Source organism: Bos mutus, chromosome 8 (assembly GCF_027580195.1).
Source record: "Bos mutus isolate GX-2022 chromosome 8, NWIPB_WYAK_1.1, whole genome shotgun sequence".
NCBI classification, from domain to species: Eukaryota; Metazoa; Chordata; class Mammalia; order Artiodactyla; family Bovidae; genus Bos; species Bos mutus.
In genome coordinates, this window is record NC_091624.1 from 37,925,327 (window position 1) to 37,976,933 (window position 51,607).

The 51,607-nt window shown below is 40.0% G+C and overlaps 2 protein-coding genes and 1 pseudogene across 3 annotated transcripts; 1 reads left to right on the forward strand and 2 right to left on the reverse strand.

Moving 5' to 3' along the window:
- Positions 1-955: 955 nt before the first annotated feature.
- LOC138988967 (histone H3.3A-like) lies at positions 956-2,525 on the reverse strand (annotated as a pseudogene).
- Positions 2,526-2,905: 380 nt separating this feature from the next.
- On the forward strand, positions 2,906-35,018 carry SMU1 (SMU1 DNA replication regulator and spliceosomal factor). Its single transcript, XM_005903015.3, has 12 exons — positions 2,906-3,058; positions 5,972-6,182; positions 7,694-7,846; positions 8,926-9,036; positions 19,309-19,437; positions 20,923-21,042; positions 22,344-22,460; positions 23,084-23,211; positions 23,806-23,932; positions 25,868-26,035; positions 29,656-29,808; positions 31,035-35,018. The coding sequence occupies exons 1-12, from the start codon at positions 3,033-3,035 to the stop codon at positions 31,131-31,133; spliced, it is 1,542 nt and encodes a 513-aa protein (XP_005903077.1). The 5' UTR covers positions 2,906-3,032; the 3' UTR covers positions 31,134-35,018.
- Positions 35,019-36,413: 1,395 nt separating this feature from the next.
- DNAJA1 (DnaJ heat shock protein family (Hsp40) member A1) lies at positions 36,414-46,913 on the reverse strand. 2 transcript variants are annotated; one of them, XM_070375474.1, is made up of 9 exons: positions 46,757-46,913; positions 45,534-45,675; positions 45,224-45,401; positions 43,046-43,150; positions 42,124-42,351; positions 39,768-39,882; positions 38,629-38,744; positions 38,228-38,328; positions 36,414-36,788 (listed from the first exon to the last, which is right to left on the reverse strand). In XM_070375474.1, exons 2-9 carry the CDS (start codon positions 45,663-45,665, stop codon positions 36,570-36,572), a joined length of 1,194 nt encoding a protein of 397 aa, XP_070231575.1. In that variant the 5' UTR covers positions 45,666-45,675; positions 46,757-46,913; the 3' UTR covers positions 36,414-36,569. The 2 variants fall into 2 exon arrangements, with proteins under 2 accessions (XP_070231575.1, XP_070231576.1); XM_070375475.1 differs by lacking the exon at positions 36,414-36,788 and adding an exon at positions 36,796-38,149.
- Between the last annotated feature and the right edge of the window lie 4,694 nt (positions 46,914-51,607).

Consider the following 51,607-nt stretch of genomic DNA (forward strand, 5'->3'; position numbering starts at 1 on the left):
AGTTGATGCTGTGAAAGTGTTGCACTCAATATGCCAGCAAATTTGGAAAACTCAGCAGTGGCTATAGGACAGGAAAAGGTCAGTTTTCATTCCAACCCCAAAGAAGGGCAATGCTAAAGAATGTTCAAACTACTGCACAATAGCACTCATCTCACACACTAGCAAAGTAATGCTCAAAATCCTCCAAGCTAGGCTTCAGCAGTACATGAATCTAGAACTTCCAGATGTTCAAGCTGGATTTAGAAAAGGCAGAGGAACCAGAGATCAAATTGCCAACATCTGTTGGATCATCGAAAAGCAAGAGAGTTCCAGAAAAACATCTACTTCTGCTTTATTGACTATGCCAAAGCCTTTGACTATGTGGATCACAATAAACTGTGGAAAATTCTTAAACAGATGGGAATACCAGACCACCTGACCTGCCTCTTGAGAAATCTGTATGCAGGTCAGGAAGCAACAGTTAGAACTGGACATGGAACAACAGACTGGTTCCAAATAGGAAAAGGAGTATGTCAAGGCTGTATATTGTCACCCTGCTTATTTTAACTTCTACGCAGAGTACATCATGAGAAACGCTGGGCTGAATGAAGCACAAGCTGGAATCAAGATTGCCGGGAGAAATATCTATAACCTCAGATATGTAGATGACACCACCCTTATGGCAGAAAGTGCAGAAGAACTAAAGAGCCTCTTGATGAAAGTGAAAGAGGAGAGTGAAAAAGCTGGCTTAAAACTCAACATTCAGAAAACTAAGATCATGGCATCCGTCCCATCACTTCAAGGCAAATATATGGGGAAACAATAGAAACAGTGACAGACTTTATTTTTCTGGGCTCCAAAATCACTGCAGATGTTGACTGCAGCCATGAAATTAAAAGACACTTGCTCCTTGGAAGAAAAGCTATCACAAATCTAGGCAGCATATTAAAAAGCAGAGGCATTACTTTGCTGACAAAGGTCTGTCTAGTCAAGGCTATGGCTTTTCCAGTAGTCATGTACAGATGTGACAGTTGTACCATAAAGGAAGCTGAGTGCTGAAGAATTGATGCTTTTTTTTATAGTTTAATGTATTTTAATAGCAAAGTTATAGGAACAGCACAGAAGACAGACAACATAAAAAACATGTACTTGCATGTAGGACAACTCAGTTAGAGAAGTATAGTGAATGGATGGAATCTACTGTATGATAAAAATGCTACAAACACCATATAGTTGCAGCAATAAGACATTTACTTGTTTTAAAAAAATCCAAATGCTGGCATTGTCCAGAAAAATTTAACAGGTTTATTTATAATTGTTATAAAGTTGAACTGCTGAAACTTGTTCACTGAAACATTTTGACTTTCATTAATGCTTTATATCCCCGCATTTATGTTAAAAATTCACACACAAATGAAAATGGAAAAACTGCCAATACCTGATTTCTGTCCCTTATTTTCCACTTGCAATCATGTACTTAGGTACCTTTTGACCCCATGGGAAAAAATATCTAACGTTCAGAACCACCAATAACAGGAAGAAGAGAATTTTTTTTTTTTTAAAGAATGAAATGTTTCCCATCATAGTGGATTCTTAAGCACATTCTTCACGTATGCGGCGTGCTAGCTGGATGTCTTTTGGCATAATTGTTACACGTTTGGCATGGATAGCCCACAGGTTGGTGTCTTCAAAAAGGCCAACCAGATAGGCCTCACTTGCCTCCTGCAAAGCACCAATAGCTGCACTCTGGTAGCGCAGATGTTTTGAGGTCCTGAGCAATGTCCCGCACCAGACGCTGGAAGGGAAGTTTGCGAATCAGAAGTTAAGTGGACTTCTGATAACTTCTAATTTCACGGAGTGTCACAGTACCAGGCCTGTAACGATGTGGTTTCTTCATCCCTCCAGTAGAGGGCGCACTCCTGCGAGCGGCTTTTGTAGCGAGCGAGTTGCTTCCTCGGTGTTTTACCACCGGTCATTTGTGGGCAGTCTGCTTTGTACAAGCCATGGTATAGACACGTCCTTACTTACCCACCTTCTCCTTCGGCTGGAGCTCGGCGAGCTAGAGGCGGCGCTGGCGTTGGAGAGCCACGGCGGCGCGGTGGCGGCTGCGAACACAATTCAGAATTGATGCTTTTGAACTGTGGTGTTGGAGAAGACTCTTGAGAGAGTGAGTCCCTTGGACTGCAAGGAGATCAAACCAGTCAATCCTAGAGGAAATCAGTCCTTAATATTCATTGGAAGGACTGAGGCTGAAGCTCCAATACTTTGGCCACCTGTTGTGAAGAACTGACTCACTGGAGAAGACCTTGAGGCTGGTCTTGAGATTGAAGGCAGAGAAGGGGATGACAGAGGATGAGATGGTTGGATGGCATCACCGACTCGATGGACATGAGTTTGAGCAAGCTCTGGGACTTGGTGATGGACAAGGAAGCCTGGCGTGCAGCAGTCCATGGGGTTGCAAAGAGATACGACTGAGCAACTGAACTGAACTGATACATTCGTCCCCTCCCTCTTGAATCTCCCTCCGACTTCCCACCCCATCCCACCCATCTAGGTTGTTACAGAGCACTAGGTTGAGCTCCCTGAAGCATACAGCAAATTCCCACTAGCTATCTATTTTGTTTATGGTAATATATATGATGCTCCTGAACTCTCAATTCATCCCACCCTCTCCTTCCCCCACTCTGTCCACAAGTCTGTTCTCTATGTCTGCCAGCCCTATCTTTAAATCTAAACTAACTAAAAATTTAAAAGGCAGTCCTTTAAGAACAACCCTTTCTTTAGGGAGAATGGAGAATTCTCTGGACCAGGCGCTTAGATTCAGACTTCTGAAAGGCCCTCGAAGCTCCGCCCCGCACAGCCCTGCGTGCAAGCCCCGCCCCGCACTGCCCCGCCCCACACGTAGTCCTCACTCCTCTTCCGTACACACCGCCTCCAGAGCGGGCGTCGTTGTCGAGCGGAAGTGACGTACGTGAGTCGCCGGAAGTGGCGTTGGTGCGTTGCGCGACTGGGCCTGAGAGTGGAGTGGGGCCTGCGCCCGGAAAGACAACGCTATGTCGATCGAAATCGAGTCCTCCGAGTGAGTCTCATGGTGTCGGATGTTCGCGAAGTGGCCGGGCCGGGAGTCGATGAGTTGAGGGGTGGAAGCTGCTCGAGGGAGGCGTCCGAGAGGTTGGGGAGTGGAGGGGTATTTACTTCCCCACAAAGAAGCTTCTGGGATCTGACTGCTTCAGGGGCGGGCCCACAAGAAAGTAGCGAACGGAAAGCCCAAAGCCCGGTGGAAGGCGGCACGGGGCTAGGGGTAGGACGTGCCTGCAAAATCTGAGTTCTAGCCCTCGCCGACTCCTGATGCGCCCTGAGACTGAGCAGATTAGCCATCCAGTTAGGACTCCGGTCTCATCTGCACAAGGGGGCTGCACGCTTAGCCTTCCCTCTCTTCCTGCCCCCATTGAGCACGGTGGTTTGTTTCCTCCCCTGTGCTTACACGGCCCTCTGGTTTCTTCTGCCTAGCTCTTAATCTGGTATTGTCACCGTTTGCCCACCCTTCTAGCGTATGTCGGCGCCTAGGGGGCTGCTTTTCATCACAGTCTCAGTTCCTAGTACATCGTAGATGCTCAATAATTGTCTTTGAAATGAAAGAACTACTTGTTTTATCAGGTTCCGTGTGGCGCTGAATTTTGGTTGGCCCGTGAGCTTTGTGTAGCCACAAGGGAGGGACAATGTGAAATTGGGCCAGGAGAATGATAGGTTTGCGGGAGAGGGGTACTAATGAGTGACTGAAGAAAGTCTCCAGTGAACTTCTCCAGGACTCCACCCTCTACTTGCTCTTGCCAACGCTTAATAATTAAATCGGCAGATTTAACATTTGCGTCATGAGTGTAAGGGAGAGGACTTGTCCTCAAGATCTGCCATAGGAGGAAGGGAGGTTTATTCATTCAGGAAATACTGAAGTCTGCTGTGTACCTGCTCTAGACCCTGGAAATATGGTAGTGAATGAAGCAGACCAAAGTCCTTGCCCTTATAGAAAGAGGAAGGAAAACAGCAGACAAAAGCAGTAAGTAAAATAGGCTTACAGATGGTGGTAAGTGTTGTGGAGAAAAGTAAAACAAACAAGGGTGATGGAGAGTGCTGGCGATGAAGACAGCTAGGAGTTGGAAAGGATTCCATACTTCAGACCCTGAATCAAAAGTGAGAACAGGTCATTATCTCCCAGCCCTGAGCTGCTGCATGTTTTTTATTATCAATATCAATTCAAATCCCAATCTATCTCCAAAACTTTTAACTCTTATGTATTACACAAAGAAGAAAGTGAATTTGATTTTGGCTCTAGCAAATACGAGTTCTTTGCAAGCATCGTGTCTCATTTGGGGAGTGTAAATGGAAGTGTGCTGTGGGGAACAGTGTGGTGCTGGAACAGCAGGGATCCAAGGTGGGGTCTCTTAAAGGCCCATGAAAGAAAAGACTACTGTGAGTAGCAGTATTTAGTTCCCTTATGCAAGAACTATTTTTAAGAAGAGGGGGTTTGCTCTCCTATCCGGGCTATTGGAAGGACTGATGCTGCAGCTCCAATACTTTGGCCACCTGTTGCGAAGAGCCGACTCATTAGAAAAGACTGTGGTGCTGAGAAGGATTGAAGGCAGGAGGTGAAAGGGATGAGAGAGGGCAAGGTGGTTGGATGGCATCACTGACTCAATGAATGGGCATGAGTTTGAGCAAGCTCCAGGAGAAGGTGAAAGACAGGGAAGCCTGGCGTGCTGTGGTCCACGGGTTCGCAAAGAGTCAGACACGACCGAGTGACTGAACAATAACAAGATATGCTCACTTCCCACACTGCCACTTTGAATCTTCCTTTTTCCATTTAGCTCTGTTTCCTGGCCAAATCCTTATCTGTAAAATGGACATAAGAGTAAATGCCATCCTCATGGGGTTGTTTTGAGGAGTAACTGAATCCAAAATGCTTAGAATAGTACCTGATATATTGTGAACACTGGTCAAGTAAACATTGGTCATTGTTTTTTGATTATTTCTCTCCCAGGCAAGAGAATAGACTAAATTCCAATTTGAAATCTCTTCCAATCTGGACAGTGTGACCCCTGATACTCGTGCTGTCCAGTAGAAATTTGCATGAGCCATATGTGTACTTCTAAGGCAAGAGAAGAACAGTGTAGTACAGCAATGTACATGAACTTTTACTGTCTGTATGGAAAATTATTCACCAGACTCCTTAATACTAAGCCAAAGATTAAGAAGTTTTAATTGTATATATATTTAACTTGTAAGTTTTCTGTCACATGCTGAAAATGTTGCTTGTTCTCTCAATATTTGGAGATTGTCTGGATTCTCTTTCCCGTGGGAAAGTGTATTCACATGTTTTTATTTCACTTGTCCTGAAATTTTGGTAATAATGGCAGTGGGTAGGTGTTATTTTTGTGAGGACACATAACTTTGTTTTGAATTTACATCTAATATAGCTCTACTTATTTGTGTTCAACAAATCCCTGTTAAAAAGGTCTCAATTCATATTTTTTTGCTGTCATTTAAAAATGGACCAAACCATCCAGTCATTTAGAGTATTCTGTGTCAGTGACTAGACTAGGTTTAAAATATTTTCCTAAAGTGTGCAACAGTGGACTCATATGAATTAACAAGAAACTTGGCATAGTAAAAAGATCTCTGACCTTGCAAGTATGAGAGTCTTCTTGGTACTATCTTGTTTTCTAACTGACTTTGAGACACGGGACAAGTTATTTCCCCTCACTGAACCCCAGTTCTACTTACGAGTTCGAAGTAGGAACTGGATGATCCCCAGGGTCTTCTGTAACTCAGATTCTATGGTGTGGGGGGTGAGGGAGGGAAGGTTTTACTCATGTGATAAATGGAAAGCAGGTAATGAAGGGAGGATGGCTGCAGAGAAAAATAAACTGGGCCTAGTTTTGTGGCACCTTTGGTGAGTGAGGATCCGGGAGCTGAATGACATGCTTGCTTCTTTCAGTGTGATCCGGCTCATAATGCAGTACCTCAAGGAGAACAGTCTACATCGGGCACTAGCCACCTTGCAGGAAGAGACGACTGTGTCTCTGAATACAGTGGACAGCATTGAGAGTTTTGTGGCTGACATTAATAGTGGCCATTGGGATACTGTTTTACAGGCTATACAGTCTCTGAAATTGCCAGACAAAACCCTCATTGACCTCTATGAACAGGTAAGAGTGGGGATGATGCTGATTCCTGGACCTGGGTTTATTGTGGGCCTCCCTGACCAGAGAGCATCCATAAGCATTTCTGCAAGTCTTTTGGGCTGTCACAGCCCTTAAAATTTACTTTCAAAGCTTGAGTGTTACTCTCTATTTTTTTTTAATGTTTATTTTATTTATTATTTATTTATTTGGCTGCACTGAGTCTTAGTTGTGGCATGCGGGATCTAGTTCATTGATCAGGGATTGAACCGGGGCCCCCTGCATTGGGAGCGTGGAATCTCAGCCACTGGGCCAACAGGGAAGTCCCAATATTCCGTATTTTTATCTCTCTTCTTGGAAAAGCCAAGATTTCCCCCAAATTGATATTATTTCTCAAGTAACCATTAAATGATCTATTCTAACATCAACCATTCATACACCAAATAGTGTACTAAAGTTTAGTTCTGACACTAACCTCCACTAACCAACCACTAACTTGTTGGTGTAGACCCCACAAGTTAAGGGCTCAGTCCTCTATAGGACTGTCTTTATTTCACACACCAGGAGTACGTTGATGTCTTGGGCCACCCACGCTTCTGACCAACTGGCCACAAATTTAAGGGTCCTCATGACCCACTCAGAATTGATATTTCAGTAGAATGACGCAGAACTCAGAAAATGATACAGTGATGATGGCAGTTTTATTATCAAGGCAAGAGATCAGTACCAGCCAAATAGACATATAGGGTAAGGTTTGGGAGGGTACTGAACCAGAGTTTCCAGTGCCTTCTCCCCATGGAGTTAGAGTTAGTCTGTCGCCTGGCATTGAAGTATTCATCAACCAGGAAGCTCCAGAGTTTTTCATTCAACCCCCAGTTCTTTGACTTTCTTTGGGGTTGGGCTGGTTCAAAGCATCAACAACCCTCAAATCATGTCGTTGGTCCTAGTGGTAACCAGCTCCTATTCTGAGCCATCTTCGTAGTGCTTAACTAGGTGTGATGCAGAGGGCTCATGAATAGCAAGGGTATTCATCAGTGCGGAGATTCCAAGGTTTTTAGAAGCTCTATGCCAGGAAACCAGCACATAGATCATAAAATTGCTTATCTGTACAACAGAACCAAGTAGACTTTCTGGAAATAAGAATGTTGTGTGATTTGAAGTAAAAATAGGGAAATGGGTTTGTTTCTTTAAAATCCATGTGGGTTTAGTAATTCTAAAGAAAGTTTTGGTAACAGAAGGACAGTTTCTCTGGAGCCCATGGATATAGTTCCATCTTTAGTTTTCTTTAGCATCTTACATTTGGAATAAGAGACCTGAGAGGAGGGGAGATTGGTAGATAAAAGGGAAGGATGGAAGTTATTATTGTATAACTACTTTAGTTGTCTGTGTGAAATTGCCTATAGAAAGGGAAAGGGGCATTTCCTGGTTTGTGATTTGGAAATCACTTTGGCAGACCATTTCTGTGTCAGAAATTGTACTGAAAAAGAAAACAAGCTAAGAGAATGCATTGAAACTGCCACTTTCTTTCAATTTTACAGGTTGTTTTGGAATTGATAGAGCTCCGAGAATTGGGTGCTGCCAGATCTCTTCTGAGACAGACTGACCCCATGATCATGTTAAAACAAACACAGCCAGAGCGGTATATTCACCTGGAAAACCTCTTGGCCAGGTCTTATTTCGATCCTCGAGAGGTAAGACTGATAATGAAAAGAAACTGCTGTTAACTTTGAAAATGTGCAATACTGTGATCTTTTTTTAAACTATGTTATTGGATACTTTTTGTAATTTTGATATAATTTTTACAATGATACTTTTTTGTTTATTTACATTGGTTGAAATTTGCATATGTTAAAGAGGGTAGTCTTGTTCAATTTTCTGAGTATTTGAGGGCCTTCTCTACTGCACACACCCTATCATATAGGATTATGTGTTCAGCAGAAAGTTTATTCTGGTGTTGTTTCCATTATTGGCCTAAGTACCTGCCCAGAAGCCCTGCTCTGCTGTTGGTGTGTTCACTGTGCATTTGTGTCCTTAGCTCTTAACCACTGCAGTTTCCTTGCAGTTCTTTTATTTCTTAAAAGCTTATGTTTCTGCTTCTCAGCTGCTTATGCTCCTGGTAGAGCATTATGATTGATACTCTTTTATTCTTCAAAACCCTTAGATATAGTTTCATCCTTTCTCAGCCAGCCTTTTAGCAGAAGCTTGTCTAACTAGGAGGAAGAAGAATTTAATAGGCCCTGAGTAACAGGAAGTTAGAGTAAACTCAAGAAAACCATGAGGATAAAGGAAGGAGTTTATATTGCCAGGATAGAATTTAAGTTAGAGTTGTTAAAGAACTTCTCGGCTGGGAGTCATTTGATTGAAAGAAATTACTAAAGAATGTGAAAGAATCCTTGGCTTTGCAGATTTTTAAAAAACTGAAAAAACAACTCTGGCTTTTACATAGTTTATTATTATTGACATATATTTATTATTATGAGACTCTGACATATATTTATTATTTATTATTATGAGACTCTTCAGAAATAACAGTGTGGATTGGCTGACCTCAGTTCTGTCTCAGCTCATACTTTCGAAATGCAAGTGGGTAGAATTGAGATGTCATTTTAAAAAACTAATTGATTAATCCCCTGTTTAACTGGGTAGTTTCTTTTTATCTTTTGCTTTTTGAATGTTTCTGCTTCATTACTGTTGTTATTTTTAAAAAATAAGCACATTTATATCTTTTTCCATTTCTTGGAAATGATGCTATGCCCCTTTCCTTTTTCAGGCATACCCCGATGGCAGTAGCAAAGAGAAGAGAAGAGCAGCCATCGCCCAGGCCTTAGCTGGGGAAGTCAGCGTGGTGCCTCCATCTCGTCTCATGGCATTGCTGGGTCAGGTAATTAAAGTCTTTGGAACTGAAATTCCTGTGAACTCCTGGTAATGTTTCGTGTGTATAAACTCTATGTATGAGCTAAAGAAATTAACCTAAGAACTGGGAACTATCTATAGAACTGCTTGTACAGATAGCTGTGCCATGCCACATTCATCTTTCCTGGGAGTGGTAGTGCAGATTAGTGGTTAAGGGCATACACTCTGGAGACAGATTTAGAGTAACAATAAAATTTATTGTCCTGTCTTGACATTGTTGATCATCGTGTCAGAACACTGGAACAAATATTTGCCATGGTTAGAATCTGAGCTCTCTCACTTACCAGCTATGCAGTATTGGACACATTACCTAACTTTTTTGATCCCATTTACTCATCATGGTGTTGTACTAAGGATTAAATGAGATAAAATGTACTTAAAGCAATTGTATATTGACTGGCACCTTGTTAAATACGCAGTAAATGGTAGCTGCCAGTGGTGTTTCTTTTTTATTTTTTTAAGCAGTAGTAGTAGTAGTAGCATTGTCATTATTATTTCTAAAGCTATCTAGAGTGATGGATGTTACATAAATAGCAGAGTTACAAGTCATTAATAGAGATGTAAATATCCTGTTTACACTCAATTTGCATTTTGAAAGCGGCCAAAAAGCTACTGTTAGAGGCTTACAGTGTGTCTGAAATTCAAAAATAAGCTGCTTTACTTCTTAATTTACTTTTTATCGAAGTGATAGATGGGTATAATTGAAGTAGTACCTCAGGGTTTTTAGAGCTTCCTTGGTGGCTCAAATGGTAAAGAATATGGCAGGCCACAGTTCATGGGGCCGCAGAGTCAGATACGACTGAGTGACTAACACTTTGACTTCTCGGGGCTTTTAGTGAGAAAATAGTTCCATCTGCCGTTTTCCACCTTCTTACTTCCCACAACCATTTTTAACTCTGGCATTTACCTTTGTAGCTGAATGTCATAGTTTGATTTTTTTTTTAGAAAAAGTTTTAAACATTAACTGTTGACTTTAGTGGAAGATGATTTCTCTCTTACCTGTTCCCCACAACATGCACACATTCTTCTTTCTCTGGGTTTTCAGTACAGTTATATGACAACTTTTGGTTAAATCATTTCAATGTTTACATTATCTTTACATCAATATTGCTCATAGACAAAAAATAACTATTTAATTTCTTACGTAATTTTGATGATTCTTTGCAGCAATTGCTTAATTTCTTTCTTTTGCCTAGTTTTCTGTGTAACTTTTGCTTCTTCATCCTGTATCGTTCCAATAAGTGTAAGAATTCTCTCTTTCCCCCTGCTTGCTGATATTTTCCCTGAGGCCCTTCTCTATCTTGTTCTCATGGTTTTCTGCATAGTGATTGTACTGGGAGTTCTTTCATCTTCATATTGAGAGTTTTGGGTCATACTTTTCAGAAATATGTTTTCCTTCTCATAGTTTAGAACCTTGTTTTAATGGAGTACTTCTGGTAACTTCCTAAGAAAGGGTACACAGGGGTAAATTTTTGAGAGTTTGCTTGTGTAAGCAATGTCTCTTACCTTTTTTTTTTTTTGAAGGTTTTAATTGTTTATTCTGAAATACAAGAAAAGTCATAAGAATCCTACCACCCAGAGTTTACATATGCATGTTAACAAATTGTTTTGTTTCATAGAATTTGTGCATCTTTTTTAATGTATATATGAAATATTTTTAATGTTAAGGTCTAATAAAAAAAACTTTTTTTTTACTATAGTTAAGAGGTAGTCACATTCAGAATTTCTACAGAAGATAATATCAGGAGAGGCCATGTGTACATTCATTCTACAAGTATTAAGCACCCGATATGTGCCAGGCATTGTTTAGATACTTGTGATATATCCATGAAATAAAGATGTTTTTCTTGGAGGAGTTTATATTCTTGTAGCAAAGACGGACACTAAATAGTAAACAGCATTTAGTAAATTATGGTATGATAGAAAGTAATGACTGTTGTGCTTAGTCGCTCAGTTGTGTCCAACTCTCTGTGGCCCCATGGACTAGCCCGCCAGGCTCCTCTGTCCATGAGATTATCCAGGCAAGAACACTGGAGTGGCTTTCCATGCTGTCCTCCAAGGTATCTTCCCAACCCAGGGATCGAACCCAGGTCTCCTGCATTACAGCCAGATTCTTCACTGTCTGAGTCACCAGGGAAGCCCAACAATTATTAGGATAAATTAAGAAACTTAGAGGAGATTAAGAGAAGTGAGGCATGGTAAGTACATAGGCAGGTTGCAGATGTTTGCCAGGGGAGAGTGTTCAGTTCAGTTCAGTCGCTCAGTCGTGTCCAACTCTTTGCAACCCGATGGTCTGCAGCACGCCAGGCCTTCCTGTCCATCACCGACTCCTGGAGTTTACTCAAACTCATATCTGTTGAGTCGGTGATGTCATCCAACCATCTCGTCCTCTGTCATCCCCTTCTCCTCCCGCCCTCAATCTTTCTCAGCATCAGGGTCTTTTCAAATGTCAGTTCTTCGCATCAGGTGGCCAAAGTACTGGAGTTTCAGCTTCAGCATCAGTCCTTCAATGAATATTCAGGACTGATTTCCTTTAGGATGGACTGATTGGATCTCCTTGCAGTCCAAGGGACTCGCAAGTGTCTTCTCCAGCACCATAGTTCAAAAGTATCAATTTTTCGGCATTCAGTTTCTTTATAGTCCAACCCTCACATCCATACATGACTACTAGAAAAACCATATCTTTGACTAGACGTACCTTTGTTGGCAGAGTAATGACTCTGCTTGTTAATATGCTGTCTAGGTTGGTCATAACTTTTTTCCCAAGACGCAAGTGTCTTTTAATTTCATGGCTGCAGTCAACATCTGCAGTGATTTTGGAGCCCCCCAAAATAAAATCTGTCGCTGTTTCCATTGTTTCCTTATATATTTGCCATGAAGTAATGGGACCAGATGCCATGATCTTAGTTTCTGAATGTTGAATTTTAAGCCAACTTTTTCACGCTTCTCTTTCACTTTTCATCAAGAGGCTCTTTAGTTCTTCCTCATTTTCTGCCATAAGGGTGGTGTCATCTACATATCTGAGGTTATCGATATTTCTCCTGGCAATTTTGATTCCAGCTTGTGCTTCATCCAGCCCAGCGTTTCTCATGATGTACTCTGCATAGAAGTTAAAATAAGCAGGGTGACAATATACAGCCTTGATATACTCCTTTTCCTGTTTGGAACCAGTCTGTTGTTCCACGTCCAGTTCTAACTGTTGCTTCCTGACCTGCATACAGATTTCTCAAGAGGCAGGTCAGATGGTCTGGTATTCCCATCTCTTTCAGAATTTTCCACAGTTTATTGTGATTCACACAGTCAAAGGCTTTGGCATAGTCAATAAAGCAGAAGTAGATGTTTTTCTGACATCTCTTGCTTTTCGATGACCCAACGGATGTTGGCAATTTGATCTCTGGTTCCTCTGCCTTCTCTAAAACCAGCCTGAACATCTGGAAGTTCATGGTTCACGTATTGCTGAAGCCTGGCTTGGTGAATTTTGATGATTGCTTTACTAGTGTGTGAGACGAGTGCAATTATGCAGTAGTTTGATCATTCTTTGGCATTGCCTTTCTTAGGGATTGGAATGAAAACTGACCTTTTCCAGTCCTGTGGCCACTGCTGAGTTTTCCAAATTTGCTGGCATATTGAGTGTAGCACTTTCACAGCATCATCTTTTAGGATTTGAAATAGCTCCACTGGAATTCCATCACCTCCACTAGCTTTGTTCGTAGTGATGCTTTCTAAGGCCCACTTGACTTGACATTCCAGGATGTCTGGCTCTAGGTCAGTAATCACACCATCGTGATTATCTGGGTCGTGAAGATCTTTTTTGTACAGTTCTTCTGTGTATTCTTGCCACCTCTTCTTAATATCTTCTGCTTCTGTTAAGTGCATACTATTTCTGTCCTTAGTTGTGCCCATCTTTGCATGAAGTTTTCCCTTGGTATCTCTAATTTTCTTGAAGAGATCTCTAGTCTTTCCCATTCTGTTGTTTTCCTCTATTTCTTTGCACTGATCACTGAAGAAGGATTTCTTATCTCTCCTTGCTATTCTTTGGAACTCTGCATTCAAATGGGTGTATTTTTCCTTTTCTCCTTTGCCTTTCATTTCTCTTCTTTTCACAGGTATTTGTAAGGCCTCCTCAGACAACCATTTTGCCTTTTTGCATTTCTTTTTCTTGGGGGTGGTCTTGATCCCTGCATCCTGTATAATGTCATGAAGCTCTGTCCATAGTTCTTCAGGCACTCTGTCTATCAGATCTAATCCCTTGAATCTATTTGTCACTTCCAGTGTATAATCCTAAGGGATTTGATTTAGGTCATACCTGAATGGTCTGGTGGTTTTCCTTATTTTCTTCAATTTAACTCTGAATTTGGCAATAAGGAGTTCATGAACTGAGCCACAGTCAGCTCCCAGTCTTGTTTTTGCTGACTGTATAGAGCTTCTCTATCTTTGGCTGCAAAGGATATACTCAGTCTGATTTTGGTATTGACCAGCTGGTGATGTCTGTATGTAGAATCTTCTTTTGTGTTGTTGGAAGAGGGTGTTTGCTATGACTAGTGCCTTCTCTTGGCAAAACTGTATCAGCCTTTGCCCTGCTTCATTCTGTACTCCAAGGCCAAAGTTGCCTGTTACTCCAGATATTTCTTAACTTCCTACTTTTGCATTCCAGCCCCCTGTAATGAAAAGGACATGTTTTTTGGGTGTTAGTTCTACAAAGTCTTAATAGGTCTTCATAGAACCATTCAACTTCAGCTTCTTCAGCGTTACTGGTTGGAGCATAGACTTGGATTACTGTAATATTGAATGGTTTGCGTTGGAAATGAACAGAGATCGTTCTGTCATTTTTGAGATTGCATCCAGGTGCTGCATTTCGGACTCTCTTGTTGACTATGATGGCTGCTCCATTTCTTCTAAAGGAGTCTTGCCCACAGTAGTAGATACAAAAGTCATCTGAGTTAAATTCACCCATTGCAGTCCATTTTAGTTCACTGATTCCTAAAATGTCGATGTTTACTCTTCCCGTCTCCTGTTTGACCACTTCCAATTTGCCTTGATTCATGGACCTAACATTCCAGGTTCCTATGCAATATTGCTCTTTACAGCATCGAACTTTACTTCCATTATCAGTTACATCCACAATTGGGTGTTGTTTTTGCTTTAGTTCCATCTCTTCATTCTTTCTGGAGTTATTTCTCCACTGATCTCCAGTAGCACATTGGGCACCTGCCAACCTGGAGAGTTCATCTTTCAGTGTCCTATCTTTTGCCTTTTCATACTGTTCATGGGTTCTCAAGACGAGAATTCTGAAGTGGTTTGCCATTCATTCCCTTCTCAGTTCTTGTTAGAACTCTACACCATACCTGTCCATCTTGGGTGGCCCTACACGGCATGGCTCATAGTTTAATTGAGTTAGACAAGCCTGTGGTCCATGTGATCAGATTGGTTAGTTTTCTGTGATTGTGGTTTTCAGTCTGTCTGCCCTCTGATGGAGAAGGATAAGAGGTTTATGGAAGCTTCCTGATGGGAGAGACTGACTGAGGGGGAAACTGGGTCTTGTTCTGATGGGCAGGGCCATGCTCAGTAAATCTTTAATCCAATTTTCTGTTGATGGGTGGGGATGTGTTAAGAACACAACAGGAACAGAGCCTTGCTGCTATGTCGCTTCAGTCTCTGTGTGACCCCATAGATGGCAGCCCACCAGGCTCCCCTGTCCCTGGGATTCTCCAGGCAAGAACACTGGAGTGGGTTGCCATTTCCTTCTCCAATGCATGAAAATGAAAAGTGAAAGTGAAGTTGCTCAGTCGTGTCCAGCCCTCAGCGACCCCATGGACTGCAGCCTTCCAGGCTCCTCCGTCCGTGGGATTTTCCAGGCGAGAGTACTGGAGCGGGGTGCCATTGCCTTCTCCGAACAGAGGCTTAGGGTGATGTTTTAAAGAAAGTTATCACTGGTGGGAATGGCATAATTTGATCTGGTGCCCCATACTCTTCCACCATTAATATGGCTAAATTTCATGCCTAGCTCCCAAACTGTGTAGGCAGCAAGAGCGTGCTCCATTTGTTGAGAAATTATGCAGAAACTAAAGGAGGGGGTGGGGATGGGATAATGGGTAAGGTAGTTGGTTCATTATTCAGTCAGTCTGTAGTTCTTACACATAGAAATTGAGTCCCCCAAAATAGGAAAACTAGGATGATAGTGCAAGTTACTTTTTTCCTGAATTGTTTTTATTGTTGTTGGTGTGTTAAATCGAAGCATAGTTGATTTTACATTGATGTGTTATTTTCAGGTTGTGGCAAAGTGATGCTGTTTTCTTTTTCTTTCCTTCCCTCCCGCCCTCCCTGTTTCCCCCTCTCTCTCGTTCTCTCTCTATATATTTATATATATGTGTATATACATATATAACTGAATATGTATAATTTTTAGATTTTTTTTCTATTATAGGTCATTATAAGATGAAGATATTAAATACAGTTCTCTGTGCTATACAGTGGGTCTCTATTCAAGTTTTAAAACTGTTTTCCTCCCTATTGTGTCCCTACTTTCTTTGAGTTCCTTTTTTTCTACCTGTTTGTTTTAGTGCCAGTGTTAAAAAAAAAAAACTTTCCTCAGATTTCAGAGTGAAGCACCGAAAAGCTGGGAACTGTGTGGGAAGGGATGGAAGGTGGAGTTTGAGAATTGATAAGATTGAGTGAAGCTTCTCTTGGACTGATCAACTTTTCCAGAGTATTCCTCTAGTTTCCTGCCTGGGGGTGGAGGTTAAGAGAAATCTCCCTGTTTAGCATACAAGCCTGCACTTAATCCCCCTGTTTTCGTGTAACTTTTTACTTACACTCTGCCCCTCAGCTCTGCCTTTTTCCGTAGCCCAGGATCTCAGCTTTTCCAGAAAATCGACCATGCAGCTTCTCTTGAGGCTTGGGCAAGGCAGTCGCCTGTTGCATAGGGTTGAGATCGGTTCTGGATGCTAACTGCTCTTCATTCAGATTTTATCATTGCCATATGCCCTGCCTTGTCCTTGAGGGGGTGTGTGGTGCCTTCAATTCCTAAGCTTTTTTGGAATTTGCAGGGTAGTTTGGCTTACTGCTTATGGCTTCTTCATTCCCACCTTGCGTAATTAGGTTTCATTTTTATCTGTTCTTCTTGGTTTCCAAGCTGGTCCATTCTCTTTGCGGCTTCTTAAATTTAACGTTTTTCTTCTGCTGTTACTTTTTTCATTCTCTGTGTCTTTTGGGGTTATGTACCTTTTTTATTCCTTTATTATTGTCACTTCAAGTGGGGTTTCTAGAAAGAGTGGAAATAAACTCATGTTGTCCTCCACATTTAATTGGTTAGATACGAGGAGTGAGTGAGGCTTTCTTTCTGGGTGCTCTTTTAGGATTCTGGCTTCACTGACTTGGTAGAGAATATAAAAAGAAGGGCAAATTTGTTAGGATGGAATAAGAGACTGGATGAAGCAGACCATCAGTTTGGGATGTACTAATTTTGAAGTTCCTATCAGACATACAAGTGGAGATGTCCAGTGTATGTGCTGGGATTTGTGACTCTGAACTTCAACTTTGAGGTTTTGGCTATGGCTATAGATTTGGAGATTGCAGTGGTAATTGAAGCCATATATGAAAATATGACTACCTAGGAAAAGCAGGTAGACTAAGAAGAGTAAAAATTTGAGAAGAAAGCCATAGAGAACACTTAAAGTCCATAGGATAAACAGACGGGAACAACCAGAGAGATGAAAAGGGAAACCAAGAAGAATAGGGTTAGAAAAAGCAATAGGAGTTTCAAGCAGATGAGAGGTTATTGTAGTTGAGAGCAGCCAAGAGCATGGAGAAGATTAGGGTCACAAAGGGAGTCTGGTTTTGGTCACAGGGATATCTGAGGTGCGCTTCCAGTGGAAAGATGGGGACAGAAGCTATGTTATAGCAAGTTAGAAGCAAATTAACCGAGGTGTGAAGACAACAAGTATAGGTGACTTATGAAGGTTGGTAGTTAAAAGAAGGAGATGAGGGTAATGTAGAAGGAAGAGGGCCATAGTAGCTGAAAAGCAGAGGGTAAGAGAGGGGTTTTTGTTTTTTCCTTTAAAAGATGGGAGTGATTTGAAACTGCTGTAGACTAAAGGTAAAGAGTGCAGAGAGTACCCATTGATTGGAGATAAGTCAAGTCTTCTGGTCATTACAGTAAAATATGAAAAATAAGCAAAATATGGACTTTGAAAAGAAAAAACTGTAGAAACATTAAATATTTCAACTATAGTGGTTAAAGAATTAAATTGAAAATTTAGTAAATTTGTGAGATATAAAATATTCAGAAGTTGATTGCATTTCTGTATATCAGCACTAGCCAGTTCAAATATTCAGTGAAAACAGAGTTCTTGTTTATACAATATAAAAATTCTAGCCCTAACTTTGTGGGAAAAAAATGATTTCCTTTTTTTAAAAAAGGAGAATCCTTTCAAAGCTTCCAGGAGAAATAAATTTGAGAAGATGATAAAACATTGATTTTCTTGGATAGGACTGACGGTTGATACCAGTTCACAATAGGTTTAGAAATGTATCACAAAGATTCTAGTATTCATCTGGAAATATAAACTTAGAGAAGTATATTCATCGAAGAAATTTTGGGAAGAAGAATGTTGAACATATTAGCCCTAGAAATAGTGAAGCGTTTAACAGAGGTTCGTAGTTTAAATCATTTTGATAGTTAGCATCCAGTGCAACAGCACAAGAAATTGACCCTATTATTTATCAGAATTCAGTAGATGGTAATGAGACTGTCACAGAATCTACGGACAGGAAGAATTATTTAGCGTATGGTATTGGGGCCCCTACTTTAGAATAGGGGAGAAATGTCAGATCAGAGTCCTCTCTCATATTTTATAATCATAATTTCAGATATATATTTTAAGAATATAGATCAAGTTAGGTAGTGATGTATCAGACCTCCTATTACAGGACTTCCTGTTATTAGGGAGTAGACACCAAGGTTAATGTCAACAAATTTCATTACTTGAGAGTTTAACTTAGATGAAACCTTTAAAAGCTGTAATAAATAAATAGGTAGATTGGGAAAAAAAATTCTTTTTGGGAAATACAAAGATACAATATTTTGATCACATTAAAAAGCTTACAAATTGATAAAAAAAAATGTGAGCCAACAGTAGATAAGTGAACAAAGAGCATGAGTAAACAGTTAACAGAAGAAGTATATGTCATTAACAAACATGTATTAATAGAAAAGGTCAGACTAATCAGAGAATTTACTAAAGTAGGGCATAATTTCCCACTCGTTAGAGTTTTTAAATGACATCCAAAATTACTGAGTTTTGTTGATATAACAAAGGGAAAAGAGAATAAACACTGATCATGTCCCTGTGTTATGTAACATATATTGTTTCATCCCTTCATCAACTCTAGGCATTAGGCTTTTTCTGGACTTTTAGTTGGCAAATTAGGGATTCAGAATAGCTTAGTTGACAAACTAGGGCCGTCTGTCTCCAAAGTCCATGGTTTTTCCATTCCCTATAATGCAGTTGTGATTGCTATTGTAGTTGTGGTTTTTTGGGAAAACATTTTGGTAGTGTGTCTAAAGAGCCTTAGCCATTTGTGTTCTTTTTTCAATTCAGTAATTTCTGTTCTAGGAATCTATTCTGGGGGGGGTGGAATATCCTGATAATAGAAAAAGCCTTACATCCAAGGCTATTCATTGCAGCATTATTTAGATGAGTGCAAAAATTAGAAGCAATGTAAATGTCCATTAATATATTAAATAAGCTATGAAACATCCACTAGTAGAGAATATAATGTTAGAATAGAAAATGTTAGTTTGTTTGTTATGTCATAGCATGATATAATGATAGGTGAAAACAGGGTATAAAATTTTACGTAAGGTATAATTACAGCTATATAAATTAAACATGTTGGGGGGAAATACTAAAAGGTAACATATGCAATGCTAATTGTAGCTGTGTTTGGATGTTGGGAACTATGGGAAATTTTTGTTTTTCAAATTTTATTTATAATAGGAGTCACATCTATTAAGAAAATGGCTGTAGAAACTTGGACCCATTGGCTCTGAGAATCCCCTTCCACCTTGAGATCAACCTCTGGTCCTAGAACACACAGAATAGCCCAGGCTGTGTTGTGTTTGGATGGCCAGAGATGGTGGGTCTGGATAACTCATACTTCCTGTGAACCTCACCCTTTCAGGCTTTGAGTAATCAGGACTAGGTTTTAAAAGCACCCAAGTGGATTTCTTTTCTCATAGGCATTGAAGTGGCAGCAGCACCAAGGATTGCTTCCTCCTGGCATGACCATAGATTTGTTCAGAGGCAAAGCAGCTGTCAAAGATGTAGAAGAAGAAAAGTTTCCTACACAGCTGAGCAGGCATATTAAGGTAGGATCCTTCGACCGCCCAGTTGGTAATCACTTGTTGGGAACTCAGTGTATGCTTGCTCAGCCTGGCCCTGTGCCAGTAGCTTGGGTTGGGGAGTGGAAGTCATTCTTCAGCTCTGACAACATTCATGGTTACTGCTAGTGACCACTGAGGTCCCCCTGTGGCTTGGCAGTGGCACACCTCAGCTGCATTACCAAGTGGACATTCATTGGATGTTGACCCATCATCTGCCCTTGGACTTTCTCCCAGGAATCCTGCATTTGGAAAAATGCTTTAGCTCTCAGGTTAAGCCTGGGACTAAAAACCATGAACTCTGTTACGTAATTTTCCTGTTCAACATTTGTGTTTTTGCCTGCTATATGTTTGGCAAAGGACCAGGCCTGGATTGGAAAGTGGGCTTCAGTGGTGTTTGAGGAAAATAATTTTATCATCTTAATGGCTGGTACTTGGTGTTTTTTTGCGTTTTTTTTTTTTTTTTTTCTTTCTGAGACTTTTCTAGTAAAAAGCATAATGAAGTAATTGTTGCAGTTCCCAGAATTATAACTGTATGTACTACTTCGCCATCTCCTTTTTATTCCTTTTTATTACAATTTCTTTTTGGATTTGTGCTCTGATTGAGTTTATAGATTTAAAAGTATTTCATAACATCTTTGGCTTAGTATTTTGAATTTGTCTTTTCTGGATTATATGTTATGACTTGCATATAAAGATAGTTTTGAGCAGCACTTTTATTTACCTTGGCAAAACCCTGCGACAAATAGAAATCCATTAAATTATGCTGCTGGACGAAGATTTTCTGTTTTAAACACTTCCTTTTGGGGCATTTAAAATGAGACTCATAATAGAGCTTTTCTCTGTTCTCATCTGTCTAATGTACTGTAGTTTCCATCTGTTAATGGCAAAATCAATGCTGATAAATGCTCCAGATGCATTTCCCAAGCATTTCTATCGGCTCTAATTAGTTCTCTTAGAGTTAGTCACATGTTATCGCTTGTTTAGATGAAGGTCATGAAAAGAAACAGTGATAAAAAATTTGTTTAAAAAATAGTGTAGAAAAACAACCATTTATTTTGAAAAAATGAATTTTTCCCCCAGATTAAAAAAAAAATAGGAACATATGGCATACTAAGTGTGAAAATCATGTTAACAGTGACTGATTCTGGTAAAAACTTACTGTTTGAGTTAACAGGATTATTTGTTTTAAGTCCCTTGCTAAAATAGTTTTTTTTTGTTTTTCTTTGGAAATACCGATGTCATTAAAAAAAAAATCAAATTAGTTTCAGTGGTGAACCTCAGTGTTAAACTGGTTGGAGAGAATATATCAAGCATTTCTTTGTGTCTGGGTACAGAAACACCCTTCCAAACTCCATAATATAGGCTGGCTATGACTCTGTGCTAGGGCCGAGCTCTCAAAAGATTAAAATGGGAACTGTTTTAAGGCCACTAGATAAAAATGCATCTGTTTCATTGTTTCATTTGAAACAGTTTGGTCAGAAATCACATGTGGAGTGTGCTCGATTTTCTCCAGATGGTCAATATCTGGTTACTGGGTCTGTTGACGGATTCATTGAAGTATGGAACTTTACGACTGGAAAAATCAGAAAGGTAAATATTTTAAATATATTAATTTTTCTAGTAGGAGAATTATCTGTTATTGTTTTTAAGTTATCTGTTATAGTTACAATTTAAATTTACTTTTTGAATGGGTAAGATGTACATCTGATAAAACATTTTCTAAAACAGAACAGTTATTCAATAAAGGCTCTTGTTCCCCACTTTTGTCCCTCAGCCAGTCAGTTCCCTTCTTTGGTGCACCCAGAGTTACCACTTTCTTGTGTAATCTTTATGGAATATTCTATGTGTATATGTAAGCAGTTGCTTATTGTTTGTAGTCTAACCTTTTAGTAGTACTAATTGCATTCCTCTCATCATGAATGAAGTGGAATATCTTTATATGTGAAAAGCCACCAGTATTTCCTAGTCTGTGAAGTCTGTTCATATCCTTTGCCCATTTCTCTTTTGGACTACTTCTTACTGATTTGTAAGAGCTCTTTGTAGTTTGAGGAAATCAACTTTGGTAATATGCATTGCAGATATTTTTCAGCTTTGACTTTTGTCTTTTGACTTAATGTATGGTTTTGCTTTATACAGGTAACAGTTTTTTGTATCATCATATTTTATCCATCTTTTTTCCCATGATTTATTCAAATACTTCTGTGTTTCTTTTTGTGTTTAATTTTTGATCCATCTGGCATTTGATTAGGGTGATAAAATTGGCATAGATCCAGCTTAACTTTCCCAAATAGCTACTTAGTGACTAACCACTGATTTAAAATGTAATCTTTATGATAGAGTACTAAATTCCACTCCATGTGTAGTGGATTTATGAGTGGTTTTCACTTTCTACATTGTATAATTCTTTACAGTTTGCCTTTTTTTTTTTTAAACCATGAAACAGCCTCACTTTATAATTAGAAAAAATAAAGATATTTCATTATGAACAGTAATGGATGATAAAAGAAAAATATCAAATACAATAATCAATACATGATTTTAGGAAAGGTAGGTGACTACAGAAAAATGTTTCTCATGTCATACCGTTAAATAAATTCAGATTTATTAAAGATGCACAATATGAAACTGTAGGGGAATTTTGCTGAGAAAGGATTAGTAAGCAAAAGATGAAAGCTGTTACATTTGTATTTTTTATAATACTTATTTGAATTGTGTAAAAAAGGTACTCCCAGTGTTATCAGTTGTTCATCAGGATAATGTGCATGACACTGCTATTTGCTTTGGAGATTTAATCAGCAGTCTACCATCCTGCTTCCAGTAAGTTTGTAGAGACCTGGGATAACTGGTGTTTTTGTGATATTTTGATAATTGCTTATCATTGTTTCCTTTAGGATCTTAAGTACCAGGCACAGGATAACTTTATGATGATGGATGATGCTGTTCTCTGTATGTGCTTCAGCAGAGATACAGAAATGTTAGCAACTGGTGCCCAAGATGGAAAAATCAAGGTATGAATTAGAGGCATGAACTCTTATATGTAGACATTTTGAGAGTTCTGTGACAAGTTAGTCCCTAATAGGGTTTTTTTTACCTACTCTTTATTGAGCATCAACTTTATGCTAGTCACTTTAGTTTTTCTTATTTAATCCCAATAATAACTCTGCTTACAGAGGCCCAGTAATTTAAAGTCACACAGTTGGTAATAGATTTGGGACTTCAGATCTGCTCGTGCCCTTTCTGCTGTGCCACCATAGCTTACCTTATTTGGTGTGTTTTGCTTTGGGGTGGTGGTCTGCAAATGCTTAGCAGTGATCAGCTGTGGCTTGTATTTAATTGCTGGTCAAATACCCTGGGCTAGATAAAGTACAGAAATGGTCTCTGCTAAGTGAACTTAGAGTCTAAATTTTTGCTTTAATAATTTAAAAGGAAAGAGGTTTAAGTTTCAGAGGATTCAAGTTGTCATTGTACTTTGAGAACCTGACATATCATATTCAGCCATTGGCATGCATTTTTAATGCTGTTTTTAGTACCTTAGTGAGCCCTGTATTTTGCCTGGCTCTGCAGGGTAGGAGTGGGACATGGGACACTGTATTTATAAGTTTTTACTATTCTTCTTTTTAAAAAAATAAAGGTATGGAAGATTCAGAGTGGACAGTGTTTAAGGAGATTTGAAAGGGCACACAGCAAAGGTGTCACCTGTCTAAGCTTCTCTAAGGATAGCAGTCAGATCCTTAGTGCCTCTTTTGACCAGACAATTAGGTAAGTAAGAATCTCCAAATTGCCCTCACTTTTGTTTGATATGATGAAACTTCAGAGGGAGGTAGTAGTTAGTGATTTCTGTGTTTTCACCAGGATTCCTTTATATGGACAGTGAGGGAATAAATGAGTAATGAATACATGTGAGACCTTATTTCCCCAAAATACAGCTGACACAGTGCTATTGTGTCGTCCATTTGGGTCTCTACCCAGAAGAGAGATCAGAAGGGGATTTTAGCACCGCTTCATGTTTCTCAAAGTGTGGTCTATGGACCCACCTGCATCAGAGTCACCTTAGAGAGCATGTGACAAATACAGATTCCTGGGACCCAGCAGAGACCTAGAAGTCTGTCACTGAACAGAAGCTTGTGGTATCAATAGCATATTTTTTTCCAGTCTCTCTGCAAAGCTTTGTTTTTGTTTTTGTTTGATTGTTAGACATAAGGAAAATACTACTCCATACATAATTGTGTAGTCCCTGTTCTTAATATTTTAACATGAGCTTCTGTAATTCATCTAAAATGCTTTCAACACTTGGTTCCAACCACAGTATATAGGATATTAATTGCTCTTTTCATTTGCTTTTATTTGTGATAGAATTCATGGTTTAAAATCTGGAAAAACCCTGAAGGAATTCCGTGGCCATTCCTCCTTTGTTAATGAAGCCACCTTTACACAGGATGGACATTATATTATCAGTGCATCCTCTGATGGCACTGTAAAGGTTAAGTATTTGCTACTGGTGTTATTTGGGGTGTCTATTCCATTTTTTCTATTTTGCCCTTTGAGGAGTTTTCAGTGGTGATAAGGTGAAAGTTATGGTGGCTAAACCTCTTTACACTGTATTTTAGCCATAATTGAGATCTGTGACAATAATCATAGTCTGCGGGTAATTCCTGTTGGCCTAGGACCTCAAATCTCAAACCTACAGGCTATATGATACGTAGGAAAAGGTGTAGAGTTCTAAACTTAAGTCAACTCCTGTTTACAGGACTTTGTGACTTTGCCACAAAGTCAAATGGCCTTGCCTGCAACAGTCAAATTCACGAAGGGCTCAGTGGCAGAATAAATAGGTCTCTTTTATTGCACAGCTTCACCCCACACCCAGCCCCCCACGTTAGGACCTTTCTGATAGCATTAATGAGGAATAAGATGGGTGTAGAGTAGAACTAAGTCCTCTTAGTTACTTGGTATCTTCATCTCTCAGCTGAAAGTAATAGATCTTCAGTTTTAAGAGATTTAGTTATTTCAAGAGAGGGCATCATTTCCTAGAAAAGATGGGCAATCCAAATTGAAAATTGCTAGAGATCTTTGAGACACTCCATTTACATTGTACATCTGCTTTTGAATTGCCTTTTGTAAGTGAATATTCTCTGGCAGAAGACCTAAACATCCTAACACAGATCCCTAACAGTCAGACCCCTTTCTGTGATGGCTTGGGAATTGAACCAGAAATTTGAAGGTAGGAGATGTACCCTTCCTCAGGATGGAACAGAAATACAGAGTTCTTGGTGCTTTAGTCATGGGGTTTGCCCTCTCTGTGCTGTGAATATGGGCCTTACAGCCTATAGGACTGTGAGGTGGCTTGTACAGGTCTCTTTGTTTTGTAGTCTTTACCTTTAGTTTTTTGCAGTAGGTGGGGTAAAATATCTCACTGACTTTTTGGACAGAAAACTCTAGAAGTCCCTTGATCACCGAAATGTTCATTTCTCCCCTAGGTCGCTGGGCTTTAGAGAGGCAATTGGGGGAGATGATAACAGTATTTATTAAGGAAATAAATATTGAGACAACTAGTGGGGCAGCTATTTCCTCCTTTTTCTAGGTATTTATTCAACATCCATTTTGTGCTAGGCTTCATTGAAGGCACAGGAGAAACACAGCATAGTCATGCCTTTGAGGTTTTTATATCATCACTACTCATGATGTGAGTAGTGTCCAGACACAGGCAACAGTTGGTTCATCCCTTCTCTAAGCATGTCTCAGATTTCAGTAACTATGATGTCTGATTATCTGCGTCAGTTCATAATAGTTCAGAAGGGCAAGGTAAAAAACATTAGGGTGGAGAACTATTAGAAGAGGTATTGGACTGGGAGAGGTCATACAGGTGGCCAAGAGTAGCCTCCGCTTCATGGATCCTCGCTTGTGGCTGTTGACATTGTGACTTCTGTGGAGTGGTTCTCAGTACAAACTGAATCATTTGTGGAGCTTTTAAAAAAATAAAGCTACATACATCCCACCCTAGACCCACCAAATTTGAATCTCAGCATCCTGAGTATACAAATCTAAAAAACCCTCATTTCATTTTGATGTCCAGAGACCGGGTAGCTTTCTGGTTGTTTATGACAGTAGCATTGTTGACACATAGCTAATTTCAAAGTTAGGAAGCTTGTTAGCCAAGGGAAATTTTGTAGGAAAAGAGCATACATTTTAAGAGTTTTATTATTTAGCTTTCTAATTTTTTGTTATTTTTATCAGTTAATCAGCAAATAGAGGAGTTCTTTTGTATATGGCAATGCTAGGTATTTGGACTGTAAGCAGCTTTTTTTTTTTTTTAGTCCTTTTTTTTCTTTTAAAGTAACTTAATTTTCAACCCCCCGACTTTAGAAATTGCTGCACTTCCCCCCCCTAAATGTTTATGCCTTATGTTTCGGTGTTGTAGATCTGGAACATGAAGACCACAGAATGTTCAAATACCTTTAAATCCTTGGGCAGCACTGCTGGGACAGACATCACTGTCAACAGTGTGATCCTGCTTCCTAAAAACCCAGAGCACTTTGTGGTTTGCAACAGATCCAACACAGTGGTCATCATGAACATGCAGGGACAGGTGAGTGCTCAGACTGTGCCTTTCCTTGGGCCCTGTGGGCAGTTCCCTAGTCAGAGACACTTGGTCCTACACTTTCAGTGAAGTATCAGCTATCAGTTCACCACTCAGAAAACCAGATACACTGTTTTTTAGACACTTATTTAAATTTTAAATTCTACTGTCTACAAAGCATCTTTCTGGCATCTCAAAAGTTAGCTCCTTTCCCTGGAATGTTTGTATACTATGGTCTTTCTTTTGCATCCTTTGGATAAATTAAATTCTCTCTTTTTAGTTTGTTTTTTTGGCTGCTCTGGGTCTTCGTTGCTGCATGTAGTCTTTTTCTAGTTGTGGCGAGCAGGGGCTACTCTCCAGTTGAAGTGCATAGGATTCTCATTGTGGTGGCTTCTTGCTGTGGAGCGCAGGCTCGAGCAGCCGAGCTTTAGTTGTTGCCGCTCACAGGCTATGCAGCAAGGTCTCAGTAGTTGTGGCACACAGGCGTAGTTGCCCCTTGGCATGTGGGATTGAACCTGTGTCCCCTGCAGGTGGCAGGGGATTCTTAACCACTGGATCACCAGGGAAGTCCCCTGGTTTGTCTTTAAACCTTCTTCAGAACCTCACTGAAGATTTTAAGGTGTAGCAGTCCCTCTGTGAGGGAAGGAGACATAGTACGTGGATTAAGAGTCTGACATAGACATCAGAAGGGGGATGGAGAGTGTAGTCTTATCAAGACCTTATATACTTTTATCAGACCCACTCCCCACAACATACATCTTAAGATAACAAGATTAGTCAGAAGGTTCTTGTTAAGGAGATACATTGTTCTTATATAATCATTAGTACAGAGCTTAAGGAAAAACATAACCCTTGAGCCATTAGCTCTGGGATTAAAAAAAAAAAAAACGTTTTATGGGACTAAGATGAAGGAATGTAGGAAAGAAAAAAAAAGTTTGTCCTTTTCTCCTCCTTGAGAGCCCTGGACCCCTTCCTTCCTTGAGGGCCCCAGACTCCTTATCAGTCTACCTAAGAATTAGTTTTGTCATTCACCCCTTTTTCTTTTAGGAGAATTATGTTGCCAAGGGAAAAAGGTGGCATTTTCATTCCATAACTACTTCCTGCTGGGATGGGGGTATTGCCCCTAAATTGTTGAGGCAACATATTCTCCTAACCCGCATATTGAGGGTTTCTAATCCGGGGACCCAAAGTTGGAGGAGGTTGTAGAAGCTGTATCGGCATGAACAATCATTTGTAACCTAAAAGCTTTTAGATGGCTAGAAACAAACCCCATTATACAGTTACAAAACTGATGTAAGGCGAAATAGTCATTAAACCAAGTTAAAACGTAATCACAATTAAAAGTCACATTATTTCCATAGTTAAGGTACAGTGAGTTATACCAATCCATTTTAGGATTGTTAGATGTCTTCAGATTAAGAAGAAGAGGTGCCACATATGATTGTTGTTGGTGAAGAGGTGAAGAAAGTCCTTTTCTTGAATTGGAAAAACCCACCATGTGAAGTCTTCCAGTGATGAAGAAGGGAGCATTTTGCAGACCTAGCAGTTAGACCAATTTTGGAGACGATCAGGGGTCACCTGCCAGGGTTCTTGTAATATCTGTTGAAAGATTGAAAGCTGAGTCACATAGTAAATTCTAAGGCTTCAGGATCTATGACAATATTGGTGCACAAAAATGGTCTGCCATAGACACAGTCCCTTCTAGGGGCAGTGCGAGCCCTCGTTAAAGCTATGGGTAAAACTTTAAACCAGTTGTCTTGTGTTTCCTGAGTTAGCTTATGCAGACTCTTAATAATGTCATTTTCTTCCTTTTCAAAGGAAATAGCCCTGTACTTTCAATCTGGGATTCCTGACTTAGGTTCTTAGAAACCTCATGCTCACCAGCAGCGCTTCAATCCATAGAGTTTGGAGGCACAGCTATGACAAGGACTCGCTTTTAGGACTCTGGTCCCATATGGAAGCAGCCAAGAGAGATGCTGCTGAAGCTAGAGTTCCACCTCATTCCCGACTGCACTCCTAGCAAGTCTGGGTTCTCATGACTATTCCAAGCTTGGGGTCTGAGTAAAAGTACACAGCAACAACATGGATCACAAGTCCCTTGAAAGTCTATGATCCAACAGTTTAGGTTAGTGGTTCTAATTCCCCAGGCAGTTACGGAATGGTCAAAGACCAGGAAAAGGTGACTGAGAAAGGGAAGTTTGGTCCACATGCTTCGCCCATTTCTGGCCGCTCCTCTCGCAGGGACATTGGGTGCCTTTTGGCATTGGTAAGTCGGTATAAACCCCTGCCTGACAAAGCTCCCAATTTGGGGGCAGCCTTCAGTCATTTTGAGGCACCTTGAAACTGCAGAGTAAGGCTCTGCTTTGTACACTTGCTTCATACTTAATTCTGTACGTCTCAGGCTCTCAGTCAGTCACACACACAGGCACATCGTAGAGTTAGTAAAGTAAAAGTATACTAAAAGAAGAGGCAAGCTAGAGCTCTGAATGTCCTTACCTTGTTTTGAAGATCCCAGACAAGCCCCCAAGATGATAGCTTGTGGTGAATGATTCGAATTCGTGATCTCCGAAGAAGATTTAGCTTCGGGACTGGGGACCAGGCTTGATCACTCAAGAACTTTTGTGTAGCAGAGTTTTATTAAAAGTATAAAAAGGAGAGAGAAAGCTTCTGACATAGACATCAGAAGAGGGATAGAGGGTGCCCTCTGCTTGACTTAATTAAAAAGTTAAAAAAAATTTTTTTTTGATTCATAAAGTTACAAAAACAGGGCAGAGAGTTCCTATACACCCTTCCCCTGCATCTGTCAATGATAACATCTTACATAGCCATTGTATAATTATCAAAACCAGGACATTGACATCAAAACCAGGTACAAGACTATTAAATATGAGCCTTATTTAGATTGTCTTTACATGCATTCATCTTGAGGTGGGACATGAACAGCTCTGTGAAATTTCATCTTGTTTTATGTAACCACCACAGTTAAGGTATAGAACTGTTTCACCACCCTCAAAGAAACTCCCTTGTGCTGTACTTTTTATAGTTAAATCCTCTCCTCACAACCCTAGCCCCTGGCAGCCACTGATCTGTTTGACACTATTCTTTCGAGTATAGTAAATAAGAGTCACACAGTATGTAACCTTTAAACCTTTTGAGATTGGTTTCTCTCCACTTGATTTGTGATGATTTAAGTGGTATGTAAAATAGATCAAGCAAGGTCTTAAAGAGATAGAGTTCCATTATGAATGGGAAGGGCATCTCATTCTGTTAGAAAGAGGAAACTAGGGGGCATGGGTCACAGAGCATTGAGAACCAGTAGCATGATTTAGGAAATTGTGTATGGTAATGAATTTGCTTCAGGATAAAATGACTCAATAGATTAAAGAGTAGGATTGGTGACCTGGGACATGGAAATTGTAAATTTCTATCTGCCACTGACTTACAATAGCTTATCTTTTGTGTATTTCCCAGTCAAGAGGATTTAGCACAAGGTGAATGGAATTGGTAATCTAATTATGACAGTAAACCAGAGTACAAAATAACATAAAGATGTCCGTTTCCCCTGCTGCAGTGGAACTACTGCTAATCCAGATGTTTTATCTTTACCTTGGACTGTGTTGTACTCTTAGATTGTCAGAAGCTTCAGCTCTGGTAAGAGAGAAGGTGGTGACTTTGTTTGCTGTGCCCTCTCTCCCCGTGGCGAATGGATATACTGTGTAGGGGAGGACTTTGTGCTTTACTGCTTCAGCACAGTCACTGGCAAACTGGAGAGAACTTTGACAGTAAGTATTACTGACTTAAGGCCATCTACAGAAATTGTTAATGCTTACATCTTTCTGAACTCAGAAGTAAACCTTTTTCAGACTGCTGTCCTTGTGAATCTTGATGTAAAAATATGTAAAAGTGTCATCAAGTAAAATAAAGGGTCCATAAGTAATTGTATGGAATTACCTCCTGTATCTGGAAAAGTCATCTTTCAGTGAGCCCTCAGCTTCTAGTGGATAGGATGAGTGTACATAAAGCAAAGGAGGAGGAAAAGGAATGTGCCTGTCTAGCCAGAGTAGTTAAACCTCCTCAGGGTAGTTGGAGTGACAGATACAGCTAGTCTGCATGTGTTTTCAAAGGCTAGTTACTTGTATATTACCCTATCAAATTGGTTTTTTAAGCGTTTAGTAACAAGGAATAATTAATGCAGCTGCTGTAACAATCTTCAAATTTCAGTGGCCTAACACAATGAATATTATGTCACAATGTGATATAAATTGCATCCTCCTCCTCCCTCTTTTAGCTGTGCCATTTGGGAAATGTGGCCTCTAAAGTCTTAGGAGAAAAGATAATTGAAGGGGTTATACTGGATGTTTTAAAGACTCACATCTGGAAGTGGTTTATATTATTTTGTCCATCGTTCTTTTTTGATTAGAATTAGTGCTGCCAGCAGCCCAAATGCAAAGGAGGAGTGGACAGGGAAAATGCAGTCTACAGTTGGGAAGAAGAGATGGTGTGAATGTATAAAAAAATCATAAACATACCTGTTAGAGAATAATCTCCTCTCAAACTATTCTTGAGTGAACTTTTGGTACACCAGCCTTGTGAAGCCTCCTCCAGTAGAAAGCAAAGATGTGAACAAAACAGAATGAGGTGGCAAGTGTCCTCTAGCTGAGGAAAATACTGAGTTCACTGAGTTGAAGGAATTGTTCAGTCTCAGCCACTGTCTTGGCCTAATATTTGCAAAATGGATGATGACTGGGACCAGCTATAGCACCAAAAGTGGTTTGGCATAAAGTATAATTCACACATTATGAAGAACAGTACAGAAAATGTGATCAGCCATCTGATAGCCTCGTTCGAGTTTTTGGTTTGTATGTTAACCCTCTTTGAGGTTCCCTTAGGTTTGATTCCTTTGGTGAGAAGTAGAAGCTTCTCTTCTTACCCGCCACTCAGCTCTGGTAGCTTCTTCAGTGATTTGTTAGTGACCTCTGTACCCTGATTCTGTGCTTCCCTATTCCAGGTTCACGAGAAGGATGTGATTGGTATTGCACATCACCCTCATCAGAACCTGATTGCTACTTACAGTGAAGATGGACTGCTAAAGCTCTGGAAACCCTAATTCAGCTTCTCTTTTTAAACTAACTTGAGAGCACGTACTTAAAATGAAGATATTACTCATGTGTTGCTTTTTTTTAAGGCCAGCTTTTCTAAGCAAATCATCTGAATTAGGCACAAGAATAATTTTGTGAAAATTCATGTTTAAGTAGCGGTTACCACTTTTTATATATTTTCAAGGTATTCACTGGGGCAGTCACTTAATGCTGTCAATCATCTTTTACCTGAAGAGCAAAATACTGGTATTCCTAGGGAGAAATTGTACTCCTTTGATTATTTGAAATGCTTTGATTGAAATGGGCTTCCTGCAGTAAAACTTGTAAATTAGGAACTATCCTAAATTCATTAGCTGTTTACTATCCCACCTTTTTTTTTTTTTTTTAAAGATGTTAATAAACTTTACACCTTTCTGGAGGCTTTGTTTTTAAATGTAAATAAATGCCTATCTAGTTAAGGCATTTACTTAGAATCAGATGAAGAGTGCAGGACACTACATTATCATCCCTGAAGTCAGTTTCCCATAGGATCTCATTTCACTGCCCTCCCCCGGGGCGTTCATTTTTTCTTAATTGCAGGATCCACTATGAGAATTCAGTTTTGGCATATCTCCTTTGTATGCAGAGGAAGGTTTTTGCACTGAAAATGTGCTGTTCAAGAAAAAATAATTAGAAGAGATTTAGGAAACAAACTCTCAGCAGTATTTTGCATATGGGTCTTTTCTGTTTCAACCAATATATGTGGAATGCCTGTTGATGTGTTAAGATACTGTGGGTACCATTTCAAGAAAGTGAGCTTATTTATGGAGGCCTTTTATGCCCCATTTCCCCAGTTATTAGGTACAGGTGAATGAGAATTTTGCAGTCTTAAAACCCTTTGTCACTTGAAATACAGTCTGATCTGTATTAAAGATGAGCAATGCTTAGCATGTAAAAATGCTTAATGCTGGCCGAATAATTCTTTAACAGCACTATGAAATCATCTTTCCCAGTTACACTCCCCAAATTTGGTCTTTTTGCCACAAAACCTTAACTTTCTCACAGAATGTCATTTGTGTCATTTTGAGAGTTGAATGATAGCTACATGACTGTAGCCTGCCATTCCTCTCAGTGAAGAGCAGCTTTCATTTAAGTAAAAGAAGTTTAAGGTGGAAAGAAAAGAGCTCATGCAAAAATTCCTTACAAAAATCAAGAAACCAGTTTGATTTAGCCCACAACCTCATGAACTGGCAGTTCAGAGGCTTTCTTTGTGCCAAGGCTCATGGAGAACAAGAATCTATCAGCATGGGTGCACTTAGTTCTACGAATTTTTAGCAAACATCTCTTCTGTTCTTGCATCTAATGCTCAGGATGGTTAGACCAATTTCTGTCACAGGATAGGGGAAAAGCAGCAAGTTAACAGGATTAGTGGTTGATAAGAGGAAATCTGGAGTTTTGATGACTGGGAAGCATTATGCAGATCTAAAGGGTTAGGAAAAGGTTTTCTGGAGTTGACTGTGAAAAGGACCATCAAGAGCTCAAGGTAAAGGGCTTTGGTGATCTTAGGGGGAGCCTTTCCAGGCCCTGCAGTGTGCTACAGGTGCAAGGCATGTGCTACACAAATGGTAAGGTCCGGGGAGACAGGCAGAGAGGAGAGGACTAGTCTACAGGCCTTAAAGTATATTTTCTTAAGGGAGTTAATGCTCATAATTGGGGAGGAAAAATCTGCCTTTCCCAAGTTTTTTCTTCCAGTCCCTTGTTCCTGGTCATCTCCTGCAGTAGAGAAGGCAGGGGGAGCCCTGGGGAGAGGCAGAAGTGGTGGAGAGCTTGGGTTGGGCATGACTGAGCAGTGTGGGAACCAGGAAGGGCTCCTGGACCCTTGCTTGCACCCTACCCCAACCCAGGTTCCTAGAGAGCCACTACAGCCCATGTATTTGACACTCCTCTCTAGCACTGCAAACTCAAAATGCACGTGTGCTTGCTCAGTCGTGCCCAACTTTTAGGGACCCCATGAACCGGGGCCCTAAAGGCTCCATGGCATTTTCCAGGCAAGAATATTGGAGCATGTTGCAATTTCCTGTTCCTGAGGATCTTCCTGTCCCAGGGATTGAACCTCCATCACTTGGGTCTCCTGAATTGGTTGGCAGATTCCTCATCACTGCACTACCTGGGAAGCCAGAATTCAAAATATATGGCATTCAAGTTAAGCCCTGCCCCCCAAAACTCCATGAGTTGTTCCATCTCCCACTCAGTTGTTGCATTAATGACTCTGGAAAACATTTAATGACCTAGTACTTCACAGCAGTTATTTTTTTCTGAGTCTTAGGTATAGTTAGGTCTAATTCAGTGTTGTGTTAACCAGTTATTTTTCAGCTTGTATTTCTACCACTAACAGTATTTACTGAGTCCTTCCTATGTGAACAGTGTTGTTTCTCAGAACTGCTTTATGAGCTCCAGCCTATTGAGTCCCATGATACAAGTGAAGAAACAGGTTGACCGAGGTTTTATACTTACTCCTAGGGCTCACACACTTTAAAAAGTGTCATTTTCTTCCATCTTATGGTTTGGATAGAGGCAAAGAGTCCATGGGTGTTTCTCCACATTTGGTTAAGACTTATCTAAACTGAACACAGGCGGTGAGAGGAGTAGAAAGAGACCAAGTACAGCAGTGGGGTTTAGCAAGCACGTACAAACTTGAGAACCAGTAAGTAGACCAGGGGTCCTTTTCATCATCTTCAAGGTATTTCAATCCTTGTTCTGTTGGTCTTTGAAGGTGGCTGAGATAAACAAGTGAAGTGATACTGTTGCTCAAGCATTTTTTACTCACTGTGCCTTTAGAACCTATGCTTCCTATTCCCACATTATTTCAAAACAGGAAACTACCAGTATGTCAAAGACGGGAAGCTCCCTTAGTCTGGAACAGACTTGGTGTAGCAAGGGCTGCCATTCTTTGACCCTCCACACAGCAGTTCTACCAATGGTATTACTGTTCTGGTGATTTAATATAACTATATCCCCATGGTGGTGGTGTACGGCCTTGGCTGTATATATGACCATCCTGGTTGCTGAGGCTACACACAGCTCAACTACACCAAAATACCTGAGACACATCATGTTTTGGCCAAGGTTGGGAGCCAGTATTATACACACAAAAAAATCTGATGCTAATTTCACAAGATTTGTCACCACGTTCTAAGACCCTCATGGGACATAAAATTAGCTTTTTATTCCCTGCAAGTATGAATGGACAGGGGGAGCATCATTAAGGAGGCATTAGGGCTAGGTCCAGGGAGCTACACTTCTGTGAATGCACTATTTCTTTGTTGACCTTGGCTAGAGTTAAAAAAGAACTAACTTTTGGTGTTTTGTTTTTACAGATTACAAACCTGTCAGTTTCTGCCTCTCTAGGTTACTACTAGTTTCTTCTAGTGATGTCTAAAGATATTTTACTGTGGTCAAACAAAAGTAAAAGCTTACTCAACCGTTTTTGAGTATATATATCTCAGTAGCACTAACCTTATTAACTGTTGTGCAACCATTATTGTTTTTAAACTAAGTTTCCATTCCTCCTGTGTGCTATGAATTTGCCTAGGTAGTTCATATAAATATGTAAGGCCTTTCTGTTACAAATACACGTATGACACATTTTGTTCATTCACCTGTTAAAACACCAGCATACGGGTCTTTTCCAGTGAGTCGGTTCTTTGCATCAGGTGGCCCAAGTATTGGAGCTTCAGCATCAGTACCTCTAACAATGTTCAGGACTGATGCTGAAGCACCAACAAGGTACAGGGTTCTCATTTCTTCATATTCTCACTTGTTTCCATTTTGGATTACTAGCTACAAAGTGGTATATCTCACCAAATTTTCATGTTATTTCCCTCATGACTAATAAATATTAAAGCCTCATGTAAGGATTTTTGTAATTTTTACAATGTATTTATAACACAGGTTTATCGCAGAGTTTTTTAGACCAATATTTTCCTTTCTGAACACTTGCCTGGCCAGATTAAAAAGAGATAATGCAAGAATGATAGGATGGGGAGAAGCTATCAATTAAGACTGTCAGTATGAGAAGAAACCTGAATGTTTGGGGAATATGCACTTCACCCCAAGTTTTAGTCTCCTCTTTTTAACTCGTGTTGTAAGGGGAAGTTAGGTTGTGGAGTACATGTCCATGTTAGAACTGTTTAAGGCTCCTGATTACGAGAGAGACAGAATCAGTAGAACAAGCGAAAACCCACATTCCACTTCAGTGTGCAAAAATTCTTAAGCCCCCCATCCCATTTGTTGCTCATTACTCATCCCTCCACTTTCACTCTGCACCCTTATTTAGTATTAAACGTCAGAACTATGGTTAAGTAGTACTTTTCTGGTGTTACTCACTTTAGTTAAATGAAACTAGTAATCTTAACTAGTGAAAAGCCAATGCTTTAACCTGGGGAAAAAAAACCTGTGGTGACACACTGGACATGCTTTGTAATCAGTATATTAAAGAGACATTCATACATTTCAAGAATTGCTTAAATTCTGATACCAGATTTAAGCTTGTGAACATATGACTTTAAACATACAATTAAAGCTATTCATCATAATCTGCTATACTACCAACATTAAATTACAGTTACTCTGGAGCATAAGTTAAATGGTTTAAAGTAAGCCTATAACATACCTACAAAAACACCTTCCTATCTCATACATGCAAATTACTTCTCCATTAAAGGTCTCATCACTCTAACCTCTAAGTTTCCCTGCTCCAGAAGTCACTACTCTAAGGCTTACTGTGGTCCAAAGGTGGGGGGGGCAAAAAAAGTAACCAGGACCAATAGCTATATTAATAAAGATGGCACAGCAAAAGAAGGAATGCAATTCTACAAGTGCAAGCCCTCAATAAGCAGCATATTATGATAAACCCTTCTTTACAAAGGTATCATTTCTATCACTGATACCACAGGCTAAATTAAATTATACAGCATGCCATCTTCAAGTACAGTTGAGGCAATAGAATAAATGCAGAAGCATCACAATGAATCCCACTTACTACATACAGACCAACACTTCTCTACATTAATTTCTTTGTCTGACTGCCAGTTAAACACAGTTTTAATTTCATAGCTTAACAATTAAGGGTCATACACTGAAGTCAATACATATACCTGGCATTTCAATCTAAGCTATTCCATGTACATAGCTGAAATCAATTACAAAGTATGGCCTAACAAATGCTAGGGGAAATTTTTTAAAGTCATTTTTACAAGTACCAAACTTATCTTACACACTGAAGTCATCATACATACAGGGCAAAGTCAGAGCTTTTATATTTGAGTTTATTCTTCATTTAACTTTTAAACACTACTATAGTTGAATATTAAAACAAAAGCAAGTAGTGAGCATATGATTATAGTCCTTCACTCAATCACTACTGCAAATAAAACACCAGCAGTGAGTGTTATTCACAGGCCCTACTAAGAGGTCTGACACTGAACACCACCCCGAGGATGATGTTCATCATCCTCGTATGCTTCTCCATTGTAATGGCGCCGTCTTTCCTGATTTGGATCAAAGTCCACTAATTCTACCTGGTCCATTTCATCAGTCTCTTCTACTTCCTTCCTCTCAGGCAGAAGTTTTTCCAGCAAAGAGAGTTTATCAGGAGAGAGAAAGCCATTCTCAGGAAAGTTTACCTATAAAATGAGATTTTTACCGTTTAAATGAAAGTTTAAATGATTTATTTATCCCTCCTTAGACTAATTACCATTCACCCATTTTCCCCAGAAAACACACTTGTAACCTGTAACCACAGAATTATTTGGTAAATCAGCCAATCCCAGGTTAGTTAGAACAAATGGTCTGAGACGACATATATCATCTAGTATTCTGAACCAGAATTCAAGGTAAAGCCTTTAAAAAAATCCTACTAAACAGTAACTGCACTGTAACGATCACTTCTTTTCAGCAAATACATTTCTACAGAACCCAGCCTAAAACACATCCTTTTTAATGGATATTTAAAGAAAGCTATTGATCAGAAAGCAATTTTTAAAATGTTAAGTTTGTGGGTCTGAGGTGACTCAATTTAAGGTAAGGGAAATGGTTGGATGCTTTAAGAACCAGAGCACTACAGTATTTTGTCAGAAATCCACACTAGCTAACATACTTCTGTTGTACTTAAAAGATACTAGTAATAGCCTTTCATTAGTAAAATACCCACTTGCCATGCATCCCCTTCCCTACCACAGTGATGCAAACCAACCAACTTGATACAAAGAATGTTCAACATGACAGGAGTAATATTAGATCTAGACAAGGGAGAATATAAAATTGGCACTTCCGGCAATTCAGAAACTTATAAAAATTTTTTTTTTTTTTAAACAGGTAAGCAATGAGGATTTATTGTATAGGATAGGGAATTATAGTCAATATTGTGTAATAATCTGTAATGGAATATAATCTGCAAAAAATATAACTGAATCACTACTCTGTATACCTGAAACTAATCCAATAGTGCAAATCAACTATACTTCAATTAAAGAAAAAACTCGATTCTAAAATTTTCTGACAGTCCTTCCTACTACATTTGGCTTTATCTGATGTTTAGAAGAAGTCTGTTCTTCAGGGAAGCTGATGGCATACTGGATAAATTCTCTAATTCAACTAGAAAGACTCAGCTCTCTTTCCTAAAGCTGACATATGAGCAAAGGGCAAATCAAAGAGGAAAAAAAAATGTTAACACCCTGAATTCATCACAGTATTTAAACAATTAGAATTTTACTTTATTTCAGAATAAGTTTACTGTTGAAAAAAAAGATATTTACTAAAGCCACAACATTATTCTTTTGGACAAAAACTTTTATAGCAAAACTGTGGTACACGAGCATTAGTAATCTGAGTACTATATGGTTATAGAAGATATTTAGAAAAACAGAAATGATGTATTCCAAAGGCTGTAATAGGCACAATATATATGCTTGTACTGGGTCTGCAAGCATTATACTAGAATGCACTACAAGTGATCCAAGAAGTTGCAGGCTTTCAGCATCAGGTACTAAAAAGATAAAAAGGATTATAAAATTTTAATAAGCTAATCATTCTCAAATATTTCTGAAGTACTTTCTAAGCTTACCTTAAATTCAATGATTAGGCGACCCTTTTCGTATGGCCTACGATAAATTGGCATGCCTTCATTTAGCACACACTTGATATCTCCATGCTTGACAATTTGACCTAAAAACATTAAAGCCAAACTCCTTAAATACAATCACATTTTTATGAGCAGGGAAAATAAAGAGAGGGACATCCTAGCTCACTGATAGGAATACATTAATGTGAAAACAATCCTGGTTTCTATAAATTTGATTTATAGATTTTCTAGGGGCTCACAAGAGAGTCAAGAATGCACAATCTCAGCTCAGCTCAAGGATGGTTCTGTTCTGATCAATACTGAATTGCCACTTTCCTCTATGCCCATACTAGCTACTAGCAATGAACACCAAAATAGAAAGAAACACTTTCTAGTTACCATACCTGGATGAGAAGTGATGACTATGGTTCGGTTGTCAAGAGTAGATATTGGCTTTTGGAAGCCACACAACGCCTCAACCAGCTGTATGTCCATACACATGAAAAGGTCTTCTCCTCGTCTGTACAATGGAAATATGGCATATGCTTAGGGCTTTCAAACCACCAATGATTCCAAGTACCAAAATAGGCAATTTTAGAAACAAATGGTATATTTCAAAAGATGCCCTTTCTTCCTTTTTTTTTTTCTTCCTGATTTTTAAAATGAGCTGAGAACAGGGAACAGCAAATACATGTAACCTGCCAGCAGTTTCCTGGACAAGCTTCAGAATCCCTCCACACATTCTAGGCAGTAAAACACATCTCAGACTGGGTCCTGGATAAGTCAGGGTCTATTAAAAGGGGACATGGCCAATTTCAAGGGAACAGTAAGATCTTTACTGATGTACATGAATTAATATAGTGCCTGGCACATTGTGAACTCAACCTTTTATACCAGTACACTTCCTCCTCCTCGTGCTTGCTTTCTTTTCCAATTCATACTAGTAATATCTTTTCATCACACAGATCACTCTCCAGAAATACTGAGGATTCACCTCAAAATGACAGCATCAAAATTATGAGCTTGACAGCATTTCCCATTACTGTTGAGACACTATAATTCAAAACTTGTTCTTTTAAGATGTCACTCCCAACAGCTGCTGCAGTCCTATTCCAGTCAAATGTTGCAACCAAGCTTATCACAAACTCAGGAAATGAAACTGGTAAGAGCTTTAAGGCACATACTTCAAAATTAGTTTTGAAAAAAATTTATTAAAAAAAACTGGGAGCTAAATTTTGTCATGGGATGCATTCCCTAATCCACCTGCTTATACAACACATCTTCTAATTGAAGCATATCCTTCAAAAACCAGATCAGGCAACAATTTATGTAAATTTAGACACAAAAACAATCTGATTCTTTGAAACATTAATGATTTAAAATCATTTATAAAAGACATACATAGCCTCATTCTTCTGCTATACTTTTCTAGGTTATTTCCAAAAACTGTTCTAAACCTAATGAAAAGCTCATTCAAATTAGAGGAAACAAAAATAATCCCAAATAGGCAAGATGTCAGTTTGAATATTTTATAAATTTTTACCGAGTAAAAACAGCATGGTCCTTCTGATCTAAAACAATGATAATATCTCCTGGCTCCAGTCCTGGTTCTTGGTCTCCTTCACCATGGAATGTTATCTTCTGGCCATCTTTCATGCCTAAAAACAAAAGGCTAATTTTACACTCTTAACATCTAACTAAGGTCAGGGTCTCTACTAAGAAACACAAATGCATGTTTGTGTGTAAGTCTGTGGATGCTCAAGTTGTAGAGAATTTACCAGAAATGCACATATGCTTAGATCAATCCAACTTCTTACTGAAGAAAGTGATCATAATGGAGAACACACATCTAGAGGCAAACAAATCAAGCCTCAAATCTCAGAGCTGCTATTTATTACTAGGCAGGATTACCCTGGGGAAGCAAGTTGCATAACCTTCCTAAGCATCAGCTTTCCCAGAGAGACCTACCTCTCCATCACAGCTCTTGTGAGGACTAAAGAAAAAGGTCTATGCTGGCGCCAATCAGTGATTGGCAAACATAACCATAAATGCTTTACTACTTCAATTTCATTAATTTTAAAAAAGTCTACTAAATGTAACAAGCATAAGTCAGACTTTCTTCCCTTTATTGTATTAGAAGTAATATGAACAAAAAATTTTTTTAATCTATACTATTTTCATTGAATGATTTTTAATCTTTTAAAAAAGGATAATTTTTAAAATCCTTTTTAGATACTTTCAGACCATGTGGTTAGTGTCTATAATAGAGTCAAGAATAGAAAAGTTTTTCCAATAAGCAAACATTTCTTAAAGGTCAACATATTTACTGAGATTTCTTCCCTCTGGCTCAGTTAAGTTCAGTAAGAGCTTACTTAGCTAACCTTTACAAAGAACTCGTGTGTTTGCAGATCATTTACACTGCAGTAATGGCTCTGGATTTCCTGAATGAAAGATCACTGACATCACCCAACAAGAGCAACTTTGTTCTAGTTTCTATCATGTAAAGTATTAAATGTATACAATAGCCAACAGTAGAACAAATCCCTATTTAACATCAATCTAGATCCATAATTACCAGTTCATGACTATTTCATGTATTACACACTTTTCCACCCACATTTCCTACATATACTTCAAGCAAAATCCAGACATACCAATTAACCCAAATACTTTAGTATGTACCTCTACGAAAAGATGGACTTACACTAAAACATCAATATTATACACTGACAAAAATAAACATGTCATTCATGAGGCAAATGGAGAAGGAAATGGCAACCCACTCCAGTGTTCTTGCCTGGAGAATCTCATGGACAGAGACTGGCGGGCTGCCGTCTGTGGGGTCACACAGAGCGGACATGACTGAAGTGACTTAGCGGCAGCATGAGGTAAAGTAACTGTCTTGCTACACTAGTGAAGCAATTAAACTCAGATCTAAGTTTTACCGGTTGTTTCAACAAGGTTAAGATTACCGGCAGGGGCTTTCCTGGCAGTTCAGTGGTTAAGACTCCGCTCTTTCACGGCAGGGGGTGCAAAGGAGGAACTCAGATCCCACATATACTGTGGCATGAGGTGGGGGCTGGGGGGGTATAGGCAAGTGTAACATTCATAAATGGTTTCACTTAGTACTAAATGCCCTCCTGAGTACATATAGTTGGTATCAAGAAGGGGATTTTACCAGATAGGGAGACACTCAAACCCTACCAAACATGGACCAGTTAAGGAGAAACAAAATTGAGGAAGGAGTACTGAGTCACATGGGAGACTACTATTGCAGGGGCCTAAATTAATGTATGTATTACATGTAATAATAGTTTCATTTAAAAATAGCCAAGTCTGAAGGATCCATTCATGTTGATTATTTCATACTAAGTACAGCACAATTTACTCTGGGGCTGTATACACGTTTCCAAATTTCTACAATGAATATGTACTGCTATAATACATTTTAAAGGATTTTAAAATAAACTGACAAAATTAAGGAATAGGCAAAATAAAAAAAGTATATCCTAATAGTATTTAAAGAAAGTTTTAGGTTATAATCCAAGAGGCAGAAACAGGTATGTTTACCTAATCTGTAGAAATCATTATAAATATTTATAGTCTGCTGCTGCTAAGTTGCTTCAGTCATGTCCGACTCTGTGCAACCCCAGAGACGGCAGCCCACGAGGATCCCCTGTCCCTGGGATTCTCCAGGCAAGAACACTAGAGTGGGTTGCCATTGCCTTCTCCAATGCATGAAAATGAAAAGTGAGTCTAAGTTCTTACAAATTAGTAAATCAAATACACATCCATTCTTTACCCCAACAGTTCAAAACTATCCTCAATTATGACAGTTTTAAGCAATTACAAAATGTAGAATATAATTAATCAAAATAGAAAAGTGGCTCAGAACTCACCTTTGTCAATATGAACTTCTAGAATTTTCTTTTCTCGAACTATCTTCCTTCCATTGCAGCTTTTACATCTATCTTTAGGACTGATCCGCTCCCCATGGCCCTGGCACTCCATGCAGACAGACTGAATTTGCTGAACCATTCCAGGTCCTATCTGATGAATTCTTATTTGCATTCCAGTACCTCGGCAATTGGGACAGCATTCTACTGCCCCTTTTTTACCACCTCGGCCTAAACAGTTTAAAAACAATGTTTGAATTTAGTGTTGGACATAGTGATTAATGTTCTAGTGAGACAGTCCCCTGAACATGCCACTTCATTAATATTTTCAAGGTCTGATGGAATGCTGCTTTAAAAAACTACAATTCAGGCTTTTTGATAAAATATTGCCACATCAGCTTCAGTTATCATTATAAACATCTTGACTGCTATTTTTCTCAATAAACTATTTCAGTATTTTAGATTTTAAACATATGTCCCCAAAGCACAATTCTTAAGAGTACTTCAACTGTGAAACGAGAACATTTCAGTTCCCTCTCATTAGGAAACACTGCATTTTCAACAAATAACTTTTATTTATTTAAAAAAAAAAAAAAACTTAAAAGATTCATATCACAGCCAGTAATTTCAGTTGACTACCCCAAAAGAGAACATTGCTAAGTATTAAGATTATGAAGCCACTGGAGTGCCTCAAGTTCTAGAGGGGATAGGAAGTACTCATCTCTGAACAATGTTGAGTAGAAAGACACCAAATTACATCAATTCCACCCTGCATTCAAAACACACACATGAAAGTGCTGATAATTTGCTGTTATTTCTGAAAGAGGTTCAGGTGGTTTTCACATTTGCACAGCACAGTATCTGCCAGTTTTATATACCCAGAAAGGTTTCAGTTCCATTTTGAAACATGAATGTTAAGACATACCTTCACATTTGTCACAAATCACATTCTTTTGCAGAGCTAGTTTTCTTGTTGCACCATTATATAAATCTTCTAAAGTTACTGTAAGTTGATGGACAACGTTTTTACCTATAACAAAACAGTCCTCATTTAGAATACTGCTTGCAAACAGCCCTTGCAGCAAGACCCAGCACAGCCAAAAATAAGTAAAATTTTAGAAAGCTGCATCCTGTGTTCAAGGCACTGTAAAAACGGTAAAGGAAAATGAAAGATGAGCCTTACAGATTCACACATAATCTAACTGTGGTGTAACTTCAAATAAGGAAAATCAGGTGAGATTAAGTAACACATATGGATGCAGCTGTGGCCCTCCTATATTTATGGCAACCAAAAACATTAACTGCAAAAATCATCTGAAAAAACTCATGTTACTTGAATAGACACATTTCACAATAGTTTAACCCAAACTGCTTTTCTGTTCTAGTATATTCCTTGACTCATGTATTATACTGAGCGACATGACCAATTACAACATCCAAAAACTCTTTAGCACACTAAAGTTCCAAAAACTAATCAAGTTTGGCCAGGGAAGCTGATCTATTTATTCAGTCTCCAAAGAATATCAATTCCTACTTCTTCCTGAAGTAGGAACAGCACATACTGCTGAGCTGACTGTTTAAAGGCTAGATTTCTCATTCTTTACCACAGTGCTTTCCAACAGAACTTTCTGCAGTAAGGGAGAAGGTTTATACCCTCTGGTAGCCAATACAATAGCCAGTAGTCACACATGGTTACTGAGCATGTAAATATGGCTATTACAAACTAAGTAACTGAATTTTTATTTTTCTTTGAAGAAATCTAAATTTTATATTGCCAGGAGCTACAAAGGAATGGCATATCTCATCTAGAAATGGGAAGTGGAAGGTGGAGATTATATAAGAACAGAGGCTACAGAAATATAGTGACCTGTCAATAGGTAATAAGTTCCTAGCTAGTGATTCTTTCACAATGACTTTATCCACCAGGAAATACTTTCGCTTAAGATCTTGAACTATCTCCACAATATGTATAATGAACATTTTTAGTTTCCAATCAAAAGTGAAGTACCATTAACTATAACCTTCTGCTCCTGGACCCACCTTTTGTTTCTGTATCAAATACCACATAACTGGTTCTGCCATGCTAAAAGCTGCCCTGCTTACTTCAGTGCTTTATAGACTTCAGAGTACAGGGAAGGAATAAAACTTCTGAAATTTAAGCAAATTTTTTTCAGTATCATACTACAGAAAATGACCTTTCATCAATTTAAGACATGTAGTAGTTCGCCAATCGATTTTGATTGGAAATTGTTTAAATTTCTTTAAAAAAAAAAAAGTAAAACATACCCCTTTCAAGAAAATCTGAACAAAAATGTCCAGTTGTGAGACATCTCTGGTAGTGCAGAAGCCAAGATTCAGTGCTCCCAATGCAGGGGACCTGGGTTTGATCACTGATCAGCAAAACTAGATCCTACAAGCCACAACTAAAAAGATCCTGCATGCTGCAACTAACACCCTGTGCAGCATTAAACATACACACACAATTCCCAGTCTTTCGGAATCCAAGAACACTCAAAGAGGAAATTTAAGAGCCTGCCCATTCCTTCTACCCATTAGTTTGTATAAACCACAGTGGGAACAGAGTAACATGAACTCTAACCAGAACACTGTACTCCTATGAGCAGTATTTCTACAGTCCAGAAATCACACGTTAAAGGCACATATTTTGATGTAATAAAACTTAAGAAAGATTAAACAGACAGCAGGCCATTTGGAGGCAATGAACCTGTGTTCCAGTGAAGACTGATGGGACGGCTATATATGACCTTGATAAAAATTTAGAATTCTGATACGTAATTTACTTTCGACAGGATAAAACCACTGCACTTCCCACTGGGGTTGAGGATCAAATAAAATCTGTGAAAAAGGTTTTGAAAATTATGTTCTTATACTTCATGAAGCCGTGTATACTCCCAACAACTTTAGACACACTTTTTAGTACTTGACTGGCTTAGCTATTTTTAGTTTCATCAAAACTATTACCATAGGTTAGTGTACATTATACTAACAAATAAACAAGCATTTAATAGTTGAATTCTCAAGAATCTGCTTTGACTAAAAGGGCTAACTTTAGTTTGGTACATGTAGATTAGGTTATTCTTACCTCTCCTCTCTCTCTGCATCCTGCCTCCTCCTCCGAAAAACATATCAAAGATGTCCATGGGGGAGCCAAAACCACCACCTGCTCCACCTTCTTTAATTGCCTGTTCTCCTCCTTTGTCATATAACTCCCTTTTCTTTGCATCAGAGAGCACTTCGTAAGCTTGAGAAATCTGTTTAAACTGTTTTGAGAAAAAGGGGATAAATTTCACTCAAAAAGGACAGCTACTATATTAAACATAATTTCACGTTGTAATTGAAATACTATACACCTGACAAGAAGAATTCAACTATGTTATGGGTGTACTACTTGCCTTCTCGCCTTCATTTGGATTCTTATCAGGGTGGTACTTCAAGGCCAGTTTCCTGTAAGCCTTTTTCAATTCTTCTTGGGTGGCATTGGGTTTGACCCCCAAAACATCATAGTAAGTGGTTTCTTTCACCATTTTCTACAGCCTAAAACAAGAAAGCTCAATTTTAACCGACTTTCAACTGATAATTTTAATTAATAAAATCAAGAGTTCAGGCAGAGAAATCTGTTCTTTGACAAATCTGATAAGACCACCACTTTCCTTAAGTTTCACAGAGAAAGTAACAATTCCTCTGGTAACTCACCCGTAAATCCTAATAGACTAAATATAACCTAACAATCACCAGGGAATAATTCAAAAACCTCCTGTAGCGCTGGTTTCCACCTGGAAGGGTCCATACTAACGCGACTACTATCTGGATTCTGTTTCCCTTCCCAAGTAGCGACAGAGGGCAGCAAAGAAAAGGGGTATTAACAGGTTCAGTCCACTATTATTCTCTTTGGTAAACCTGGTAAACCACACATTTCCAAGAAAAAACACTTTGGCATAGGGCGGGGGAGAGGTAGTGTTTTATGAAACTGATAAAGAAAACTAGCTCCCCTCCCCGCTCAGTCTCTTTCTCAATCACAGAAGAGAGTAGCTCCTCTGTTTTGACCGAACCCCTATCGCCCCCACAAGCCAGCATAGTTTACATGTTGTTAGGTTCTCCCTTGCATTCAGGGCCGACCGTTACGGTTTCCTTCCCTTCCCCTTCCCGGATGGAAGGGGTGGGAGAAACCCAGCACTCAACAAAGAGGAGGAGGAGAGACCAGAGAAACGAAAGCCGCAGCCTCCGCCCGGCTCCTCCCGCAGCCCCTCGCCCCAAGGGTCCTTTCGCGCGTGCGCGCAGGGGCCCCCCCCCACTCCCCCCACCCCCCCACTCCCCCCACCCCCTCAGCGAGCGCCCGCAGAGGAAAAGCCGGAGGCGGCAGATCCTTGGAGACCTCAAGGAGGGATGGAAAAAGCTTCAGGAAAGGTCTTGGGTCCACTCGCTGCGCGCCGGCAAGGGTTGCCGGGGCACCCCCCCCCCGCCCGGCCTTCCAGAAGGGGACTCGAGGATACAGGAACCGACAACCCTCCCGCCCACGCGGAGCCAACCGCCTCCCGACCGCGGCTCTATCCAGCTTCCCAGCGCCGCCTGTGGCGCCAGACTTAGGAAGAGGGGACGCGGGAGAGCTGAAACTCACCGGTGAGCGGGCCGATGCCGGTGTGGGGGAGCGGGAAAGAGCGCGTTGCTGTGCGCAGCTCGGGCAGCCGCCGCTCCTCCGCCTTTCACCGAGCGTTCTGGAAAGTTCCGGCCGGCGCGCCGCAGCAGTCTCCTTTTGTAGCCGAGCCCAGGCGCGTCACCCGCCGGAAGTCCCGCCCCTCCCACCGCTGCCACCGCCCGCGGTTACCTGGGCAACGGCGCGGGGGGAGCTCGGGTGGGGAGGAGTTGTGCGGAAGGGCCTTGTGGGGATGGGCGCAAGCCTGGGTTCTCAACGTTCGTGGAACTTTCTGGATCCCCTTCTTCCAGCTAGTGGGCCCGCAGGAGCCGGGATTGCCCGGGAGCGCTGCAGTTCTGGGTCAGCTCCGGATTCCCAGATCAGTGGGGCTCTCGCCGCTGGCTAGAGCGCGCGACACTTGGGAACTGGGCCCCGGGCAGGGGCCGTGTGCTGCAATGGAACCTCTCAGAACAAAGCCCTGCTGCTCCGCCTCCCCGCCGGCGCCTCTTTCGTCTCTTTCCTCGCCTCAAACCGGCTTAGATTCTTAGCCTTGAGGTTCTGGGAAACCGCCGGCACGAAATGCTCAGCAGGACGGGCTTGCGGCCCCCGAGCAATCAGACGCGCAGTCCATGGCCTCGTAATTCGCGAAACTGCGAAGTTGGAAGAGCTCTTCGTGCGAGTCTAGACCCCTATATACACTTTATTTTCATACATAGGGGTATATTTTCAACATACGTTGGGCTCAGGCAGCACTAAACGAGGAAACGTTTGCAATGCTATGGTACAAACCTTAGGCCTTGGAGTTTCTGGCCTGTCGTTCTTCCGGTTTGGTTAGTCGTGACACAGTAACACAAAAGAATGACTAGCAAATAGCATTAATTATTTGATGTAATTTTCAGTGCTACCAGTCTGTGAATTTGGAACTGTAGCCTGAAATGAGTCCCTGGGGCTTTCTAGTCTTGAGCTTGGGACACAGTGGAAATTGGGCTCTGTGTGCTTCAACAGCAAACACGGGATGACCTGGCACCGAGGAAGACGGAGATGCAAAGTTGAAAAAGCCCGCTTCACGTCGTTTTAGATGTTAGTAGGAAGACACGCAAGTCAACGAACTGTAGGGGAGCCCCAAGGTAGAGGTCAGCATGGGAGGGTTCTGATGGGACAGAGGAAGCCGTGGGGAAGTCGCAGTTGTGAAGAAAGGAGTGTTCCCAGCAAGGACGCAGTGCAAGGGAAGGCTGAGGTTAAGGTGTGAAAGAATATGATATTTTTAGGAAATTGCAGACACTTGAATATAGACAAGAGTTGAGAGCTGGAGTGACGGGAGGTGAGGCTTCAGAAAGTGAAAGGGAAGTCACTCAGTCGTGTCCGACTCTTTGCGACCCCGTGGACTGTAGCCTACCAGGCTCCTCCAGCCATGGAATTTTCCAGTCAAGTGTACTGGAGTGGGTTCTCTAGGGTATCTTCCCGACCCAGGGATGGAACCCAGGTCTCCCGCATTGCACGCAGACGCTTTACCAGTAGACAAACACCCGCAGGTGTATGTTTCTGAACTAAAGATGGCGAGGCGGACCGTGGTGGGTGTGCCCCTTACCAACAGCCGAGAACTCTGGTGCGCGAGCACCACCCCACATCTTCAGCAAGAGGATTTGCTGCTGGTGTTAATTTTATTTTGTTGAGGCTGTTCAGTTTGACTTCTCTGTATCTATTGATTGCTCTTTTTGAGAAAAATGAAGGTGTTTTTATAAAAAAAAAAAAAACCTATCCTGGAGGCATTCCTCCACACAACACTTTAAATTGTAGCTTTCTGCATTTTCCGAAATGCACTTTTCCACGTGTCTGTGCTTGTGTTAAGGCTGACAAACACCTAACGTTTCTATTTTTAGATGTTACCTTCTTTATCACCTTATGTATAAAGGGTTTTGTTTCTTTAAACATCCATTACTAAAAGTCTAGTATTGCCAGGAAGTGAGCTGCTGCTGCTGCTGCTAAGTCGTGTCAATCGTGTCCGACTGTGTGCGACCCCGTAGACGGCAGCCCACCAGCCTCCGCCGTCCCTGGGATTCTCCTGGAAAGAACACGAGTGGGTTTCCATTTCCTTCTCAAATTCGTGAAATTGAAGTCGCTCAGTCATGTCCGACTCTTCGAGATCCCATGGACTGCAGCCTACCAGGCTCCTCCGTCCATGGGATTTTCCAAGCAGGAGTACTGGAGTGGGTTGCCAATGCCTTCTCCGAGGAAGTGAGCTACAACTTGATAATATAAAAATCACTTAAGTCATTTACCCACCCCTCAAAGATAAATGTCAAAAAAAGAAGAGTATTGAGGTGCTAAGTAGGGGGAATCTTGCCTTGTCCAGATAAGTATTCCCTGCAGAGACGCCAACAATTGTGAAAACATGAACAATTAATATTAATAGAAAGCAGTAAACAGTAAATATCGTTCATGTGTTATGTGGGCCTTGAAGTCCTCCAGTTCAGATTTAGTGTAATCTGTGTGTTTGTGAATCCAACACTGGTTAACCACATGAAATACCATCAGATGGTATATAGCATATCACTTCAAGTTTCCATGATCAGTGTTGCCATGGCTAGTGTTTATTAAATGTTACCATGTTTAGTGTTTCTTTTTGCCTGAGAAAACCAATTGAAACTCCCACAAGTTTTAGAAAGATGCCTGTGTATTCAGTCCGTTCATCTCTACTTCCTTGTGACCCTATGAACTGTAGCTGACCAGGCTCCTCTGTCCAAGGGATTCTCCAGGCAAGAATACTGGTGTGGGTCGCCATGCCTTACTTCAGGGGATCTTCCTGACCCAGAGTTGGAACCTGAGTCTCTTATGTCTCTTGCATTGGCAGGCGGGTTCTTTACCACTAGCACCACCTGGGAAGCCCCTTTAGAAAGATGAAAATTTGATAACTACAAACTTGAAGGTACCTTCTTGGGACTGAAACAGTAAGACTGAAATATGACATTGAAAATATTTTTAAAATCTGGTATGCTTAACTCCTTTTCTTTCTGGTTGCTATGCTGTGCTTAGTCAGTCATGCCCAACTCTTTGGGATCCCATGGACTATAGGCCACTAGATTCCTCTGTCTATGGGGATTCTCCAGGCAAGAATACTGGCATGGGTTGCCATGACCTCCTCCAGGGGATCTTTCCAATCCAGGGATGTAACCCAGGTGTCCTGCATTGCAGGCAGATTCTTTACCGTCTGAGCCACCAAGGAAGTCCAGAAGTACTGGAGTGAGTAACTTATCCCTTCTCTAGGAGATCTTCCCAACCCAGGAATCGAACCAGGGTCTCCTGCATTGCAGGCGGATTCTTTACAGCTGAGCTACCAGAGAAGGCCCAGAGAATATTATGTTAATTCTTTATTAAGAATAAAATAGAACTTTTTGGTTAAAAAAGGAAAACTATTTGCCTGTATGTGTAGAGATTATTTCAGAAAGACACCCCCAAACTAATAATATGGTTTCCTGTGGAGAGAGCTAGGTGCTGGAGAGAGGTGAATGAGAGAGGAAGACATTTCACAGTATACCTGTTTATACTTTTGAAGTATTTAACCCATTTGACTATAGTACTTAATTAAAAAATTAAACTTAAAAAAGTATAAAATTTCTTCCTCCCAATTCAAGCTTTGAACTAGTATCTTGTCACTCCAGAAGCAGTTAGGTGATTCTTATTTGCCTTAAAAAACATCATTACAAGGAATTTCCTAGAAATAGGATCATACACGCTGCTTGCAATTTGCCCCTTTCATTTAATTTATTGTCATTTATTGTGGCAGGACAAATAAGTCTAGCTTGTTATTTTTGACGAGTGTGTAATGTCTAGTATGCAAGCACTTTAACCATTCTGCTATTGATGAGCATGTTGACAGTTTACACTGTTCTGTGAACAGTGTTGCAGAAAGATTCTCAAATACAGCTTTGGGCACTTCTGCAAGTATATCTGTAAGACATCTGAAATTGCTGTGTGAACATGAATGCAGATTTAAATCGAATAAATAACTTTCCACATCAGTTTGTGCCTGTCAGGCCAGTGTGGGGAGTTCTATCTTTTTTTGTCTCACCTAAGTTTAAAGATTAAAAAGTGGTATCTATTGTTTTAATTTGAGTTTCTTGAATAGAGTAATTAGCATTGTTCAAATGTTTACTGACTCTTCTTCTGCCATGTGTCCATTCTTGTCATTTGACTGTTTTTCTGTGGTGTCCCTCCACTGTTTTAATGATATATGATAGCACTTTTATATTAAGGATAGTAGTGTTAATGTGTCATATGTGGCAGTTATTTTCTCTAGTGTTTCGTAGCTTTCAACTTAGTACCTATATATACTTTGACCATGTAAAGTTTTTAATTTATTTTTGCGTGCCATGCAGCTTGCAGGATCATAGTTCCCCAACCAGGGATTGAACCTAGGCCCTGTGCAGTGAAAGAGTGAAGTCCTAACCACTAGACTGCCAGGAAATTTCTTGAAGCTTTTAATTTTTATGTAGGTAAGTTTCAATTCTTTCTTTTTGCCTTCTCATTTCTTTTCTTCTCTCTGCTTTCCCCCCTCATACTTCTCCTTTATTTGCTATGTTTAAAAGCCTTCACCAATCCAACCTTGTAAATATGTTCTCCCAGGTTTTCTTCTGGTACTTTCATGGTTTCATTTTTCATAGTTAAATCTTTATTCCATCTGGAAGTTCTTTTGTTATAAGGACTGAGGATTGTTTGTAATTAGCTGAACTTTGTTTTTCTCCAAATGGCGAACTGGTTTGTCTATTTTAATATTCAGTTTCTCTTAATTCATGTCAAATGCCATTTTTATCATGTACTAAATTTCCTTAAAATACG

Excerpts from the sequence above, each read along its gene's own strand:
- SMU1 (XM_005903015.3), top strand. The coding sequence starts at position 3,033 with ATGTCGATCGAAATCGAGTCCTCCGA. Across the intron at positions 19,438-20,922 it reads AGCTGAGCAGGCATATTAAG|TTTGGTCAGAAATCACATGT; the intron begins GTAGGATCCTTC and ends CATTTGAAACAG. Across the intron at positions 23,212-23,805 it reads TCTTTTGACCAGACAATTAG|AATTCATGGTTTAAAATCTG; the intron begins GTAAGTAAGAAT and ends TATTTGTGATAG.
- DNAJA1 (XM_070375474.1), bottom strand. The coding sequence starts at position 45,665 with ATGGTGAAAGAAACCACTTACTATGATGTTTTGGGGGTCAAACCCAAT. Across the intron at positions 43,151-45,223 it reads GATGCAGAGAGAGAGGAGAG|GTAAAAACGTTGTCCATCAA; the intron begins GTAAGAATAACC and ends GTTTTGTTATAG. Across the intron at positions 36,789-38,227 it reads GCCTAATCATTGAATTTAAG|GTAAACTTTCCTGAGAATGG; the intron begins GTAAGCTTAGAA and ends CTCATTTTATAG.